Raw genomic sequence first — 72,089 nt, 5'->3', positions numbered from 1 at the left:
GACATTTGAAAGTCATATAATGCGATACTTCTTTGTGTGTACCTAGAGAGATTACACTTGTATCTGGCATGCGAACATGATTTCGACTTGAGCAATACAAACTAAACAGGGGGCAGTGGCCAGTTTTATGTACAAATTTAATGCCGCAATCAGTGACCTTGTATAAAAAAAAATCATAAAAAATCAAATACACAAGAGAGGTCAAAACGATTCATATTTTTTGGATACCTATATTAAAACAAAGCATAAGAATATTATCCACATGACCAAAGAAGTCAATGGCAGTTCATAGCAGAAGTTTATGCACCACAATCACAAATTTCTACCTGCAATTTTCAGAAAAGTGATTACTTTGCGGCAAAAAGCACTGCATTATTTACATTGTGAGTTATGACTGACTGTATTTCTTGAAAGATTTTAAATTGTTTGCATTCTACAATGCTTTTGGTCTTTGTTAACCACCATAGCATCAAGACAGAATCAAAATTCTTTTACAATGTTTCATGAATGTCAGAAGAGATTTGGAAGTTATTTAATTTAAGAGGGAATGACAGAAATGCTATGTTAGTTGTCAGTGACAGAAGTGAAAAATGTCTATAAACTCTTCTAGCAAATTTAAAGAAATCACACATTTAAGTAAATAATGTACTTTAGAAGTACTTTTAGACCGATATAAAACAAGCAGTTCCTTACCTTTTATTATCATTCTGGAAATGCTAATAGCACCAATCATGTTGTGTAGGTGGGTGTTGGGGGGGGGGAGGGTAATCACAACAATAAATCTAGCTAATCTGGAGAGATCAAAGTTTAATCAATTAATATTAGACCATGCTGGAGTATTGAGTTACTGATGTGTGGGACCCTGTTAAACTTACAAAGTGACATATCAAATAAATTCATTGACACATAGCCACTGAAATTGACCACACATATACAATTACTCAATACAATTTAACAGACATTTCTTCTCAGGCACCAATTCACTTACAACTGACTTTAATGATTTCTGGAGTTTACAAAAACATAGTAAATAATAAGATATGGTATAGAACAAATATTTACAGTGGATAATTCGGTTCAAGGTAAAAAGCATTTCACCTGCTTGGCTTTATTAAGCACGTACCATAAAACAACTCCTGTGGAAGCTAAATCTGTCAAAGTCACTCTCTTAGATCAGAATGAGTATCTGTATCAGATTGCTTCTTTCAGCATGACTAACCAATTAATCTTAACATTTTACTACGCAAACTGACACCTGCAAAAAGAAAAGAAAAAGTGATATTGATGTACTTTTAACAATAAGTGAAACATAAGAATTTCAGAGGAGAAACCGTATGTGTATTTCAAATGCATGAAACTGCCACTTAAATTTAAGCTTTACCACTTTGTTAACTGAACCTAGAAATATCAAGATATATATATATTTAACATTGAAACATTTCCTATTATCACCCATGTGTGAGCTATGAATCTCTTATGTCAACTTCACAGTGGGGTCATGAAGGGAGAAATCAGGTCGGTGTGCTAAAACTGTCATTCTTGTCACCAAAAAATAGCAAGCAATATGCCATATGCATCACTATTTCTAAGACCGTTCCACTGGTGGCATTCAACATTCACAACAATATTTTTATATATGATTCCTCTGAAGTCTATTTGCTCCTGGGGAGTTAAATTACTTTTAAGAATATATGGTGACATGTTATGCAATTGTTTCTGTGTGTCTGTATTGAAATGTGAATAATATTCATAAAAATAGTGTTGCAAACCTTGAAAACTACAGAAAGAGCAAGACAACACATTATGGTCACCATTTTGTGCCTATATTAAGTAAGTTAAGTCCAAAATATGCTACTTTGTCATGATGTAAACAGTTCTCACATTGAGGTACAAAACACAGTTACCTCCCCCTCCAAAGAGCATTACTAAGTGACATATGGAGAAAGGAAGGACATATAATGAAGCTAATGCATAAAAATTATTTAAATATGCACAAAGAAACAGAAAAGTATAATAGATGTGGCTGACTGCACCAATAAAAATCATCCGTTTTCCTTAAGGGGGCAGGAGCTAGTTTTTATGTCCAAAATTTAATGCCGCAATCAGTCCTTGTATAAAACAAATCATTAAAAAAATCAAATACACAAGAGAGGTAAAAAAGGTCCATATTTGTAGATACCTATATTAAAAGAAAGCATAAGAATATTATCCACTTGACCAAAGAAATCAATGGCAGTTCATAGCAGACGTTTATGCACCCCAACCCCAAATTTCAACCGGCAATTTTCATGTCCGAAGGTCATTTTTGGCACCATGTGATGCTCATACTACAAACACAAACCCTTTTCCAAGATGACAATTTGAAAAAGATTGTGTTCTAAACAGGCTGATGCAGCTGAAAATAGTTCTCATCCAAGCCCTTTTTGAGATATTCTACTTGTCCCAAACCCATGTATTTACTGCTATGGGAGGCTAGCACTTCTTCCTAGCCAACTATTGGGATTTCACTATCAACATACTGCAGATTAACTATGGCAGGTGTACATGCCTGATATCAATTTCAAGAAATACGCAAGCCCAAAACACCTAGTTCACAAATATATCCATATCTTTAAACAGCAAACAATAATAGCTGAAAAAGTCACACCATAGCCTTAAGTTAAGAAATTTACCAGGGTCAATTTACGAAACTGGACCCTGCCACCATAACTTTCCAGCGTGAAAATTATTGTTCTCCGAATATATTTCGATCGACACCGTTTGCTTCTTTACGAAATTATGTCCCTTTAACAACCTTCTCAGCAATGCAAATGCAATCAAGTATGACCCATTAAGGGTAACCGACAATAAGGACGGTGGGTTTGTGGTGTTGAAAACGTGAATTTAATCTTCAAAGTTTGATTTCCTAAACAATTCTGGTATATAATAAAACAAAAACAAAATTATTTTGTGCGAAAATATCGCATAACTGTCATCTTACAATGACATTTTAACTCCTGACTTCCTAATATCTGTGTGTGTGTGTGTGTGTGTGTGTGTGTGTGTGTGTGTGTGTGTGTGTTTTGTATACTACACTAAGACACATATAGGGTATTAACATAGACAAATTAATGTCATCTGTATACTTCAGCAGAACGTCCCAACATGTGAAACATGTGAAAATGTTTTCAACAGTTGATATACCTTATTTCATTGCAAGATTTCGAAGGATGACAAGCCGGTGGGTCAGTCTTAATTATCGACACAAGGCTGATTGATTTGTGACCAGATATCAATATTTTTTTTATACCAAAGATTAAAACTTTTCTGCATTGAGTTTTATTAATCTTTTGATAGAAATCTCGTAATCATGTTAGCGTCTCTCTGGGGTTTGTTAGCTACCGCACTTATATTGCATTTCCTCTTTTACAGTCAGTGTAATTTATTTTAAAACAATCTGTCTATAACGATGGTGAATTGGAAAGGTTCTAGACATAAGAATGAAAAAATATAATGCTGAATGTAGACCCTTTTTTGTTTTACACATTTTTTATTTTCAACAGCGTTTTAGTAACTACAAGGTAATTAAGATTTGTTTTTCTCTTCTTTCGAGCTGTAGATCTTGTGTACCTTCCACTCATGAATTCAGTCACTTGGTTGAAGCGAGGAAACGCTAGTTACATAACGTGGCAGATCGTTCATTTCATCTCTGGAGAGAATAACCATCTATTACATGATGACAATAAAACGTAAAATGTTGGTCGCCATTGGCATTAGCTTAAATCATCAAGGAGGTCTAGGCAACGGTTAACAGCAACACCGACAACAGAAAAAAGAAGCCCTTGAAATATACCACACAATTTACGATCACATTCAAAAGCATCCATCCCTCGTCATATTTTATTAAATGACAACAAATGGTTCCATTACGTGCCGCGTCGTTTAAATTTTTGAGTGATTTATATGTTGCGCTTATATAAATCATCTCGTTGCTAGAATTTTGTATGAATTACGATTTATTTGTGGTATTTTTTGTGACTGTCTCATCATCTCCAGATGGATTTAATTAAAATGGAAGAAAAGGGAGAGCATAGTAATTTTCTTCTAATTAGCTTTTAATTTGAAATCTCTACAACCCATCTTAAAACCGCATCATAAATAACGACAAAGCATTTACAATACTGTAAGGAGCACGGAATTGTTAAAGGTTAATATTGATAAATAAAGAATCCAGAAAGAGAAACCAAATGATTTGATGTTGGTTGTTTATCTTTTTTTTAAGGCCTTTTTTATTTCTGCGTTTCATATAACATGTCACAATGACATTATACCATCCTAAACAGTTCATGAGAAACTCGCGGGTATAATGATGTAATGTACATTATTAAAAGCATGTCATATTCCTTAATAATATGGGTTCCATGTGACAACTGTGGCTTGATTTAGTTTCATCTGTATATCATTTATTGGATTGGGAGGGACATATATAGCTTATTGTTTCAATAGAAGCAAAAAATGGCTTTTCGCAACATTTTTTAGAACGAAGTTTATATTATCCAAGATACCGACGAAGATTAATACTCAATCAAATTAACAAATTCACAGTATCTTGAGGTTTTACTAATAATTGCATTCGGTCATTGAAGTGCTGTTGCATCGATTACGTAGCATGGCTATCTTCCAAAATATCGGACTAGTGTTGGGAAAGACCGAAAGTCAAGACAAATATTTAATCTGAAATAAAATTTTCCTTATCTTTGTGTAAACAACCAGATGCAAAGCCAAATTTCAGCGTGTTAATGTTCTTTGCAGATTCTGAGTACTTTATTTGATTTTGTTATATATGTAATTCTGTGTTTCCTGACCTATACAAGTAAATCAGTTCTCTCTTTCATGTAGTCACAGTCATACACGTTACTGCGTGTATATTCTGGCGTTTAGCGGCACGTCAGCAACCGTGGATTTATAAGTGCCAAATGAGAACAAAGTTCTAAAATTGAAGGATGGCATTCTTTTTTAAATTTGGAACATAATCGCTTTCAAACAAATAAATGAAAGCATGAATACCTGCAAAATAAATGATGTTTACATTTATGCATGCACAGCATACACAAAATCAAACAGAGGAAATAAAGGATGTAAAGTCCTGAAAATACAGTGCTCGAAAAATCGCATTACCTCAAAATGTTCAAGATTATGTCAGGCTGTATATCGTCAAAAAATTCGTGACGAAATTTTTCGTAAAGATAACAACGCTTGTCTCACATGGTGTAAGTCGAAACACTCGCCAAGAATGTGTTCTACTATCAGTTAGCATTTACCGAGTGTGTTCTCTGGTCGACCTTTCAGGACTACTACACGAGCCATGAATGTGTTTCCAATTTGTAATCGGCACTTCATCGCTTTACATTTTGCGTTATGACGGCTGGCACTCTAAACTGGTATTAAAAAGCTTTTTGGTGGAGTTTTCATTCCACACATTTCCCCAATTATATAGAACATGCCAATTAATATAATATTTCAAGTCGGTATATATAATCTTCTATTTGGAATCGGTTGAATGCGGGGCAGTTTTATTTACGTTATCTGCTCTTCGTGACGTTTATTTCTAATGTGGCCAGACAGTCAACCTGTACAAAATAATTCCATGAGATCATATAAGCAAATTGTGTCCGTGTAAGATTTGGGATATTACTTTGTTGTCAAATTTAAGGTTCAACAAGGTTTCCAGTGTGGAAAGGGAATCCGACAAAGTGTGAATAAGTACTTGTAATTTAGATTTGTTAGCTGATCCTTCAGTCAGATTAAAATCAGAACTCCACTGTTATACATGCAGATCTGACCGCGGTCGTTTAGGGGTCATGTTATGGTAATCTATGTTATTACCATAATCGCTAACTTTATGAGCCAATCGAATGAAGTCTTATATCTTCGAGTTTGGAGATTGAGCAGTGTGGATGAAGAGCATGAGTGTGTACCGAACGATTTGATTAACAAGATTTTTGAAAGCTGCATTTCCATTGGCTAATTCAAAGGTCACCAGAACATGACCCCTAAGATGTCGTCGTCAGATCTTGACGTAGGACAGCGGAGTTCTGATTTTAAACAGATTGGCTGATCCTTACGAAACTGAGTCATAGTAAAGTTTATATCTTACTAAACACCCTTACAATCTGAGCAAGACTTTCCAATATGCTCACCAATCTGTGTCTTCCCCAACAAGTATCAAATTCAGGGCGTTTTGAATTGAGTCCCTGAAGTATCTAAGCCACTGAAGGAATGTAAGTTTATCATATGTTTGATATGCCCCACAGTCCAGATGAGAAAAACGGTATTATATAGTTTTGAATTATCATGAATTCGATGTAATCGACAAAACTGCCAGGACACGGTTTTAGATTTCAAAAATTTAAACAGGTTTGCGTGAACCCTATCTGTATTTGACGTTCAGCACTATACATACTTTGTCATCAATATTAGATCCGAGAATCGTCGATATTTTAGAAACAGACAGTTCCTTGATTACGGCTCTTTACTATGATGTTTAATATTCTGACTAACACTGCATTATTAGCTTTCTGAAAGGGCGGTAGGCACCTTAGCTCAGAAATTTATATATATCGAAAACATTGCATGTAAACTTGAATCTGCGGTATATTAGACCTAAAATGAATAACTATTTCATTATGCTGATCGTCCATGTAGTGTCAAAAAAATGTAAAAGTTGAAGAAGATGGCAAGTAGATGCTCTTTATTTATGAAATCTTCTGTAATAATTGCTTCTAGTCTGACTAGACTGTCTATTATGCTTGTCTGGCATCTGGATCAACAACATTGAACTATTTTGTTGGACTCGAGAAACATGATGAGAATGTCGTTTAATCCTTTGTTCCATGGTTTGGAATACAGATATTTGGTGAACGGGTTTGAATGATCCTTTCCGTGTTTAGGTGGTTGTCGCACTGTTACTTTACAAACCAAATATGTAATATTTTTTGCGGTTGGTGGGTGAGCATGGTAAAGCAAACAATGCCTGCAGTTTAATCCATTCTCATCTAAGCTGTCGTACCAAGAATCAACCATTAAAACTAGACATTTTCACGGCTGTCTATTTTTGTGGGATCAGAGACTAGTACTGATGGCCTGAATTAATGTCAAACAATTTGGCTTGCTTTGGAGTTTGCGCTTTGCCACCTCACAGAAACGAAGCAAAAGTAACTGGCTTTCGGAAATGCACCTGTTGACTGTATGGAATGAGTAGCTCCAGTATAACGGAAGCATTCAAATATATGCTTTAATACAAGAGGGATCATTGGAGGTAATAAACTGACATGACATCACAGTGATCGGCTGGATCAGAAAAGCGCATGCTGATTTGTTCAATTAAAGAGCACGAAACACAATGCATGTTGATTAGCAGTTGAATCTATATGGTTCATGCGTTCAGATAACTTCGCTAATAATATGCCATGTGACATCCATCTTAAGCGTTCTAATAAGCGTTAGTACTATAAAAGGTTATTTGAAATAATGCTTCATTTATCATTATTATACGATACATCGTAAACATGTATTTACCTTGCACGCAATTTAATATAAATTCTTGCTGAGAGTCGATGAGTCACGTCGAGAAATAACTAAAGTGGTAGTTAGTACGTATTTATTTGTATCACGAAGATTTTATGCGTAAAAGGACAGTAAATTTTGTACAGTAAAATGTTCATTTACAAGTATAATTTGCAGTTAAGAAAATATATTGGTTACGATGAAAATAATTCAGATGACAAAACCCAGTATGACTGCGTATTTGAATTTCTTATCCTAAACTAATCGATAAATATATTTGCATCCGGTTATTGCTATCTGTCCTTCCTTTAATGAAGATAGTGAACAAGCGAATATGACGAAGCACTTAAAAAGGATGAGAAAGAGGTGGAGGAAGAAATTTACTGCTCGAAATGGAGTTAGAGTAATAATTAAAACAGCATTTGAAATCAATATTTCTTTCTAAGCCTGGATATTATCTAGTTTCGAATTAGCTTTCCCTTAAGTTGACTTAGAAAGTCTTTAGGAACAGAATAATCTCATGTCTCGTAAATTTAGCATACAAAATATAAGCCAGTGGAATAATGAAGACGGTATTGGGGTTATCCAATTGCATTGGGGTTATATTTTTAATCTCGTGTTTTCACGAGAAATCTCACAGGTCCTATGCAAACGTGGTATTATGGCTTCATCGTTTAGCGTCATAAAAGGTATTGTTTTACAAAATATTCTGCCGTGATATTTATCGCCTACATCGTTTTCATGGAAGGGATATGTTTCTCCTGCTTCGTGTGAATATCAGTGTTATGTGTCGCTGTTTTGTGTAATATAAAATATATGCATCAGTGGTTTTGTCGCGCCTGCTTCGTACGCATATCAGTGTTATGTCTCGCTGTTTTGTGTAATATAAAATACATGCATCACGCCTGCTTCGTGTGCATATCAGTGTTATGTCTCGCTGTTTTGTGTAATATAAAATACATGCATCACGCCTGCTTCGTGTGCATATCAGTGTTATGTCTCGCTATTTTGTGTAATATAAAATATATGCATCACGCCTGCTTCGTACGCATAGCAATAGTTCTCTTTTCGATCCGGTAATTTGGAATGCCTAAGTTAGTCAAGGAAAACAAATAATGCCTATATAATATGTACATCGAGATAACATCGTAACACTAACCGCGTGCTTCGCCTTCGGCTGTATTATATGCATATTCTGTGAAGTATTTACATATACAAATTCTGACATGTAACGGTGCTTCAATGAATTATTCTGCGCCCGCGCGTGCGTGCCTCTGTGTGTGTGTGTGTGTGTGTGTGTGTGTGTGTGTGTGTGTGTCGAAATGGAGAAAATTGGACATACTGCCTGAAAAATCGAGAGGTATATTTCATTAACTGAGAATAGACCTGATACATATGTGGCCTTATTAAACTCGATTGCCATCAATGAAGTCATTAGGTTATACAATGTATTAGATACTGTAAATTCACAATCTTGTTCTAGACCGCTCCGGTGGCCTAGTGGTTAGAGCGTCCGCCTCGGATGCGGGAGGTCGTGGGTTCGAGTCATACCAAAGACTTACAAAAATGGTACTAACAGCTACCTCCCTTGGCGCGCAGCATTAAGAGGTTAGTGTTAGGACTGGTCGGCCTGGTGTCAGGATAATGTGACTTGGTGGGACATCATGCTACATGTTTGCGGCATGATGCCCCAGTGCTAGACATCACTATAAACTGCCACATTGCAGACATCGTAGCGATATGACTGAAAAATTGTTAAAGCTACGTTAAAAATAAAAAATAAAATAAGAAAATAATTATAAAAAACACAATCTTGTTACATCGATTAGACTATGGAAAGAAAAAAGAACTTCAGCTGGACAGATTTTGAATTAACTGTGGTTCCTTCGGCTGCAATCTGTATTTTAAATATGTATTTAATTTTTCATCAACCCGGCACATGAGCTGTCAGACATGCATGTTAAGAGAATGACTAGCATATTAAAACTATCTAACATCAATCTTCTTGAGATGTTACTTATCAAATGAAGACAGAATAGAAATATTGTCTCTTTACCCACGCACTTGGGCTCGTTTGTTGTAACCTTGTTTGAACGCAATATAATCTTGAAATCGTCTTACTAAACTTATTGTTCTTTACCTTTGGAAGCAAAGATATATTCTTATTCTTGGTCGATATCACTTGAATTAATAAATAATTGCAGCATCCGATCATTCACTAATCCTGTACGCAGGCAGTACATGGTAGTGATACATTTATTTTATTTATTCCTAGTCTAAATCGGCACGAATCCTGCAAAAAAAGGATAAGGCCTTGAATCAGGGCTATATTATTGTAAGCGGAAAAAGATAATAAAACTAACGATGGAATCCATCCCGATTATCCATATTTTTTTTTCTCTTCCTGCACTTTTTATTTTAAACCATTTTTATAGTTTACACATCCTTTTGATATATCGTAACAAATATGGTGCACCTCCCTAAACTGGGGAAAGCGAAATACTGGTTACAAAGACGAATCTATTATCTATGACAACGAAGTCCCTTAGGGAACTACATTTTGGATCCGAGGTGGGGTGAGCGCAAGGTGGAAGGTTTGCTTAGACCGCAATCTACCCTTGCACTGACCCTGAATATTATCAACCTCCCAAAAAAAGAATTTCATCTCGGGTAATCTAGCAAGATGAAGTGTGATTAGTGATTTCTAATTTTGGGAGATTAAAGAAAAAAGAAAGGATGATATCGAAGGCTAAATTTAGCTTTTCGATTAAAGCATGTCTTCTATAATGGTTAATCTATAAATTCTTATCGTTTCAACTTGTGCACGGTGACCTATCATTAGCTTTCGCCATCATTTGACAGAGAAGTTAATTAAAAAAAAAAGAGCTTTGTAAGCACCATCAAAGGAACAATCAGGTAAAATTGCTAACATGCATGTTAAACAGCATCAGCCGTTTTTGCAATCCGTTCACAACCATGCCAGAGGCCTTAAATTTTAATTAGCTAACGAAAATTGAAAGTCTGCAACATTTTGTCTTTATCTTCGTTCCTTTTATCTGATCTGACTGCCGCTGATCATAATGATGTTATGTCTAATTTCCAAGATAACGAAAATTAGGAATAACAGCTGAGTTTGTTTCTGTTTTGGTTTGGGAATTCTGTGATATTGGTACAATGATCTCCATACATCGAATTCAACCTCATCGGTAAAACACCTATGCTCGGACTAATTCATCTATGAACATTGCAGAAAAGATAACGATTTCTAGTAAATACAAATTACAAGTGTCACACACTGTTTTAAAAACCGTCACCATTTGCTGAATGAATTTCATCGCTAAGTGGAAACTTTCTTGTTGTAGAAATGCTTCCATCTTTATAGTGGTTGAGTGCAAGAAAAAATCCATTTGGAACACGATTCGTCCCTTTCTAATGAGAAAGGTACGATGGCCGATAGCGGCTCCCAGAATACAACATCAAAGTAACATGAATTTGTACATGTACACATTTTATACGTGACGGATCTAATAAAGTAAGAGAGATTTGCACATTTACACATTTTGCTCAAATTGCTATTACTTCACAAGTAAAACTAATTAACAGTCCTTGCTTAGTAATAAATTAAAACGAACAATTCACCTTTCTGATAACTTCTCGGCTTATTTATTTGTTCGTCTGAACCCAGTTACACTGGTCTCTGGTCTCTATGTTAGCAAGAAAGCGGGAGAAAACCTACATCGCAGTTATTACAAAGTTGTTCTCAGTTATAAGTAATCACGTGAGTACACCTCTCTCTCTCTCTCTCTCTCTCTCTCTTATTATACATACATACATACATACATACATACATACATACGTACATACATACATACTGAGTATTATTTGATTTTATTTTACTGTAATTTAATGATGTTTTGTTTGCTTGTTTGTTTCTGTTTCTCCATCCGATGTGAACCCTTGTGTTGATGTAGCATGACGTCATGACCATGGTAACCTCACTCTACTGTCATTACTCGTGACCAAACACAGTAGGTGACATACTTGTACTCGATTCAAGAACATTTTATTCTGAATCGAATAAAATAGAATAGTTTTATTTTTTGAAGACTTGGAAATAAATACTAGTGTTTTGTAAAAACTGACCCTATATTGGATCTACATACAGCATGTAATACAATAATTATCATTACCATGAGCAACGGAAAATTATCTGTTTAACAATGTTTGTAATTTTATGAACTTGCATAGAGCTTTTGTACATATAATCGTGATAAAATTAATACCTGACTTATGTCTTTACAGTGCCAGCTTTAAGATCCCCAAAACTGATATTAAGTTTTATGAAAATGTTTAATCTTAATTTTTTATTTTTCATGCATAAAATAAATTAAAATAAAATAAAATGTTTATCGTCTTGAGCTGGACCACATGCCAAACGTTTTTATTTATATGGAGACTTCTTGGCTTATCATTATATACCTCTTGGACTTTTAGGTCATGCACTGTTGATAGCTTCATATCGTTGTTGTTTATGTTAAAATAATAATAATAATAATAATAATAATAATAATAATAATAATAATAATAATAATAATAATAATAATTATTATTATTATTATTATTATTATTATTATTATTATTATTATTATTATTATTATTATTATTATTATATTTTAGGCCGCACATATCAATAAAACATTCCGAAGAAATAGACGACACGGTAATACACTTTCCCATCCCTGATGGAGAACTGTTATTAGATGATTTCGTGAGCAATCTTTTTTTGTTGATGTATACATAGCTCTAAAATTATATATATAAATGTTTCATTAAAAGGAAACGAGGCTTCCTTTTAATGACAAATTTATGCAACGAGTGGTATATCATTGATGCAGCGTATATGCTATACATACATTTTATTTCTAACACATACAAATACACATATTTGCACTTTGAATGGAGTTACGATATGCTGTGGGCAATTGTGTATTGACCGAGTGAATGAACTCCTTACATCCGTGTGAGTGTGTCCGCTATGAAATGTAGTTCGACGCTTTTTGTTGTTGTTCACAATCACATATGCAAATTGAATAGTTGATTGTTTTCTTTTTGAGTTTCTATTTTTATTCACATGTATTACATCAATATAAGACACACTCGTGATTTAAACATGAAATATTGGGGGTTTTTTATGAAGAAAGTAGTGCACTACAACACGGTTAGCGACTTGTACACTGAACCTGAACTGTCAGGCATTCATGTACTGGCGTATGGAAATTAGCGTGAAATAGAAACTATGCGAAATGACGAAATAACAAGAGGTAATTAAAATATTTTAATATATTTACAGCTCATCCAAGTCATTATTCTGCATTAATTAACATTCCTAAAGATTATGCAAACTCTCTCTCTCTCTCTCTCTCTCTCTCTCTCTCTCTCTCTCTCTCTCTCTCTCTTCAACGCTCGTATTTTCTTGGATTTTTGCCCGTATGTAGCAAGGATAATCCGGGGGGGTGGGGGGTGGGTAGCGAACATTTGGACATTTTTACATTTAATAATTATTAATCGATTTTCAGAACATTATAATAGGTTTAAAAACAACATCATCACCTACCTCATCACCTACTGCACTATATATATATATATATATATATATATATATATATATATATATATATATATATATATATATTGACTGACATCTGTGTATCTCTCTTAATATAATTCTAAGTCCTGCACGCTCAACCTGTGTATGAGATGGCTAAGTGAATTTATGGTCTTGCGTCCTTTGTCATTCATCGATAGTCCTCTCTACGTTCTATTTTTGATTTGTTCTAGAATCGTTATGATCTATTTTACCCATTTTACCCATTTTGCATGTCTCATCATTCTATAAATTTCCTTTAACTGCATATAAGTCGTGTGATGATCATGCATGGCCGCCATATTCAGGTAACATTAGATCCAGCAAAATATGTTTAAAATAATATCTTCTCAAGAGCCACCATATCAATATATACATGACCCTATGCTACATCATGTTGTCCTCTCTTTAAAACATTCGGGATGTCTCGTCCGTTTAGGTCAAATATGTCATATAATACCATATAATAGGGGCTTAAAGACTACCTCAGGGCAGGTTAATTAAATCAGGCGCACTTGCCCACTTGCTTTCCTTTTCATTCCTATCTGTTGTTTTTATCCTCTCTTTTGAAGAGCTTCCTAGATCTGGATTGTGTTTTATGTGTTATGATTTGTTAATTAATTTAAGATGTATGTTCTATTTTTACATGCAATTATATTGTTTTTTATTATGTTTTATTGCATTGCATTGTATATTACGATATGATACGGTCATACGGTATTTTTATTGTTCTGTGCTGTGCTAATCTGTATCTTACCATTATTTGTTTTGTAGGAAGCGCATTTCCTTTTATTACCTCACTCCAGTATAAAGATTCTGATAGAGACAAACAACATCATATTCTGTGTGGAAACAATGCATTTCTGGAACCTGAAGGCGGATGGAATAAATCAGGGACAATTTTTCTGGCCGTCTGTCGCTCCACAGGTGAGGTTCATTCCATGATTTGGTTTACAAACGTGAATAATAATGTTCAAAATATGTTCAGATTGATACATATTTCAACAATACAACATTCACTTTCTTGTTTTATAGCATATAATGCACATTAGTGTAACTCATTATTTGTAACGTGGTAGAAAATTGGAGGGTCATGGTGACATTGTAAAATAAATATTGCACGCTTGTCTTCTGTTGAAGTCTATTTTCGAACTGAATCTCTAAGTGTGTTTGGTGGACATTTACGAGGTTTTATAATTAACTCTCTCTCTCTCTCTCTCTCTCTCTCTCTCACACACACACACACACAGACACACACACACACGCGCGCGCGCGCACGTCAACCGTACGTGCAGAGAACGAGACTATAGATGGTGAAACATTTGCGATTTTTATCAGCAGAAAAACGCAGACAGTATGAAGGAAATTCAGTTCCAAGAAAACATTAAGTTTCCCCTGGAGGTTAACTTTCATGGAGAATATGCTTGTGACCTGGGAGTTCCTAGAAAAGAGTTCCTCGTTGCCTTCGTTACAGAAGACCAACGGATAATGCTGAAAAGTGAAGACGAATGAATACATAGCACGTCATCATTATTTCTATGCCAGAGTGTTGATTGGGAATAACATTTATGAACAAAATATGGAATCGTTTGCAGGTATCTTAGTTTCTCAAGATAAATAATTTAAAAATAAACATGATTTTCAGGTAAACCTGTTTTAGAAATTGCTATATCTGCTCAAATTAAAATATGAAATATGGATTGCCGTATTAAATTCAAAACAAGTTACATACTGCGTCCCCTGAGGTGGAGCTTGTTTCGCTATAAAGGTAGATGTTGCTGCTTTCCCCACTCAGAATATCTCTCTCTCTCTCTCTCTCTCTCCTTATATTTACTATTCATACAGCCTGTGAGGGTTGTTATGATTTGGGTGGGGTGATTCCAATATTGTCTTTAATTTATTATAGAAGTCCCATGAAGGCTCGATTTTGGTTGGAAGTTAAATTAATGAAGTCAGATGTACAGCTCCGATGCCCCAGTCAGCAATTCCGATGGTTAAATGATTGAATATACAAAAAGTGAAATTCAATGAATAACAATTTAATAACAATTCAATAGTCAAATGATTTAAATTTTCCAAATACTCTCCATCCGCTCGACTCTGTAATAGCCTATTGAATCACTTGATTAGTTGTGTGAGATAGATTTTCACCTGTCCTTGTATTCTACTCATCCGTGTATTCTTCTCTCCAATTCCTCCCAATTCCTTCTCCTCTTCCTCCCAAGTTTCTCCAGATTCCTTCTCCTCCTCCTCGACTTCTCTATACTCCTTTTTCTCCCTCTCCACCTTTTCCTTTAGACTAATTTTTCTCCTCCTCCTCCTTATATCCACCTTCTCTCCATCGACTAGATTTTGTCGACCCCGACTGCTCTGCTAGTGTCACTTCCGTCCCCTCTCTGAGGTGGCGCTCACCAGATAATATGTACTTTTGAGAGAGTGACGTATGTAAGGTGAAGTAGTTCGCATTTAAAACATGTACAGTGGAAAGAATGTTTGCATACCTTTATGCTACATTAATGTAATGTGGATGATACTTCTTTTGGATATTGTACTTTTGGAAATTTTACATGATTTAAGCACACTGCTAACTAAAATGACTGCTCCCTTGTGTTAAAAAATCAGTCTGAATTAGTCTAAAGTACACTATACATAGCAGCTATTAAAATAGGGAAAATGAATTTTGCCAGACTAGACAATACCAGCTTCTGAAATTGCAATGAATGAATTACCAAATATATAAAATGTAAAAAAAGTTATCAGCTCTTTTTTTATACAATTGACCTCTGAAGTTCAGGAAGTGAAAATGACCAAGTAGAGCTAGCACGTTTTTGAAAGATGCACATTTGAAGTAAGGCCAAGCTGTATACTCTATAACCCATAGTACACCCGTCAATCATACACCAAAATAAAGGGAATTAAAGTTTCTTTGCATTATACCTAAGATATACAAGGTCTTTTTTAAATAGCCAGTATAACCAGTGAGGAAAGCCGGGGACATTCTTTTTCTTTAAAATCCTAACCCTATGCAAAATGCGAAACTGTATAGCGCCACCTGAGAGACTCTGGATTCAACTGAACCGGAAGTTCTGTCCCCCAAGAACCTTCCTTTTCAAAGATTTTCTTCCCTTAGAATCCGTTCTCAGTTTTACCGCGAAATTACGAATGGCTGCCTCTGAGTAACCCTATATTGCTCAGCAATCTTCCAAGGCGAGACTAAATTTTCGCTTACTAATTAGAAGTTATAATTCGGATCTAAGTTGTAATTACACCCTCTACCTCAATTCCGATTAGATATCGCTGTGAACCGCTCCAATAGAACTCAGCTGACAATGCCCCTCTCGCTGTCTGTCCACGTGGGGACGGGTTTCCTCTGATCTTAAGCTGTAACAAATAGGTGAGAAGTCGCGCTATCTAACCGCCTGTGCCGTTTCAAGATTCTGGGTCTTCTCTCTGGTCACGGTAATCTTGCGTAGGAGATTCACTCTAGCCTTTGCAATGTTGAGCCATCAAACTATGGCTTCTTGTTGTTGTTGTTTTTGTTGTTCTAGGGTTTAACGCCATTTTTCAGCACAAGATAGGCTATACATGGCGGCCAGTATAACTGGTGGAGGAAGAACCCTGGAAAACCCAGGGAAGAACCACCGACCCACGAGAAGCTACTGGCAGGCTTTCCCACGTACCCACGCTAGCCGAGCCTTGGACTCGAACCCACGCAGACAGAGGTGAGATGGCAGTGATCCGGAACGGTGAGCGTTTTAGACCACTCGGCCACTCGGGGCCCCCACCATGGATTGTAATAATACCTTAGTTTATACATGGCTTAATAACTGGGGCTGAGCAAACTTGACATAGTCATCGGTACAATTAAGTAGGTGCGAACGTTTTGTTCACTTTATTGCAAAAACGCTCCAATGGCCTAGTGGTTAGAGCTTATCCGCCTCGGATGCGGGAGGTCGCGGGTTCGATCATTGGCCGAGTCATACCAAAGACTTAAAAAATGATGCTAAGTGTTAGGACTGGTCTGCCTGGTGTCAGGATAATGTGACTGGGTGGGACATCATGCCACATGTCTGCGACATGATGCCACGGTGCTAGACATTACTATGAACTGCCACGCTGCAGACATCGTAGCGATATGACTGTAAAATTGTTAAGCTATATGACTGAAATCTTTATAAAGTTACGTTAAAAATCCAAATCACACACACAAAAATGCACACACACACGCACACAAGCACACACACACACACTCTCTCTCTCTCTCTCTCTCTCTCTCTCTCTCTTTCTCTCTCTCTGTCTCTCTCTCTCTCTCTCTCCTGCAATTCAAGATCTTGGCAGAAAACTGGAATGTTAACCGCAATCGTTTTCAGGGATTTCCAATGTTGAATCTTTACAACAAGCTACATTTATATAGCACTTTATGCTTTGATGAAGTTACTAAGAAAGTGGACAATTTGTATTGGCGATGACTGACGTAAATAGTATATAACACATATCTAAACATAAGGAGCAAAGGAGTAATTTGATAAAGAATCTTAATTTTAAGGAACAACAACACAATGTCTGGTAATTTTCTTACAACCTCGACCAGCCATTGTTCTTACAGTTAATTTAAATGTTCATGAATGGTATTCCTTTTTAGAAATCTTAATGTAGGATGTGTAATCTGCCCACTCATATAAATATATGTACATCTCAAAGTGACTTGAAATATTCATGAAATGCAAAAGCCTAAACTATTTATGATTGAAATGCGCCAAGGGTTATACACATAGATTGCATTTAAAGTCAGAAATAATTACATGACAAAATGTATTATGCATTTTACATCAGATTTATGTTATGAAGTTTTCCTAATAAATCCGATATATTCTTGAAGTTTTTCTCAGCGTAGTGCAAGACAAAATTCACTGAAATCAAAATAGAGAATATAGTCCATGAGAAATTCATATAGCTTTTTGTGTCATAAGTAATCAATCGAATGAACCTCTTATTAAAGTTATCAGTGTGGTAATGTTCAAGCAAATCCAGAAAATTCAGAAATCAGCATTATAACAATAACTAGAATATAGGCTATATGTCATGAGCAAAACCCCCAAAAAGTAGTATAGACGGAACGAGCACTCTTACTGCTTTATACATCAAAGGCTATTTATTAAAAACTTACATGGCTGTTCCATAAGTGTTCTGTCTGCAAAATTGGAGAACAAATATGGCGACCAGTTTTTGCTGGACTGATAGGAAAACGGGACGTTTTTCCGATATCCTTCAGGGAAGTATGGAACATAAATTCCAATTACGTACGCTTTTTTCTTTTCATTGAAAGTCTGCTAACTTCCTGACCTAACAAATAAAGAAGCATACTGCATATGAATAAAAGTTGCAGAAAGCTGTTAGTATTCATCGGAGAGTATTGTTCTCTTGAGACTAAAAGAATTTCTGCAATTTTTTTATAATTTGTATAGAAACTATTCTACCTTTCCAATGACGTAAATCGGACATTAATTTTATTCATTGGCAGAACAGTGTTAACGCTTCCACACCTTCAAAAATCACAAACCCGTGTTCATTTCACAGAATGAAAGCTAAACTATTGCCCATCATTAATGCTAATTATGGTATTAAATACAGTAAAATAAATTAAAATTATACACATGATAGATGGATGGATGTACAGTCGGGGGGGGGGAGTGTACTCACATGATTACTTATAAATGAGATGATCCAACTATAACTTTGCTATAACTGTGATGTAGGTTTTCTCCCGCTTTCTTGATAACATAGAGACCAGTGTAATTGGGTTCAGACGAACAAATAAATAAGAGAGAGGTTATCAGAAAGGTGAATTGTTCCTTTTAATTATTATTAAGCAAGGAATGTTAATTGGTTTTACTTGTGAAGTAATAAAGAGCTGTACGTGTACACATCTGAGCAAAATATGTTCATGTACAAATCTCTCTTACTTTAATATGTAAATCCGTCACGTATAAAATGTGTACTTTTACAAATTCATGTTACTTTGATGTTGTATTCTGGCCGCCGCTATCGTATGAGACACAACTTGGTGTTGGCTTCTTAGGCGGCAGGGGTCAGTTTTTATGTACAAATGTAATGCCGAAATCAGCGACCTAGTATAAAAAATCATAAAAAAATCAAATACACAAGTGAGGTCAAAAGGGTCCATATTTTTGGATACCAATATTAAAACAAAGCATACGAATATTATACACTTGTCCAAAGAAGTCAATGGCAGTTCATAGCAGAAGTTTATGCACCGCAATCCCAAATTTCTACCGGCATTTTTCATGTCCGAAGGACATTTGTGACACCATGTGATGCTCACAGTGCAAACAGAAGCCCTTTTCCTAGATGACAATTCTGCAAAACAGTGTGTGCTAAACAGGCTGATGCAGCTGAAAATAGTTGTCATTCAAACCGTTTTTGAGATATTCTACTTTCGCCAAACCCGCGTGTTTACTGCTATGGGAAGCTAGCTCTTCTTTCTAACCGACTATTGGTATTTCACTATCAACATACTGCAGATTAACTATGGAAGGTGTACATGCCTGATATCAATTTCAAGAACAACACAAGCCCGAAACACTTCGTTCACAAATATATCTATATCTTCAAACAGTAAACAATAATAGCTGAAAAAGTCACACCATAGCCTTAGGTTAAGAAATTTGCGAAACTGGACCTTATGTTTACAACGGTGACGTCATCAAATCTTGCGTTCCGGCTTTCATCTGAAATCGGTTGACCCAATAATGCCGCCCATCAATATCGGATTTATTCGTAGACATGTGTACAACTGTCTTGTTTCTCAGTTCAAGAGAGAAATTACATCGCTCATAACGTCACGAAACGTCTATATTATCTAATTTTAATGGCACCCAGCGATGTTTAGAACAAATAGCTGTTAAGATTCAGTATTATACAGATGATTTGGCATATACCACATTTTGCAGATAACAGCAACATTGGAGCTTGACCAATTCTTCATGTCAAGGAAACTCAATCTGCCACTTGTTCTCCAGCTTGCCATGTTAATAATTAATTACTGAGAAGTATGCGTGAAGACTTTTTTTCAGTATCGTATTATTTTAGCTTCATGGCAGCGATTTCACATACTATAATGACGACTATGATTGTCTTTCACAGTACTAAAATGTGTAAAAATGAGTTCCTTGCTACTAGTGGTAGAACTGTATTACTATGTACTGGCATCGAGGAAGGATAGCCTCAGATAAATACCGTATATATTAACAATTCTAGTTTAGCCGTGAATGGATCTGGAAAGTTAGTCGTGACTATCCCTTATGCACATTATTTTGTGCAGGATGTTTTTTAAGATATTTCTCCAAATTCCTTCACTGTATCACACTTGTCAAAAACGTAGTGACATCCGAATGCCTGCATTAACAAATATTCGGCAAAATGCCCTCATTTTATTTTTAAAACATTTAGAATAAATATTTTAAATAATATCAAGCCACAATTAAAATAGGGAATACGCATTGTCTCGTGCTACTTAATTTACATGCATAACTACATATCCTGTCTAATAGGTGTAACTTGTGCAAGGACCAGAATGACTGCATTAAAACAAGTTTAGCACCCTATGTTTAATAATATGTACTCTCTCTCCCTCTCTCACCGTGCATTTAAACATATCTAAACCCATTAGGGCCATACTTTTAATATAAAGTCACCCAGTTTCGTTTATTGGAAAATAGGTCCACTGGCCGTTGTTTATTTTACAAAGAGAAATAATGATTCAAACGAAGGAATGCAGGACCATTGCCATGTCGCGATACAGATTTAATCATATAAGTTAAAAGTAGATTATACAAGGTATATGTTGTGATTCTTTTAAGCCCAATGTAGAAAAACATGACTATATTTTTCAGATATTTTGCAATTTGTTATTAATTTCATCCTGCTTGGTCTGATATGATAAAATCGTGATACTTTAGGATTCAACTGTGTCCTTAAAGTTTCTATAGACATGTCGCAGTTGTTGTTCTAGTGCATGAATTGTGGGCAGAGGTGGGGAAAGCTGAGGGACAGTGCGGTCGACTTCACATTTAAGGTTGAGCCAACTTTTCTCCCAGTAATGTTCTATATACTTTCATGTATATCTATATTTTGCAATCTTTTTATTTTTGTTCACGAATGTAAATTGTGGTGATTATCTATAAAGAAGATATTATGTAGCTAATTTTATACACGGATAAAAAATTATATTTTGAGATATTAAGAGTGCCTGTACATTCCATGAGATCTATGAAGTGATGTTGTTAAGTTTCCAATAATAAAACCTGTTGACAAGTTTGAGGTTATTTTCCATTGGATAGGTCGGTCAGGTGTGCTCGTGAATGAATTATTTCCCATTGGATAGGTCGGGTCGGAGGGGGGTTCTTTTACAATTTTGGGGTATTTTCTACATGTCACGTAGTGAGCAGGAGAAATATGCGCTTCAGTGCCGTATGTAGATCAGGAGAGAAACGAGCAATTGATTTCATTCCTATTTCGGATTCTTATTTCATATGTTCTTGTATTAAAATCAGCCTGCAGATGTATTTAATGTTGTGTTGAGTGATAATCTGAGAGAGGGACATTTCCTTGGGTTATTCGATGGAGCTGCAAAGCGCTCGTTGTACTAAAGTTTTATTCTTGGAATATTGTGAATTATTCAAAGGAGTTCTGGACAATGTAATTTTGATGCATCAGGACTGTTGGCAGACCAGTACATTCTAGGATCTGGTATTTATTCGGAACATTCGATCCTATTGAACTTGTTACATAACTTTTGAAATTATTTTGGATTTATTTCATAATACTGTATGTTCCGCTTAAATGTTAATTTTATAACTTTCACAATTAAATGATTTTTTGACTTTCTAACAATACGAAATGTAAGTCATAATGTGCATCTACAATCACACAGGACATCAAGCATCACGTTGTAAATGGCTGATTGAGACATCCCTGCATCAGCAGTGGCATTGAGATATATTCTTTTTCAAGGCTGTCAGTTAGCTTCATTAATCGTAAGAAATATGTATATACAAAATTGTGAACCGTGAAGAAATTTCTTGTTGTCTGCTGATTCAGTATTTACGTAGTCTGTTTCTCCTGGTAACAATAATTAATGAAGCATTTCATCGGATCCTCCTATTATGGGTATCTCGCGGAACTAAACGAGATCCTGCTTAAACGTGATTCTTGCATGATACCATATCTTTGAAGTGCTAAATCGGAGTATATTATTTTTTTTGTATAGTTACTTTCGGTTCACCCTCCCGCTGGCATTTTAGTTTGCCCAGGAAGAAAGGAACGTCTTGAAGTATATAGTATAGTTTCTTCAGAAAGTTGTCTTTAAGAACAATTGCCTCCTAATATACGATAACATAAACAAAATCATCATGCCTTCCTGTGACATACGACAGAGCTTTGATCTTAGCTGTGGTTTATGACTTAAAACATAAAAGCTAATGGGCTTAGTAATGAGTGACTTCTAGATTGGACAAGCCTTTAAATGCACGTAGTCATGTAAAACGAGTCGTATGATCCGACATTTTATTACAGAGAATGGGTGGATCGGAAAGTACGTGCTGATTAGTTGAATTAAAGAGCACTCAACTTGATGTCCATTAATCAGGAATAGAGGAGTCCGACATGTGATTCGGTCAACTGTATGATCTAATATCACGTGCTCGTTGGTATTCTTCCCACCATGCTTCAAATGATATTTTGAGTTTTATATAAATGATGTTACACATATTATCTGGACATGGTGCAATACATCTGGATTTTTGGTTAGATCATAACATTTAGAAGTATTAGCATGGTAGACGTTCCTGTGCATCTAATAAAATAATGATGAAATCTTCATTTCACAGTATGCGTGTGAGTGTGTCATATGGATTTTTAACGTAGCTTTAACAATTTTTCAGTCATATCGCTACGATGTCTGCAGTGTAGCAGTTTATAGTGAATAGCATTGGGGCGTCGTGCCGCAGACATGCAACATGATGTCCCAGCCAGTCACATCATCCTGACACCAGGCGGACCAGTCCTAACACCACTAACCTGTTAATGATGAGCGCCTAGCGAGGCAGCTGTTAGTACTATTTTTGTAAGTCTTTGGTATGACTCGGCCGGGGTTCGAACCCATGACCTCCCGCATCCGAAGTGTACGGACTAACCACTAGGATACCGAAGAGGTCCATTTTACAGTATGCACTTTTGCTGCAGGAAATCAAACATAAACTGCTTTGTTGTGATTTGGATTTACTAAATAACCAGTCGAATGATCCATATAAGGTTTCTTCGCTAGAAAATGAATCTTATATAATTTAAGAACTTAATTGTTAGGATACGGTTTGCAAATCATGTTCGTGGCAGTAATTTTACTTTCAAAAGCTTTCGTGACAAAATTTTAATTGAGATGTCTCTGATTTATGTAAAAAATATTATTATATGTTTCGCTTAATCATAATCATTGAGTCCTTCATCCAATTGTTGCATTGTTTTCGTTTATTTTCTGTTTTCTCGTTTAAAGCTTGGGGGTATTGTTTTCTATCTATATTTTAGCAAATGAACATTGGATCAGCACTATCGTACTTGTACAAGAGGCTTTCTGGATATTTATAAACTAGGGATATATGTTTTAGAGGATAAAGAATGATTATTTGTATCTGTTTATTTTCTACACCTTAAACAATATGATTCATATTTATAAAATGATATCACATAGATTTTGGGATATGTCTGATTTCTGTATTCGACACGTGCATACTCATTTAATGGTATTTCTACCAGTTTTAGGTCTTCTTATAAATTGTTCTTTGTGTCTGTTTGTTTCTCGCATTTAAAAGGAAACTTTCATTATATAATTATTTTACGAATTTTTCTATATTGTTTTATAAATCTTTTATTAAAAATGTGGTTCCTAAACTTTAATAATGTATTCATTGGTAACAGACAAAAATAGCAACGTATGACTGAGTCAATATGTCTTATATGCGAACTATTATAATTTATTGGCTTTGTGTCTTGTTGTTGTTGTGGGGTTTAACGCCATTTTTCAGCACATGATAGGCTATGCATGGCTGCCAGTATTAATGGTGGAGGAAGAACCCGGGAAATGCCCGGGAAGAACCACCGACCCACAAGAAGCTACTGGCAAGCTTTCTCACATACCCACATTGGCCGAATCCTAGACTCGAACCAACGCAGACAGAGGTGAGATGGCAGTGGTCCCTAACGGAGAGCGCGTTAGACCAATCGGGCCACTTGGGGCCCCGTCTTTGTGTCTTGTAATAAGCTTTTAAATGATACCACCTAGGGACTTGTCGAATGAATCAAAATATTCATTATTAGCATTGATGAGGTCAATATAAACAGCAACACATTGTGTACCATTTCCTTTAATATAGTCTTCAATACTGACAATCATGCATTTGGATTTCTACTTCTGGACATGATATTTTTGATAAAACAGTCTCTAAAATTGGTTACCTTATTATTGTCCATAATTCTTCCAATCAATACATTTTCAACAAGCTCTAACTTTTTCAAATGAGAGTATTGCTAATAAAGCATTTTGGTTTACTTTTCATAATACCTAATCTACGTTTGCCTAATAGTATCAATCTTCTACTATAACGGTTAACAATGAGAGACCCTGACAAACTAGCGACTACCATCAAGGTCAACAATGAATGACCCCATAGCGACTGTCATAAAGGTCAACAATCAATAACCTAGACAAAGTAGCAACTTCCATAAAGGTCGACAATCAGTGACCCTGACAATGTAGAGACTTCCAAAAAGGTCAACAATCAATAACACTGACAATGTATCGACTTCCATAAATGTAGACAATCAATAAATCTGACAATGTATCGACTTCCATAAATGTAGACAATCAATGAATCTGACAAAGTAGCGACTTCCATAAAGGTCGATAATCAATGACCCTGACAAAGTAGCGACTTCCATTAAGGTCGACAATCAGTGACCATGACGAAGTAGCGACTTTCATAAAGGTCGACAAGCAATGACCATGACAAAAGTAGCGACTTCCACAAAGATCGAGAATCAATAACACTGACAAAGTAGCGACTACCGTTAAGGTCAACAAACAATAACCCTGGCAATCTAGCGACCAAAATGAAAATAAATCCACTATATATGGTCCGGTGTAATAGTCCAAGTTACAAGTTTAGATCCATTATGCTTTCATAATACGTGTTCGTTTCGTTTTGGTCGACCTCAATTTATCACTTCCTTATTATATGACTTTGGCTTTCTCATGTGTATTCTGGTAACCCACAGCCATTCACTACTATTCCACAGATGGGCGTTACCTAGAGGAATATTGAATAATGGTGTGAGTGATGCAAGGCGGACAGTATTGTTAGAGTGTTATTCTCGCTGGCGCCAAAATCATAAAAAAAAAAATAATCAACGCGAAGGGATAAAAAAAAAACTACTAAGAGTTACTCTCTGGGTATGTCCGCGTGTGTTTGTGTGTGCGCAAAATAGAATAACTAATTCAGCCGACTAAATGAATAAGTCAATAATCTGTTTAACAAACAATGACATAAACAAATAAAATAGCAAATCGCAAACGATCATTTAGAGTAGAAATATATCTCAAATAGAGTAACAGAGAACAAACACCCCTTGATAAGAATTACTCGACAGAATCTACTTGCAAAACTAGTCCATTTGACGTTAAACACGCAATTTAATAAGTTTCAAAAATGAATAGCAGAAAGCACCCTCAATTTATGTAGCAATACCTTTTTCGTTTCCCCATCCTATAACATTACTAGTATTCCAATCACAAATGGAGTCTACTGTATGTAAGACAGGGATCAAGACTGAAAAGTGGAAGTTTGTTTGCATCATCTCGTCGTTTATCATGTTCATATTGTGTTAAACTCAAACCATATTCCGACCTCGTGGTTAGAGCGTCCGCCTCCGATGCGGGAGTTCGTGGGTTCGAACCCTCGGCCGAGTCATACCAAAGACTTCTAAAATGGTACTAACAGCTGCCTCGCTAGGCGTTCAGCATTAAGAGGTTAGTGTTAGGACTGGTCGGCCTGGTGTCAAGATAATGTGACTGGGTGGGGCATCATGCTACATGTCTGCGGCACGATACCCCAGTGCTAGACATCACTTAATAACTGCCACACTTCAGACATCGTAGTGATATGACTGGAAAATTGTTAAAGCTACTTTAAAAATCTAAATCACACACACACACACACACACACACACACACACACACACACACACACACACACACTATATTCTATTAATTGTATCTTTTATTATTATATTACAATAAACTAATTCCTATATCTCCATTCGTTCTAGGGGCCCCGAGTGGCCGAGTGGTCTAAAGCGCTCTTCGTTACGGATCACTGCCATCTCACCTCTGTCTGCGGCGGTTCGAGTCTAAGATTCAGCCAATGTGGGCATGTGAGAAAGCTTGCCAGTAGCTTCTCGTGGGTCGGTGGTTCTTTCTGGGGTTTTCCGGGTTCTTCCTCCACCATTAATACTGGCCGCCATGTATAGCCTATCGTGCTGAAAAATGGCGTTAAACCCCACAACAACAACAACAACAACCATTCGTTCTAATAAAAGACCCAGCTGAAGATTTATGTGTTGCCACAGTGACATCATCACTAACCGCCGCTAATCCTAATGCATTAACAACCTACCCTAACGTATGCAAGATCTTTGGTGTAAGTGACTTTATAAATGGTAAAATCGCATTACTAATATCTAATTGATTTCTTAGCTTGCTTAAGTGGGGCCTTTGTCAGCTCGTATATAGAACCACACTACCTTCCTTTTTACAAGTTATGTCAGAAAACATGTGTCCTGCGTTTAACGTTATTCTAATGGTTGAATTTTGGCATAAATAGGACAATATCGTCTTTTTTATGTTGTGCTTGGTTCAATCATTATATAATAATTTTCATCTTACCATCTACAGCATTCGACCATACATATCTCTCACTCAACACAACCCGGTGTTCTTGGCATGTTATATTTGCTCATGTGAATGGAAAAATAACTCTTTGTTGCCATGTTATTTTCAAATCGCATGTACTATTGATTGATTGTTTATTGTCGTTTGATGTATAAGAATCAAACAGCGGATGCAGTGTTACTAAATCAGCTATACGTATTTCAGATTCACTGTCACTATCCTGTCTATATATTCATTGCTTCTTTTTAATATCAAATATAATTTGCTACCAGGATCAAAAACGCATTGTATAACTGATTATAATTATTTTCTCAGTAATATCGGTCGTATGATAGTGTTAGGAAAATGTCATATTTCTATGTTTTTGATTATTAGTTTGTTGCTTCGTTCAAATGCAACACATATATCGTGGAAGTAGCATTTGTGGGGACAACCAGTGTGAGGGAGAGTTCGATGCATTATCTTATTTCGCACACATATGCTGACAGTATAAACTTTTTGTATATCCATACAGCAAAAATGTTTCTATATCAGCTGGTATTTTTTATATTGAATTAAGTTTTTGACATGTGAACGATCTAGAATTAGTGTATATTTAACTCCCTTTATTGTTGAACCTGTATCCCTACAACAACACACAATCAGCGGAGAATGGTTAAAGCATACTTTGTTGTTAATTGCCATGTTGCTAGATATTGTCGTTTTTCAAAACCAGTCTTATAAGAATCTACTCATATACACGCGTCCACAGCATTTTGAAAATGTCTCCAATCAAAGGGTTATTGCCAACGCCAACGTTCGTTAACGGGATAATTGCAACCATTGTTATGTTCACATGATTGCTAACTTCCTTTAATAATTTTGTAATTGGCTTAACACTTGATTTGATTGGCTCGGCTAATGGGCTTCCAACTTTCCGCTGAAACTATTCTTTTTATCTGCACTGCAAACTTTATCGTTAATTTTCATAATTTTTTCAGCTATTTTTCAACTCTTCGTGTTTCTGCGTGCTGGTAACTTTTTAAAAGCGAATTAATATAATAATATGATAATATAATATATAACAAAATAGCTCTTATGCATAGTGTAACAATAACTTGAAATAAAATACAATAATTTCACCCCACCATATAAAAATGGTCGAAACATGGCAGCTGCATCAAAACCAATCAGGCAGAAAAGATTTTGTATTCCTTTTTGTATATTTTGATAAAGAAATTATTCAACATAACCAAAACAGAGATCTAAAATATCGAAAATGGTTTTATTTTCCACTCCATTAAATGGTACAAAATATTTTGTTATTTCGCGCTTATGTAATTTGGATGATCTTAATAAGACTGGCTCAAATATATACAATTACATTTTTCAGTGTGACCAAAACTGAAGTATTCTTGTATTCTGATTATATTAGTAATATCAAACACGATTATTTATTTCTGTCAATATTTAGTGCTTCTATAGGACAAACATATCCAGGAATGAGCCTAGTGTAATTTACATATATATCTTATAAATTAGTATTATAATATAGGTTGTTTGAGTCATTTAGTTAATAACAATGTTAATTCTAAGATTATATGAATGGCTTATGTAAGTGATGAGTACATGTATAATACGTGTTACTATTTTCATTCCTGAAATCAAGGTTGAACTGCAATGTTCAACTAAGCATCATCACTTTGTCATAATAGGCCATTAGTGACACGAATGGAGGACAAAATAACATCACATCATCACATTTGTACTGTAAGGAGGTCAGACTGTTCTAGTCTGTGATTGTATAAACACTTGAAAAAGCAGTTGTTGACTTGATCATTGGAAAAGTATTTGATAGTATTAAAAATTAATTATGGAACGTAATAGTGTTGTTTTTCTACTGCGTATCAAGTGACTATATTAAGAGATTTGTACGTAGCCTTGATTATTCTTAGCAATAGCTGAACGGAATTTTACGTCAAAAAGATTTAATGTGAAATGTTCAAATACATAGCTTAGGACTTAAATTATACCAGGTCTAACGAGAAACATGTATTAAATTAGAAACATTTAGATATTACAACAGCTATTCTTTTGTGGTTTTAGCACATAAACACATTAAAACTTTAATTCTGAATAACTTTGTGGTTTTAGCACATAAGCACATTAAAATTTTAATTCTAAATAACTTTTGGAGCATATCCAGATTACCTAAGCATTTATGAGACATTTAAAATTTTTAGGAACTCATACTATTAGGGAAGAAAATTTATATTTTAAATTATAGATACTTTTTGGTTTTATTCTTTCTTGTTACGTACTTTTCGCCCTTAGGATGTACGAATAGTGAGGATTTGTTTGGTATGTTTCTTTTAAATAATCAAACAGTTCTCTCAGCATGGCATATTTTGCATTATAATTATTGATATTGTATATATAATAATTGCATCATAATAAAGATAAGCAAGTAATACATTAATACATTTGTCTTTCCTATGAATCCAAGGTAATGACAATCTGGCAACAACAAGTAATATTTCGTATAGTTACAATATTCAACATCAGCACTATGTAACTATTTCCATTATAATACTTAGATATATAAAATTAAGTACTGCTTTGTGCAGAAAGTTCTAAATATTATTAAGGCCTCGACATGATTTCACCAGTCTGGAACATGTTTTTTCTCTCTTTTCAAACATATATTTTATAGTTGGTTTTTTTAAACTTTCGAAAACGGATGTTACATCCATCAGTGATGTCTTATAAAATCGTGATTCAATTTTGATTTTGCACTTTATGGTCTAGTTTAAATGCACTATTTACCGATATTACAACAGAATCGAAATTGCTGTTATCACTGCTATAAACAATGTACCGCCCACCAATGTAGTTATCCTCAATGTTAATATATATATATATATATATATATATATATATATATATATATATATATATATATATATATATATATATATATATATATATATATATATATATATATATATATATATATACATATTTCTTAAACTATCTGAAAAACACAGTCATCGTTAAATCATGGAATTTTGTTATGCTACTTGTTGTACTAATTCACATTTATTTTGTTAATTACGACCGAATGTTTTTATATAGTAAACTATATCAAACTCGTATTTAGTTTTAGTCCCAAATCTAATTATCGATACTTTGTAAACTCTACCAGCCTATATGTTTTATTTACTATTATTTCCGAAAGCACTTGCCATCCTTTTGTATCATATGGCTTCCATGTACTAAAATCACTTCCATCATAAGCACAAAAAGATATCAGTGAATGATATTTTAGTTTGGTTTTCTTAAGAAGATATGCATTATTTGATTCCATGTTTTCCAGTACAGTTTGTACTGACATTTGCCATTCGGTCAAGTTGCTTTTTGTACACGACACCCAAGGCTTTGCTATTTTTTTCCTGCACATTCATGTCGTCTATGGTTACCGAAAAATTATATTTTGACACCTTTTCATGTAAAAAACTGATGGTGGTTTTTTATCATCAACATAATTTGTATTTGTAGCTTTAGCATTGTTAATGGCTTTATAGTTTGTTGTAACAATATTGTCACTCATATTTCCGAAAGCACTTGCCATCCTTTTGCCATCTTGATGTTCCTATCATAGAATCGCCACATTTCAGTTTACAAAATATTGTATTATTGCAATACTTATTACTTGTATCAACATTTTTCATATGTGACTTGGTGTATGCATCTAAGTCAATCGTTAGATTATTCTGTCTTGTTTTTTCACACTTATTTACATTAGAGGAATTACATGCTGCAGAACAATCTAAACTCCCAATCTGAACAACCTGGTTACCATTTGTTCTTATTGCCAACTCATCAGAAAATAGAATAGCGATAGTCGTTTCTCATCATTATAATTAATACCATTTTGTCATTAAAAAGTCTAATCATAAGTGTTTACCCAACTCGAATATCAAAGGATAACGTTGTTTAATTGCGTCTTTGTCAAAGAAAATATCTAGTTAATCAGCCATTCTAACACAGTTTTTAATACTTTAATATTATCTATTATCTGTAACTGTTCATTAGCTCTTTAGTATTGGTTATCAAGGAAATTTGTTGAAAGGATGTTGATATTTGTATCTATGTACCGCATTGTTACAGCAACGTTTGCACTAACAGCTGCTCCAAATTTTAAAATTTAATTGTCTTTCAAAATAGATGATGCAACAATTCATTTTGGACCAGGCAGTAGACCTCCTCCAACGCGAACGTATTCGTCCAATATATTTTTAAATTTCGTAACTTCATTTCTTGTGAAATCTGATAAAAAGTCTACTCTCTTTTAATAATATCATTCAACAGATTCAATTTTAATATGTTATTGTGTAAGTCTCTAAAACTAAATATTTACTGGCTAATATTTAAGTATGGCAGAAGACTAAAGAAAAGCAAATCAGGATATATCACATGCATGTGATGCAATGGAACGTAAACACTAACTTGTAACTAATAATGAGGAATTATAATAAATTATTATTATTATTATTATTATTATTATTATTATTATTATTATTATGTGTATTACTTATTATAAATACGATGTTCCTTTGTTACGCACTATAATATCTTTTTGTACCGCATGATTTCTGGATGCGTATCATGGGCCAGTGGCCTGTATTACAAATAAACACTATTATTATCATTATTATTATTATTATTATTATTATTATTATTATTATTATTATTATTTTAAATGACTATTTTAATTGTCGATTAACAGATTACAGCAAATTGAACATAAACATTTCCCCTCCCAAATATAAAATAAATTAAAAAAAAGATAATTGAATACAGTATTTTATAAATTTAAGCTTTTCAATTACTTTTTTTTCGTAAAATATGGTTTGAACATTTACTTTCAGTATTATTGTCGGTAACCATTTCAGTTATACAACCATTATATATAATACTCGTGAAACCAAAGTCAATGTTTAACTCGTATATGGCTAACGCCAGCTTTCTTAAAACTTTGCAATCAATAATTAACGCTTTTAGATTAATTAATTTGCATATTCCTTGCGATATTTGTTTAAATATGATTACAGCCGATAATAAAATGTAGGAGCTGATAAGCTAAATTCTAAGCTTTACATAGTTTCAACGACAAAAGGTAGACAGAGAACAAAAATTGCAACAGCATTATTGGGATTATGAGACGAAATGAGTGTAATTCTACGCAATACTTACATATCCATTGACTTCACTTGCTTATTATTTAGAAACTATCTACTTTCATGAAATATGTTCTGCGTTTTATATGACTCTCTCTCTGTATACACCAAAATGTTTTCATATCATGCAAACTTGCTGTTAATGGGTATTAAAATAAACGAAACCATTTCGTGATATTCATTCAAATAAATGCGTGTGCTAGGTGATCAATGAATGAAAAATAGATGAAAACATGTAAGAATTAATATGATCCTATACAGTAGCATTTCACTGAGTGTTGTGCCAATAAAAGCAAAGAACTGAATAAAAACTTCCCTAAGATAAACCCTTTCAAATAAATGTAAATATGTTTCAGAGCAAGATGGGATTCCACCTCGCTTGGACATCTTCAAACTTGATTTTAATTTGTTCTTACCTATTATCTAGTTTAATACTAGAAAAAGCTTTGACCATTTTTCGAACAACATTGGTGATAATACCTGCAACAACTGTAACAACAGTAAAAACTTATAATGCCACATAATCCTAAATGTATGTATTCTGGTTGGCTGCTATGAATATATCCTATATCATACTCTTATCCTTTGAATACACATAAAACAGTATCATCTATAATATTAATCCATAGAAGATCTGGAATTACAACAGTGTAATAGATTATATGCGTACGACAAACACAGAACTTTCTCATGTATGTGCGCATGTAAATCATGGTATTGGAAGTTGGCCGGTCAGTTTGGCCCAGTATGGTGGCGGAAGTAGTCAAAATCACAAGTGGAGCATTATGGTCTTTTCTGTCGTAACATATTTAAGGCACCACTCTGAAGGCTAATCACCACAGTGATCAAATCGATGTGAATTCTTAGAATCAATTCCGAGGTTACTTTGAACGTGACGGAGATGGTCGAGCCATCTACATCTACAGTAATGACGTTACATTCAGTTTGGATCCGACTTAATGTATGTTAGGATACGTATTCACCATATAAAGAGTGACTCAGTGTAATGCAGGACACACGGTACTAATTATACGGAAGAACTGTGAACCAGTCTAGAAATGGGTGGAAGAAATGATAGAGTATTTACAGGTTTGGTGGTCCATAATTGGTTAATAATGAAAATGAAAATTTTAGGAAAAATATCTTTTGAGAGCTTGTCCTATATGTAATGTAAAAAAAATATTGACAAATTTCTACTGATGCAATTTTAGCATTTTTACAGGCTTGACTCAGGAGTACTCAATACTGAAAGTAGCACCTGATTCATTTGGTGCAGAATCAATAACACGTGTTTCATGCACATGTATGTAAACAAATTGCCGCGGGTCATATGGTGTTCTCCACACATAAGCTTGCACCAAGGTTAGATGTGCACGAAAAATTATAGGTGTCATTATCAGCACCCATAAATTTTAAGTTATTGAATTTTGAATATGACAGTGTTTCCATATGTTTACCATTGGAGTGGAATTAGTACCGTGAGTCCTATATGCGACCTATACCATAATAGGAGTTTGTTGTTTCCATGGTTACCACGTGCATCCAGGGTATCAATTTGGTGGTTTTTACATATGACAGTGATAATGGAGTCTTTTTATCATGGTTTGCATGTGATTTTGGAGAAAAATTCTATACAAAAGACAGATGGGGATGGTTTTATACACTGGAGAGTGGAAGTATATAGCTCAGGCCATAGGGAAAAGAGCACAGTATGGCCTGATGGCAGAATTTCATATGATGGTACCCATAGATTGGCCTGTAAGGTTAAATACCATTTAACACATGCAATAATTCCCCAAAATGGGGTGGGGGGGTAGATTTTATATGTAAGCCACTTATGTCACAATCACTTATGTATCAGTACTGATCATTTAACTTTAGAGACACACTCAGCAGATCAAAGCAGAGAACATTGTAAAAATAAGGACTGTGCACAAAACTGCACATGCTGCATTGCCTCAACCTGTAAATTGAATTATTATATGTCGAGTCACATTGAATATCAATTATACCGGTCTTATTTCTTATCCTAGAATTAAACTCCTTGACACCTATTCTATGTTCAGCATGTTTCTCATATTGGTACATTACATTTTTGGGCAAACAGTATTGGAACTTTTCTGCATTCCTTTTGTTGAGGGAGCAGGGAGGGACATTTTCACTTAAAATAATAGTTTTCAACCCTTCATTCCCAATATAAGTCTGCAAAAGTCCTATCTGTATTGCATTCTTTACACAGGCAGTTTTTCTTCCCCAACCTCCCTTCATACAGTTGAAACATTCTTGATGTATAACTGCACGGTGAACATACTGCTCTCTCCCACCAAACCAGATCTCTTTTTTCTTCATGTACCAAGTCCCATGATAGAAAACCTTTATACTCAGGGTGTTGCAACTTGTGGTCTCAGAACACATTATTCCAAATCTCAGCATTTGATTACTGCGTGCACTAAGTGATATGGGTTTTCTTCACCATATATGTTGTTGTGAATAAATGAAAACAAGCTTCATGTCAGAAATATGGTTTCATATTTGAAACAAAAGCTATTTATTAAACCTACATTGCTCTGTTCTTACCATCAAGTAATAGTAAGGAATCATTTAGCTGTAAATTAGAGCTTGCTATTTGGTTTGCCAAGTCAAGGTGTATTACCTCCCCTTTGACTGTAATTGAGTGATTGCAATGTTTGCTTTGTTTCTCTTTTGTTCAATAATGTATGCATTTTTTTCAGCTTTATATTAAAAAGTAAGTAATTTAACACTGCTTATAGTGGAAAGTAGCCACAGTAATGATTTTGAGACTTTTTCTTAACTTTTTATGAGCTTTGGGTAAATGTAGGTATATGTTTATGTATTAGACAACTTCAATATGCAATTCAATTCTATTACTTAAATTTAACTAGTAGTGTATTCAGTGACAATTTTTATCAGTGTCTGCATATTGCATAGAGACATGAACTTGTCTTGGCATAGCAAATTTTTTCACACATTTCTCCACCTCCAGCATACTTAATAGCTTGAGTCATAACAGTTTGTGCATACACTTTCTGTCTCCAACATCAATGTCAGCATTATAGGAACTTTGGATAGCTTTTTCAAATTTGTCTCTTGCTGTCCTTTTGTAACATACCTCATGCTGATGTGTTGTTTGGGTTGATACACATTCCCCCCACCCCCGTTGTGGGGAACATTACCAGGCTTGAAGAAATTACTCTGTCTATTCTTTGCTTATTCACCCTTCCCCATAGTTTTATACTAAAAAGTAGCACTATGTTATTTAATTATTCAGTATAATAAAGCTTATGGAACTCTTCCTTGGCTTTTATACCTTTTTATTAACATTTGGGGGTCATGAATCACATGTGATGATAGTTTAAATAAGTTTGGAATGTCAGCATCTCTTGATGCTTCATGGGTGTGTATATGTTTTAGTCACAAAAGGGCAATGGCCTCTTATCATTTTGACCTGTCATGTGGCACACTTATTTGTTTTGTTTGATTGATGTGAATAGGGATGCACAGTATCTTATTTCTGTGAGAGTCAGCAAGAAAAGAAATGCAGTTTTGAAATTTAAAACATTTAAAACTTGTCTTATAGCCAGTGAGAGATGAAAAAACAATGCGTCATGTAATTTGATACCCTGTGATGTCATACTTGCTGATGTCAGCATGCTTGTGTTTCTTTTGTGTAGCATGCATGCCATAGAAAGATAACATGAAGATACAAAGGCAGAAAACAATTATTTTAATAGCAAGAATAAACCATTAATAAGTACAATACAACACAGCAACATGTGATGCGGATGCAATTTAACTATAGATATTGGTATCACATAAAATGCTATTGCACTATTATCCATGCACAAGCATGGCCAATTCTTTCTTACAATTATGCTCTAATATGAAGGAGTAAAATACAACTTTTTCAAAAAAAATTAAATCTGGTTATAGGACACACGGTACTAATTATACGGAAGAACTGTGAACCAGTCTAGAAATGGGTGAAGAAATGATAGAGTATTTACAGGTTTGGTGGTCCATAATTGGGTTAATAATGAAAATGAAAATTTTAGGAAAAATATCTTTTGAGAGCTTGTCCTATATGTAATGTAAAAAAAAATATTGACAAATTTCTACTGATGCAATTTTAGCATTTTTACAGGCTTGACTCAGGAGTACTCAATACTGAAGTAGGCACCTGATTCATTTGGTGCAGAATCAATAACACGTGTTTCATGCAACATGTATGTAAACCAAATTGCCGCGGGTCATATGGTGTTCTCCACACATAAACCAAGGTTAGATGTGCACGAAAAATTATAGGTGTCATTATCAGCACCCATAAATTTTAAGTTATTGAATTTTGAATATGACAGTGTTTCCATATGTTTACCATTGGAGTGGAATTAGTACCGTGAGTCCTGCAAATATCTACACTTTCCACTGTCGCTTTGCTGTATGGTGCCAATTGAGAACTTTATGTTGCACAGTCATGACGTTATCCACATTATCCACAATCATAAATATAACCTTTCCTCTATGTATCTATCACCACTCCGGTGACCCAATGGTTAGAGCGTCTGCCTCGGATGCGGGAGGTCGCGGGTCCGAATCCAATTCGAGTCATACCAAAGACATATGAAAATGGTCCTATCAGCTGCCTCGCTTGGCGCTCAGCAAGAAGAGGTTAGTGTTAGGACTGGTCGACCTGGTGTCAGTATAATGTGACTGGGTGGGATATGATACTAAATGTCTGCGGCAGATTGTCCCAGTGCTTAGACATTACTATTAACTGCCACTCTGGCAGACTTCGTAGCGATATGATGGAAAAGTTGTTAAAGTTACGTTAAAAGTCTAATTCAGCCACATACACACATTTTTCCTCTAATATGTTAACTGTATCCATTTAAACGGTAATACTTATTAGTTCTTATGAACTGGACTGCTTTTCCTTTCAAGACGATATTAGAGGATTGCTTTTGATGCAAATATAAATGGTAATTTCTGTTTCACTGTTAGACAAGAATCTGATTTTGAAGCATTAATTATTTATGTAACGATTTACTCAGAATCATTTTTGATTGTTCATTACTCTGTCCCCTTATTTTTGATTTGAAAGTGAAAAAATGTTAATATTCTCACGTTGGTAACGAGATGGTAAAGAATTATGGTAATCTCATCTGGTCAAAAACTATTCATATATCATTCACGTATACCCGTAGGAAACTCTAATATGTCTATTCGAAGACCATTGGTGTAGTTAATATACTCCTTTGGATGAATAATTACATTAAAATGCAAGGTCTTGGGTTGAAACCATTATGTCGACTATTAGAAGCTGTAAATATCAGTATATCGCTGTAATAGACCGGTACAGTACTCGCATTGAGAACCATAAAACAAACCATCAGACAAATCAGATTTTATTACCCAGATTCCATGTAGTTTAACCTAGAGTGAACTTTGAAGTTAGTATCTCTCTGAAACAACAACGTCTCTTTGCATCAATTTAGGTGCATACTTGATGTTTCCACTAAGTGATATTATCCACGAAAAGTACGCAGTTGTCCCTTGTTTGACCTGCAGCATAATTGTTTGTCGGAGATTTTTTTACGGTGTTGTGAGCTAGGAACAATACATGACTTAAAATTAATAATTTCCAGTACTTTCTTTTGCTTCTGTTAAAAACGTTCTAGATAATCTCAGAGCAAATTCCAGGTAACTAATTGCAGATTTTAATTATTATCAAAATGATATGGGTGAAATAAGTTTTACAGGCGTATTCATGTAGATATGCGTCCTCGACTGCCTGTTATGTATATTTAATTTGTTTGTTTGACTTTGTCCGTGATTGAGGGTAGAATAAGTATAGCGTACCTGATTTTTGTTAGAATATTCTGGACGCGAACTTCTAGCACACATCCTGCCCATTTCTTTGTGTCTTTGGCTGTAAATAAGATTCTATTCAACACAATTATTCATTCCTATCTTAATATCAGTCTTTGGAGATCTATAATTAGAGTTTGTAATTGTGTTAGTTAATATTTTGAGGAATTATTTATCAAAATTATTCATGGGAATTACAAGTAATCATTAACTTATTGATTAACAATGTTTTGGGATTATTGATGAATCATTCAAAGATATTCTGGATTATATCATTTAGATACATCAAGACTATTAGTACATCGGCACATTCAAAACTATTGGTTCATCGGTACATTCAAGACTGGAATTCATTCCAACATCACTGGGATTCATTCAGAACACTCTATACTTTTGGACTTGTGATAAATTTTCACTTTGTATTTATAAATTATTTGTGACATTTTCCTAAACGTGTTGGTTTTGTTCTATCTATTGCATTGTTTATGACCATACAGTCGTAACATTCCTAAAACATAAAACCTTACATAACAGATCACATTTGTCTACACATAAAACAATGTTTGCGTAAAATTGTATCTTGCTGAGGTGAACCGGTTATGTATATTTATTACTTCTGATTTATTTTTAATTTTCAATTAACTCACATTTGTTGTTATCATGACAATGCTATCTTGTTCTGGAAATTGTCTCGCGCAAATGCGTCACTCATATAAATGTTCCTTATTAGACTTCAAGAATCGGTTTCTTATTTCTGGAAATTAACCAGCCGTAGTTTGGTGCAACATCCATGCACAATTTAGGAAAGTTTTATATATTTTCACTTTAACTGGATGCATATTTTTATTATTAAATGATATGTATAATTTACCATTTAACTCTCTTTCTGCATGAATGCATGTCTGCGTCTCTCGTCAATGTTATACTGAATATATATATTGCCACAACTCCTCTACAGTATAAGGACTAATACGGCAGAAAGGTGGAGATTTTAAATTTAAATGACTCACGAGCCTCCAGTCAACAATGCCAACATCGTAAATACATGAACAACTAAATGTAAAATATATAACAATTTAATCAATATTAATGATAAATATAAATTTTCCAATTACACTTCACGCATCAAGTAATATATTAATTGACCTATTAACAAATGCATTTCGTCACATGAGATTTAACGTCCTAATTGAGTCTCGAATCAGTGATTAGTCCATTGTACTCGTCTGCATTCGTCCTCCCTTTTTCTATTCTCCCTTCGCCTTACATCCTTCGCCCTTCCCGTGCCGCTCCTTCTATCATTTTTCATCCTCCAGCACCCTCCCTATGCTACTCATTGTACTCCTTACATCCTACTGTTTTTCTTTGATTAACAAAGGTGTGTACGCTCTACTTTTGTATACGCTCCTCTATACAACCCTCTCTTTCGCGCGCGTACATAATCATACACTTTAAGGATTATATGTCTTTTTAGGTAATTACATCAAGCATTAGTGTTGCGTGTTTAGGCTCTCATAAAACAGTAACAAGAAAAAAGTGAAGACAACAAGCTTTGTAAAATTTAACAAATAATTTATTTACCTAGATAAACTAGGTAAAAAAGAGAAAAAGAGCTTATGGTTTTAAGAATCAAATCCAAAAATAATCCAAAAATAATCCAAGAATAATCCAAGAATTAAAAATTAGAAGTCCTAATAATAAAATGTTCTAATGAATTTGAGTTTAAGTCCAGAGGAAAATCCAAAATGGAAGACAATGACGTATGATGTAGTCAGTATAGTACTGATGAGTCAACAGTTCCTTGTTGAACCACAGAAAATAATATTCCAGTTTTTAATTCCAAATAAAATGTCAACAAATGTCTTTGTCCAAGAATTTTGTACGAACACTTAATTATTCCCAGGAAAAAGAATTAATATTTCCATAAAATAGAATTTCAACTCAAACTGGTTACAACAACCCAAACACTTTGACGTCTAAGTGTTTAAAAGCCCAACTAAAATTATACTTCAAAACATCACTATTAAATCTGGCTACTGATCAAAACAGACGCCCGGATACGGGTCAACCATTTTGTAAAACCAGAATATCTACATGTTTAAAGTCACGTACTCCCAGTACAGAATCGATTTAATTCTAAATTTCACACTAAGAATGAATATTAAGAAAATAATTTGTATACTGATTCTGAATCAAGGTCAGGAACTAGGTCAGCATTTGATACAAAGTTCTAATATTAGGTTTTCGAAAAACTGAAGTGAAATTCTGGAAAATATCAAATCCAGTAAATAAAATTACACTACAATAGAATGTAATGGAATACAAAATTAAAGCTAACAAACAAACGATTAAATTAAATCAATATAAATTAAATCAATGATTCATAACAATTAGCTTAATTAGATTACAATTCCGGATTAGGCAAATTACAATCAACTTAAAAATCATAATTGTGTGTATGTTTTTCTACCATTCGCCTCTTATCAGACCTTTCAAGCACACCCGAATTACGTCATTACACGAATTGTATGTGATATAGGAAAGAAAGTAATTAGTTCATATCATAACCATTTATATCAATGTTTATTTTGCTTTTTCTTATATTCAAAAAACTGACAATCATAATTTCCCCATTTATAGCGATATCTACATGGTGTGTCCCGTAACGGTTCATTCACAGCTTTATTTGATGACATTCCTACAAAGATTTGCTCAGCGAAACAACATTGTCTTGGGTACATTAGGGGAGTTAATAAGCCAAGGGACATAACAACAGTTATCGAACAGGCATATAGGCTCTGATGCTCTTAGTGTCCTACTAAAACCTTCAGTTTCATTTTTTTCTCGAATTTAGTATTTGAACTGACTTGTCAAATAGTACTTCTCTGATAGATATGCACTAGCTCCTGGCCTCGGTATGGTTTTCTATGCTATTTTTATAGACAGTTAAGAGCACTGGTAATAGACTGAACCAGTGTATTTGCAAAAAATTACGAATGTTTCTCCTGAATAACTGTTTAGTTTAAGTGATTAGAATGGTATTTTCAATTCCTGCATATCTCACGTTTGTTGTTGACGTTTCGAATATCACGTTCATTGGTTTGCTTGTCTGAAAGTTTCTTTTGTGACTCAGTGAACTCAACCACATCATAAAACTTTGCATTACGTTCAGTTATCGCCAATTTACCAACTCTCCCTTTCCCTTCCTAATATACTTATGAATTTTTTTATTTATATTGCCAAACAAATGTTCTATAATGCTTCTTGATCAAAGTTTTAACTTTTGTGGACACACGTGCAACCTTTTATTTTTGTCCCCAAACACAATCGGAATAGGAAAAATATTAAACGTTTCCTACTATTTTGCTATTGTTAACATTCATGGGCGTATGCACGGGGTATGTGGGTTATAGTATATAATTAGTACCTTTAACTTTGTTCCTCTCTCACTCCGCCCCCAGAAAAATTACTGCGGACTCCATAGTTTGCATTCGTATGTATATTTCAACCTTCTATCCACCATTTGCGTCGTGGGAAAGGAAAATTCGTGAAGGTAATCTCTAATCATTTATATGTAATATGCAACTTTATATGCTTTGGGGTGCGTACTAACGTTCCCATGTCCGGTGCCGGTAAAGAATGTTCCTCGTATAACTTCTCATCAAGCACATTATTATTTGCTTGTAATGTAAAATGCGTCTGCAGATCAGCATTTGTATTATGTGTTATACTGATTAATTCAAACAACCTTCATAAAGCCATATCTGCCGACGGATTGTGCAGCAGTCGATCTGGCTCTATGCAGCTGGATTCGACTTTATTGTGTTATGTTGGGACTGGACAATTCAAGACATTTTAGAGGTTACTGTATTAGAGTTACCGGAAGCTGTTTGTGTTACATCAAATGATTGAATTCGATCGAGCAAAAGGTTTAGATAAATATCTCAGATGGATTGTTAGTTCTGCAATTAATTTAACTCTGTCAAGGGATTCATACTTTCTAAGTACAATGAATAAAATTCGTTGTCAGAAGCCAAAAGGTATTATAACGCATAATAAAATACAAGACTAGGAAAATAAAAATGTATTTCACTTGGTCGAGATTACATTGTGATCCCTCGGTTGATCGCTTTTAATTTCTTCTCAGAAGGTACAAAACCTGCCGTATTGTTACATGCAAGGGGTCTCTGTAGGAAGCGAATCAAACACCTGTGCGAGTGTGACTTGATAGTGAACTTTAGTTTTTCGAGTGGTTTTGTGGGCTTTATTTTTAGTCTGGTGTTGATATTTTTTTCTTCTCCAGACTATATAAATAGAAAGGAGCTTGCTTTTTTACACCAAAATCTTAAAGGAGACTAGAAATCAAACTTTTCCTTTTACGTGTGTAAGTCTCTACATATTTTAATTCCACTGTAAAGTTTATAAATTAAATATTGTAAGCGGTTAGTGATTATATTGCGTGGAAGATACCACGATTCCGTAAATTGCCGAGTTTTTCCGAGTTTTGATAAGACGACAGATCACGTGGTCCCGTGACGCAATACTAGCCAGTCCTCGAATACAAACATAAACATGGCGAGCGAGGCAGACAGGAGGAGACTACATTTGGGTTGCACATTCAAAAGTTGAATCTGCTTTCTGATGTAATAGTTTATGTACTGTACTGGTCAGTGCTAAAATAATTTTTTTAGGCACAGGCCCCGGGCTTGTGACTTAAATAAACTCAAGCCCTGACTGAAATTCCACAAGCCCGGACAGTTCATACCTGTCAACTCTCAAGCCGGGAGAAAAACCTCCCGATTTTTGGGGTATTTCCTCATCTACCTCCCGATCTCGTAATATCTCTCAATTTTTCGCAGCGAAGTCCCGATTATTACATTATGTCTGTCAATTTTCATTTGTCAGAAGAAGAAAAAAACCCAACCCCAAACCATTTATAAATAGATATAATGTATGCAATCCACAGTCTAAACTGCCACACTGCAGACATCGTAGCGATAAGACTGAACAATTGTTAAAGCTACGTTAAAAATTCAAATCACACGCACACACGTCTAAATCCGGCACTGGACGAAATAATTAATATGCACAAGGTTTTTTTTGTTTCTCTCAGTAAATAGAACGTGAAGATTAAACATTATTCAAGTAATTTTCAGATATTTTTAAACAACTTAAACAGTAATGTAGTTATAAAAAATTAATAAAATTGTCACCAATTAACTTAAATGAATGATCACTGTGATCGCTGTAAAATGTTCTTTGCAAACAAAATCGCATCTCCATTTCCGCCAAAGAAACTCGCCCAGTTAACACCTGACATTCCTCTACCGTATATGTAAAGTTTAATTACCAAGATTAAATTACAACAAGGAATAAAACAAAATATACCATGCAGCATATGTGGCCCTAAAGAACTAATTCAGAATAAATATTTTATTCAGCAAACAGTGATACATGCATTAAGACTTAAACCTAAGTAAATAAGGTGGGGCATAAAACGTGGAAAAAACAGTTACCACATGTGTGGTAACTTTTGACTGCAGATTTTAACTGTTAAAATTAAGTCCATGGCATCGTAAGTAACAACAAAATAGGCATCGTTTATTTGGCAATCAATTGCTGGTGCTTACATACACACACTGTCGAACATGGTTTCTTTGAAGCATGTCCGAAGGGCAGTCCTTTTCACAAGATCAATGCAAGGATAAGGATTAACTTCATTAGTCACACTGGCTTTTATTGTTTGCGTACTTAAATCAAAACTGTAGCTATTTTGCAATTTAGCCAGAGCAGAACAGAATATGCAAAAGGAGATTGTCCTGGGGGAATAATAATGCGTATCACAGGGAGAAAAGACACGTCCCATGGGCGCTCGCACATTGGGGCAAGGGGGTTGGGTCAATAGTCCCCCCCCCCAGTTTCTATTGTCAGCCAGTTAATGTGAAACTTTGACCTCTTTTCTTTTAATCGCTGCTATTTAAACTGCCCAAGGGATAGTTTTCTATCAGTTCCAATTATTACAGATTACCGTTTATACATACTACATGTATACAATGATTTTTTTTTTAATTTTTAATTTTTTTTAAGATTACTGAAAATTGTGTTTTCTCGAAACACGACAGGTTTAGAAACTTATTTTTAGCAAAGCTTCCATTTGATTAAAATCAGATCTAAATTTCACATAGGACAGTGGTGATTTGATTTAGATTGTGCCGTGTTAAGGCATGTATGTCAACATCTTGAAAATACATTTACTCATTTCAACAGCGCGATCAAAGTTTCCTCAGGCAAACAATTTTTGTTTCGACAAGCCCGACGGGCACCTCACTTTGAATACAGGATGGGCCGGAACTAAAACCAGAGGGGCCCAGGGTGTTGGGCTATCATATTTGTTTTTAGCACTGCTGGTGTAGATAAAAGATCTGTGAAGTGATTGCTGCATTTTGTGGTCACTTACTCGGCCTTCTGCCTATTTTCGTAACTCACACGTTTAACACTTTTCCCAGGGTTTAAAATGTCCAAAGGTATGTCTGGAACAGCGCCAACTTTTAGTATAGGCCTAGCATTTGCGTATCGTTGAGCTGCCATTTTTTTATGATCCCTCTCGTAACATTCCTTTGAGAAATGTAACGAGTACAGAGTACTGTATGGTTTAGCTTTGAAACTGACTCGTTTGTAATAAATTATCCTTTCTTTCATTATGCCTTTATCTTTTGGAAAAGAAAAAAAATGTTGTCCACAGCTTTTTTTAATGTTCTATTACACCCGTAAGCAACGCAAAACGGCATTGTCTTTTACTCTGACAACTCCCACTTGGGCTGTTGGAGTCGCTACTATGAAGTGACATTCCGAAAGTAACCGAATAGGCGCGGAAATTTTGCATACGAGGTCAAGGAAATTCAGCTCCTAGAAGATAGGCCAATATTTAAATGTTGGCACTACGGTCGCAGATGATACTTCAGAATAAGGTTTTCTGCTATAGTACTTTTATTAATATTATATATTTCCACTGGTTTCTGGTCTCCTTTAAGTAGGTGATCCATTTTACCGGTATACCGGTTTACCGCGGTTTTATACTGGTGTATGTACCACTGTGCTTTTTCACAGTACCGGTTTTTCGGTGTTTCCGTCAGAATTAATCAGATTAATAATTTAATGACATTAACAATATTTTTAAAAAACTTCATTATATTTTTTGTGCAAAAGAGCTATATACGTCACAAATTAATTCTCAATATTACACATATAATTGTATGATCATTTATTAACATGTTGTAAATTATATTCTAGATAAATCAAACTTTGGAGGAAAAATGTCGATTTCCAATTATTTAGAAGCTTATGTTAATGTCTCATCCGCTTGTATTTCTTTGTAAGACTGCAAAAAATCCAAAGCGTTTCAAGATATCAGTTGTTTTTTGTTTAAGTAATTTTCCAACTCTAGTAAATATTTTCTCGTTTGTTCAGAAGTTTTGTTTTATGTTTATTGCCCTCTCTGATAAATATCTTCACCAAGTGTTGGCATCCCTCTCAATGTTTCCATGCCTATTATATTAATAGTGTCTGTAGTAAACTGTAGGCTTCATTGCCAACACTTACTACTTCATCAGCATGATATATTAGTTCAACACAATGCTTTTATCAGGGTGTCAGCTATAAGGTACGCGAAACCATCCCACTTTAGTTACAGGTTTTAGATTACAACTTGCACAACAATTAACACATGCATATGAAATTCAATGAAAATTTAACTGGGGGCGGGGCAATTTTCTTTTGAGCTGATATATTTTATTTTATCTCAAAGTGATACATTTTGTTAGGTTATATAATGCATATAATTTGCTATTACTTTCTATAAATAGGACCAACACTGTTTTGCCGGTTACTAACAGAGGGATATTTTTTAAATGTTAGACTCCTGCCCCAGAGCATCACAGTATTGGTTCCTAATATAACTGCGGTATGTTAAATGAAAATTTATTGTGGCCAAAAGAACAGTTTCGTCAAAAACATAGGCAGGAAACACAAACACGTTTAAGGTCTGCCACTTCCCTGTGGACAAACGTGTACAATTATCATTGAGACCACGGATGCACACATATCAATGAAAACAAAACATTTTAGAGTATATTTGTCAAAAGACACATTAGATCCCATCGAGTTAATGTGAAAAACATGTATTAAAATATTCAGATGAATCAGTATTTCAGCATGAAGATGCCATTGTTCCAATAAAGCAACTGATTGATGTATCATGCTGGCTACTGAAAACAAGATCGACGGCGATAAAAATTGATATCGCACAGAAAATGTGTCACTTTAACAGTCGAACAAAAAACTTTCATTGGAGTTTGCTTGGTGTAATAGAAATTATTATTTAGCACAAATGCTAAGTTAGAATTTAAATTGTAACATGGTTGTGCGCTTGTCAATCACTAGTTGTTCGTTATGCTTTGTCATCTATAATTGACGTAAACTGGGCGTTATTATTTTGGGAAAGTTGTACTTAATACTATAACACTCTTTGGTATTCACAGCTAGATAATAAATTATGTCTCAGGGATGACTGCGTAAGACACTGTGCAGATTTTATCTCTTTTCCTCCGTTTTTCTCTCTCTCCCTCTCGCAGCCGAGCTCCGTCTCCATCTGAATATCTGTAATTATATGTTTATGAATCTATGTTACTGTCTTCTCAAACAACCAAAATGCCTAGCAATTCAACTTCCGTTATGAATGTTTCGAGTTTCAGATGTGACACCGTACTCATGGGTCTCTAAGTACTGTATTTTGTTTACACCCCCATCCAGCCTCTTGCCTTCTTGTGTCTATTTGTCCTTCTCTCTTTAGTGGTACATATACTAATACTGTTCGCTTTGTTCATTTTTAAGTACCATATATCATCATATATCAGATGCAGATATTTATAGGACATAAACCTGAACATTGATATATATATTACCATTTTAGTTTGGAACCTTGCCATTCCATGGCGCCTTTTCATCGACGCTACAACTGCTGCGAATTGTCTGGAGACTACTCAATTTGTTTTCCCGTCGCGCTTATTGCCTCTCGCCAGGGATGAGCGGAACATCCACAATATATTGCGTGATTCGTGCAGCATTGACAGCTTTTATTGCAGTGGAATAGAAAATATTTGTACAGAAATGATTACGGTAATTGGAAAATTTCCTTATTGTCAGTGATATCAACAGAATTCACAGTTATCTCACTAAATTTATTTACACAAATCAGACAAAGCGGAAATTAAAGATGAATCTGCTTGAAACAAAGTACTTGGGCTTCATCAAGAAACAATGAGTCATTTGCATTACAGTACATTTGATCTCTCTTATAATCACAACCCATCATACTTGACTACCTATGAGCCCGATGGAAAAAGAATATTCCTTGTGCAATGTTCAGTTCTTTTAGGTAAATTACGGTACACGTATTTTCAAGATCTGAGCATAGTTTTTAATGACTGAAGGTAGTGCGCATGCGACTATAAATTTGGTGCAGCTGCAGGTTCAAACAACATAATGATGAATGATATAAATACATGACAAGGTTCCTGCCATGCATATTAAAACGTCACCAATTGTGAACATTAACTGAACATAATAATAATGATAATAATAATAATGTAAACCTACATACGTGCACACCAAACATCAAAAAGTTAAGTTTTAAGTTTTATGCAGTATATGCAAATTAATTTTTATTAACGTTCTTGTCAATCCGTACTAATTATTTGAAATCAAGATGACGTCCCTATTAAAAAGTAAAGAAACGAAACGAAATTTTAAAAACCTTCACAGTTGCACACATATCAATGAAAATATAGTGTAAAAATACATGCGAAATGCATATCTCTAAATATGTTCTCGCTCTGATCTCTAGTGATCATACATTTTCCTAAGGGCGCAATGATAGATACACCATATGTGTTTATTTCCGCTTTATGAACGAAGCCACGACATAGTGTTTGTTTAGCAACAAGCTGCCTACGATAACCATAAGATGCAGATCAATCTATGCCAGCTACAAAGACTTTTTTTGTGCTTTTCACAGAAGGAATTTCGTCTGGAATTCTCAGAGTATCTTCAAGATAAAGAAATACTAAAGGTCAGAAAGTGATATGCATCAGATAAATCATAGGTATTGTATATATTTCATACTGCTCTACCCTTTACTGAGCTGCCTTTATAAATGCTGGTCACATATGCGGATGCTTTTGTCATTGTATTCAGACTTATTTGCTTCGCTGTTATTTTCTGAGGTTACATTGATTACTTTATTCCTATTTTTAAATTTTGCTTCCCTTTATTCAAATGGTGTATAATGTCTAATTACCTTACTTTTCTCATCATATTCATTACCCATTCAGGTTCAGCTCTTTCATTTTCTATGCAGTGTCTTATTAAATTAACCATTTCCTCCGAAACGTCATAAAATTTGAATATATTTGAAAATAACTTGTCCAAAAATGGATTACAAATTGGCTTGATATTTAACAAGATCTACTGCTGTAGACTGATCTATGGACGATATGTACCCACATGCTCCTTAAGTACATGTACACTTCAAATCACATTGAATAGCATCTACAAATGATGTAGATTTTCGATAAAAAAATTCATTCTGTGGACGAGTCGCTAATTGTTCTTAGAATTATATGACATTATCTATCTATCTATCTATCTATCTATCTATCTATCTATCTGTCTGTCTGTCTGTCCGTTCGTCCGTCTGTCTGTATGTCTGTCCCTCCGTCCGTTCGTCCGCCTGTCCCTCCCTCCCTCTCTCCCTCCATCTATCTATCTGTCTACCTACCTACCTACCTACCTATCTATCTATCTATCTGTCCGTCTGTATGTCTGTCTCTGTCTGTCTGTATGTATGTCTCTCCGTCCGTTCGTCCGCCTATCCCTCCATCCCTTTATCTATATATCTACCTACCTATCTATCTATCTACCTACCTACCTACCTATCTACCTACCTACCTACCTACCTATCTATCTATCTATCTATCTATCTATCTATCTATCTATCTATCTATCTATCTATATATCTATCTATCTATCTATCTGTCTATCTATCTATCCAAAAACATCCACACGACAAAGGTATCATAGCCTGCAAGGAAGCATAGGAAAGTAGACCTGATCCTTCCATCCAACGTCTATCTATCTATCTATCTGTCTGTCTGTCTGTCTGTCTGTCTATCTATCTATCTATCTATCTATCTATCTATCTATCTATCTATCTATCTATCTATCTATCTATCTATCCAAAAGCATCCACACGACAAAGGTATCATAGCCTGCAAGGAAGCATAGGAAAGTAGACCTGATCCTTCCATCCAACGTCTATCTATCTATCTATCTGTCTGTCTATCTATCTATCTATCTATCTATCTATCTATCTATCTATCTATCTATCTATCTATCTATCTATCTATCTATCTATCTATCTATCTATCTATCTATCTATCTATCTATCTATCTATCTATCCAAAAGCATCCACACGACAAAGGTATCATAGCCTGCAAGGAAGCATAGGAAAGTAGACCTGATCCTTCCATCCAACGTCTATCTATCTATCTATCTATCTATCTATCTATCTATCTATCTATCTATCTATCTATCTATCTATCTATCTATCTATCTATCTATCTATCTATCTATCTATCTATCTATCTATCTATCTATCTATCTATCTATCTATCTATCTATCTATCTATCTATCTATCTATCTATCTATCTATCTATCTATCTATCTATCTATCTATCTATCTATCTATCTATCTATCTATCTATCTATCTATCTATCTATCTATCTATCTATCTATCTATCTATCTATCTATCTATCTATCTATCTATCTATCTATCTATCTATCTATCTATCTATCTATCTATCTATCTATCTATCTATCTATCTATCTATCTATCTATCTATCTATCTATCTATCTATCTATCTATCTATCTATCTATCTATCTATCTATCTATCTATCTATCTATCTATCTATCTATCTATCTATCTATCCAAAAACATCCACACGACAAAGGTATCATAGCCTGCAAGGAAGCATAGGAAAGTAGACCTGATCCTTCCATCCAACGTTCTATTTGGTCGAATGTTTAACACATGTCCTCCACGTCAACAACCAACACTTATTACAAATTAACTGCAAAGGACGTCACAAGGACCCCTTCATATGCCAATATTTATCGGGAAGACTCGAGCAAAAAGCTTATCAGCGAGGTACCCCATAAACATTTTAGATGATGCAGATTTACTGGCCAAATAGAATTTAAATGGATCGAACAAAATTCAAAATATATTGTGACTTACCAGTAACTTCCGTCCTACGATTAAATTTACGTTTGAGTCATCAGGCAGGTCCAGTATATTTTTGATACTAGATCTACCCTGCTGGAGTGAAATATAGAAACGTGCTTGTTTTCTTAACCTGTCGACACTCGCCAATATCTACTATCGACCAGCTAGCATTCTCAGCGTGTAATCAAAACTCTACTTTGTAGCGTGTGCGTTCGTAACATGCGACTGTGTTTTAATCCTGCTGCCTTTGAACAGAGACCCACGGAGCACTTTAGAATGAGACGATACAGAAGGAGATGCATTGAGGTGGATATTAGCAGAACTAGACTCGTCGACATGGGAGTCCTCTTGAAATATAAAGCCAACACACACACACACACACACACACACACACACACACGCACACACACGCCAACAACAACAACAACAGACATGGGCCCTCTGCGGTAACTTTCCATACGATGTTCTAAACTTACAACATATCATTCGGAAGCATTGGTACCATACTGAAACGTGAAAACGTCTGAAGTATTTCAATAATCATCTGGTATGCGCCAATGTAACTTCAAAGAAGATGACAAATTCAAGTACATGCCACCATTGTGTACAGATGCAACACTGATGGCTGGCAGTCAGTTAGGTTATTGTTGTTGTTGTTGTAGGGTTTATCGCCATTTTTCAGCACACGATAGGCTATACATGGCGGCCAGTATTAATGGTGGAGGAAGAACCCGGGAAAACCCCGGAAAGAACCACCGACCCACGAGAAGCTACTGGCAAGCTTTCTCACATATCCACATTGGCTGAATCCGAGACTCGAACCTACGCAGACAGAGGTGAGATGGCAGTGATCCGTAACGGAGAGCGCTTTAGACCACTCGGCCACTCGGGGCCCCTAGTCAGTTAGGTAAGACTGCAATGGAAAGCTTAGCTGTTTTCATTTATGCCGAACTCAATATGAATTTTCAATTGTAGTAACCGACAGAGTCTTCTTTCCCTACCGATTCTTCCTTAAAGACATGCATTGCGTAATTTGCAAACATAGAGTCCGAATCATTTAGAACTTCGACAACAGGAATTAGTAACACGATCAATCAGAAACTAGGATGTCGCGCCAAAACTACAATCTATCTTCTGACAAGCAAAAGCTGGGCAACACAATATGTTAGCTAGACCATAGATTTTAGAAAAGAATCAATAATCACAAAAGTCACATTCGCAACAAAATCAACGAAATATCGACAACCACTAAAACTCGACTGGACAGTCAGACGAGTCCATCGAGATATTACCGATGCAATCAAATGAAACATAGAACATACACGTAAGGAACGATGCCGAATACTATACTTGCACGTTGCTAGTTTCAATGTAAACTAGATAATTTTAACATCAAGATGGGGTCAGCTAACGCCAGAATAATGCAAGCAACTATAATGACCAGAGCAAATACAATGAATAGTTTGCGAACCGCTCCTTGGCAGATTCTCTCATGATTTCTGCCTTGTGATACATGAACTCCTGTGACTGGAATTAAACCTCAGTACTATCCCCCCCCCCCATTATCTACACATAATCAAACTAACAGGGAAGCGTTGCCTCGTAAAGGATTCTAGTTATCCTTGTGTTGAAAGCAACGATGTTCAATCAGACCGTCTTCAACTGTATTATGAGGGAAGAACCGTTTCGTCATAAAAGATCATGTGTGTAAAGAATACATGGCAGCTTAATAGAAGATATTGTCAATTCTCTTGGAATATTTGTATTAGATTTGATAAATGTTCCCTAAAGACTTAAGCACAAAATGGCCTTGTGCCACCCCCTGAGCATTAGGCTGGAGGCATAATGTATGATAAACGGCTTTCTCACCTCGCTCCGAGAACCGTCAAATGTGTTTTATAGGCGGGGTCAGCAATTTAATCAGCTCTCGCCGTGTGTTGTTATTGACATGTTTGATGTCATTCCAGTCCTAAATCATCGACAAAACACAGTGTCCCAAAAACTATGTGTCCAGTGGCTTGCAGAAATTATGAGTCTCAATACCTTAGATTGGATTCAGGTAGTCCAGTGTATTACCTGTTATTCAAAACGGAAAATAAGTAGGAGTGAGTCATGTCAGTAGACAAATGGAAGTCTTAAAGCTGACAATCTCATATTGAAGTTACTTCTGTAAGATTTTGAAATTTAATGTTGCCTATGAAGTAAATTTGTGTAGCCCACCAGGCTTCCAACCAGTTTGAAATGCCAGACCCTTGGCCAAACTATGTAGTCGAATGTATTCGTTCTTAATGCAATACATTCCTCTTCGTGTTCAGTGTGAAATTTTCAAGATTCACTCGATGCCGTCGTGAATGGAGATGGCTTGTACTAAGAAAGGAATTATATATTATATATTTAACTGTTGTAAAATCAAATATATTCGACATTAATGACCTCCACTCACTAAGTTTAAAATCTACGTCATTAGTGTCTCAGTAGTTATCCATGAAGCTTAATATAAACCATAAATTTCGTGAATTTTGTCTGTTGGGAAATACATGTGTTAGTGTTATACAAAGCACGGTTGCATTTATTTACGATTGCTTCTGAGCTTTTCTTCCAAACTGTCACGAATTTACTGATATGGGAAACGTGACATAGAAATGTAGATCGGAGTCAAGGAAATATGATGATTGAAAGTATCTGAAACAGGTTTAACAACTGGTCCGATGATATGGACTCAGTCATTGGATTAACCAGTGTAATAGCTGCATTGAAAGTATCGTCTCCTTATTACCTTAAGGACTATTTCACACACACACACACACACATGAACACGCACCACCACCAATCTGTAACTTACATTGACTGAATATCTCCTGATAAAAAATGAGATAGATTTTGTGTGTCAAACATATCTTCATCAAGATTATACATCGTCTGCATCAGTCCGTCTTAGAGAGACGATGGTGTAGCTTCCGGTTTGGGTGTACTATCGGCACGTTTACGAGTGGCTGAAGAGTCCGACCATCGAGTGACAGTCTCTGTTAAACTTGCTGAAGGTGAACGTCGATGCTTGTCGAAGCTGCAGTTGTTTCGCCTGTGTCCTGGCTCTCTTTGCAGCGAGGTTTGTGTTTCTCGCTTCTTCTGCGTTCTGAACACCCTGTCTGACAGCAAGACACCAGGCGAAGAAGTCGTCAGCACAGCTCGCCGTATAACAGGTCCTTGGAAATGCGGCCTGGGTTCATTCTCCTGATGCAGCCGAGCAAGCGAAGGCGCCTCTCGCCGGGAATGGAGCATGCGGTTCATGCTGGCTCGTTCCAGAACCTCTGTGTTGCGTATTTTGTCCTGCCACTGAATGCGCAGAATGCCCCGCAGGCATCTCAGGTGGAAGCTGTTGCGTTTCTCTCGTGGCTTGCGTGGGTGGTCCAAGCCTTGCTGCTGTAAAGGAGTGTGCTGAACAAGCAGGCCTGGTGGACTTGCAGTTTGGTCTTCTCAGTGGGGTTGTGGTTGCTACAGACCCTACTGTTCAGTCTGGCCATAACATCAGCTGCTTTGGCAATCCTGTAGTTCACATCAGCATCAACGGAGAGCGAGATATAGATGGTGTATCCAAGGTATGTGAAGTTCTCAAGAACTTTCAGGTTGTACCCATCGATGGTGATGGTGGTGGTGGTGGGGGGAGAGAGTCTGCGTCCTGTGCCATTACGTTCGTCTTCAAACTGATGGTCAGTCCAAACTCCTTGCAGGAGTTGGAGAGGCTACATACCTGCTGATGAAGCCCATCTTCCGTATGTGATGTCAAGGCTGCATCGTCGGCGAAATGCGATTCACGGATGAGAACCTTTGTGACTTTAGCCTTAGCACGGAGACGGTCGATGTTGAACAGGCGGGATGCCGTCGCTCCCAGGAGCCTTTCCACAAGCGAGGGAGGTGTTGGTGACGAAGTTTTGGGTTGCATACAGCTCAAGATAGTGCTCAACCCATCTCTTCAGCTGTTTCCCCTGGTCTGTGATGAGTTTGCCAGTCTTGGACTTGAGTGGGGCGATCTTGGAGGTGGGGTCCCTGTCGCCTTCTTGATACCCTCTTACCTGCCTCTTGCATCCCCGATGTAGTCAGCTATCTGTATACTGGTGCAGACGTTCAGCGAGTAGGTTTTGGCTCAGTGGCGGGCAGTCTGCTGCGCATTATTTCTGGCAGTCGTGAGGGCTTGTAGTGTACTAGGGCTAGGCGCAGCCTTGTAAGCCATGATGGCTTTCCTCTTCGCCTCAGTCACGGGCTCCATCTCCTCCCAGTTGGCCTCATACCAGTCAGTATTTTTGCGTTCCTTCTTCCCGTAGGCAGTGATGGCTGAGTTGTACACAGTGTCTCGGAGGTGGGACCACTTGGAGTCGATGGTGTCATCAGGTGTCTCTTTGGTGAGAGCCTACTGCAGCTTGCTGATGACATGCTGTATCTTCTCCTGGTTGCTTGCACATATGATAATGACCGCTCCGGTGACCTAGTGGTTAAAGCGTCTGCCTCGGATGCGGGATGTCGTGGGTTCGATCCCCGGCCGAGTCATGCCAAAGACTTACGAAAACGGTACTAACAGCTGCCTCGCTTGGCTCTCAGCATTAAGAGGTTAGTGTTAGGACTGGTCGGCCTGGTATCAGGATAATGTGACTGGGTGGGACATCATGCTACATGTCTGCGGCATGATGCCCCAGTGCTAGACATCACTATAAACTGCCACACTGCAGACATCGTAGCGATACGACTTAATTCTTTTTAAAGCTACGTTCAAAATCCAAATCACACACACACACACACACACACACACACACACATGATAATGATATATGATGCTTAGTGGCTCTCGATAGAAATTGCTGTATAGCTTCACGATCCATCTTTATGAACAGGATCTTTGCACGCTGTCAAACAAATTTGCTGTGGATCACTCATAATTGACTAATCAAGTCTAAAACAATGCAGGTACGGTTAAGTCAGGCCTAACAAAACGCATAATAATGAGTATGAAGTCAAGTCTAACAAAAGGCAGAATAATTGCCAGGTCAAGCCTCACAAAAGGTATAACGATTGTCAAATCAAGCGTAAACCACGGTAGAACGATGAACCAATCAAGGCTCACAAAGGAGAGAATAATGTCAAGTCAAATATAGCAAAAAGCCAAATTCGATAATCATGTCAGACGATTACCTCTAGATAAGCACCTAAGGCAACCGCCAATTATTTTACTGGGTTGATGGTTGGTTAGTGGGGAGGGTACATTTTTCACAATCAGAGAACAAGAAATATATTTTCCAACAAATGAGTAGAGGGGACAAAAATTCATGACAGTTTTAGTCCCCTTTTTCGGAATAATAATGGGTTAAATTAGTAGTCAAATACCTATATAACTAGCCGTCTTTCTTCAAGTACGGGGCAGTATATTTGTAAATATTCAGATAGCTTAGCACTGAACAAAATCACGTGGTTTGATAGCGATAGTAAATCTTAAAGCATGATGACACTGTAAAGTATTAGTGGCAAGATGTGTTATTTGTTTAATAGAAAAAAAGCGTTTCGCGAAAATATCATATAGACTGGCACTGAATTCTCTAAAACTGGCATTGTTTGTAAAATATGTCCAGTAGGTTTCGTTTCCTATAAAACAAATAAATGAACCGTTTAGCTTCAGTTAAATAACATTAAGAGTGCTATGGCAAAGCTACCCTGTTGCCGTGTGAGAGTATCAGTGGTTCATTCAATATAGCTGATAGTAGTAACGTATGATACACTGGTCTATCAGATCATTGCTTTGAGATTGCTGCAGGCTTGACCGCTTGAGAACTGTTATGAGCTGCAGCGCACATTACATAGTCACCCAATGGTCTGCTGCAATTTTGTGCATCGGCAGCAACATGAGTCTTTGCCTCACATAAACTTGAACATTAACAGGACTTCCGGTATGTTCTTTGATGACGGAAACAAAAAATCTATCAATCCGGTATTGGTATCTTTGGTGTTGAGAGAATTATTTAATTTTTCTCATTAGCGTGTTTGGGAGTAGTCGTATTCGATCATACATGCATGAGCATAAACTTACTAAACACCTGGCTGGGTAATTTGGAAGGGTGAGGTAATGCTTGTCCATCACTGTGAAAAACGGTGTTCTTATCTTTAAGATCACATTTTCAATGGCATTTATAATGACTCGATTCTCGTACTGTGGATGTTTGTTATATTCATATTTGTTATATTCATACAAATTGGTGCAGTTATGTCAAGTGTATAAACACATTTTCGTTTGTTAGTACCTACCTACCGATTTGAAGGACTAAAATCATTAAGGATATACTCAATGCACAAACATAGCACGTTTATTCACTGAGTTATAATTTCTAATATGATCGTCGCCGAGGGTCCCTAGCACTGCCGACTTATTTGGATTTTAGAGCAAATAGAAGATATAAACAAGCAGACATAATGCTCTTTATCCTTCTGGTTTTCTACAACAGTCCATTTCAGTAAAAACTGTCGTCTGCGTCCGACATTTGCTATATCTAGTTTTAATATTTCTAATGAAATTGATCAAATAAAAAGGAGGAACTCTTGTATATATGGGTTTAAAGAAATGTACTGAATTATTGCGATCCTCAAAGACGATGAACTACGTCATAAGTGTTGCTTGTAAACATAGACTCGTCCATGCAAATATGACGACAGTGGTACTAAAGAAACTCCTGTTTGATTCGAAACGCCGCCAAGATGACAATGTTTGGGACCCCATGACGTCAGTCAGGTTAGAACTTATAAATCAGTGGATCAAAAGACTAAATTGTGAGCATTTTGTATATCCTTGAAGCCTTCTTTTTAAAATCGGTAGGAAGGGGGGGGGGGTACAAACAAACAGGAGTTTGCGAATAATATAAGAACTACAGCACAAGTGACAAACGGTTATCAACCATACCACAGCTGACAATCAATTCTGGAACACGATCCTGTTACGATTTCCGCTTGGTGTGCTTAATTCTGCTTTACATGTTAGGTTCAAGGATAATAATAATAATAATGAGGACTTTGTATAGCGCCTAGTCTTTAGAAGCTCTAAGCGCTTTACAACATTAGGCAACACCTATAAGATAAAAAAAAACATATAATGATATGATTACAAAAATAAACACCATGAAATTAGAAAACATTAAAAACATGCTGAGAATATTTAAGGTAGGAAACATTATTAGGTCTTTAAGTTTGTTCTTGCAGTCGAAATAAGTGAGTTTTGAGAGCCCTCTTGAATGTGATCACTGTCTTTGTGTCTACGTTCAGTGGGCAATTCATTTCACGTTGCTGGGCCCTAGTATGCAAGAGAACGCTGTCCATATGACTTTGCTTTCATAGTGGGAATAATGAGTATACGATTGTCAGAAGAGGAGCGTAAGTATCTTGCTAGTGTGTACACATGGGTGAGGTCGGATAGGTACGTTGGACAACAGTCCGACAGTGAAACGTAACACAGAGAACAAATTTTGTGTTTTATTCTGGATCGAATGGATAGTCAGTGTAGGGTACAGAGCAGGGGGGAAGTGTGATCTGATCGTGGTACTCTAAGGATGATCCGAGCAGCTGTGTTTTGAAAATTTTGAAGTTTTTAGAGTAGATATGGAGATGAATCAGACATAATTGAGTTACAATAGTCCAGTCTTGAAATTACTAATGAATGCACACGTGTTTTAGTGGCATCAGCTGAAAGATATTTGCGAATTGAGCTGATGCGTCTCAGCTCAAGATATGCAGCCTTCCATATGTTCATGACATGTTGGTGCAATGTGAGAGTACTGTCCAGAGTAACACATAGGTTTCGTACTGATTGTGTGAATTTAATGTTGGTGTTGCTGATATTTATTGTTTGAGGTAAAGGATGTGCATGAGAACGTCTTTGTGTTGTGATCAGAATGGCCTCAGTTTTATCATCATTCATCTGCAGCTTGTTACATGTCATCCATGATTTCACATCAGAAATGCACCTCTCTACACCTTGGATGGTAGCATCAACTTCAGTTGGGTGGCTAGATTTGTATATTTGGGTGTCATCAGCGTACAATAGTGGAGACACTGCAAGATGATCTATGACATTTGAGAGCGACTGAGTGTACAGAATGAAGAAAACAGGTCCAAGAACAGACCCCTGTGGAACACCACAACATAGATCAACTGGGCTGGAGTGTATTCCATTTGCAGACACAATTTGTGTCATGTTGACCAAGTAGGACTTGAACCGCAGTAAGGCTGTATCATGAAAGCCAAATACATGCTGGAGACGGTGAAGTAATATATCATGGTCTATTGTGTCAAATGCTGCAGACAAATCAAGGAGGGTGAGGACTGTAACCTTTCCGCTATCCAACGCAGAGAGAATGTCATTAACTACGTTTAGAAGAGTAGTTTCAGTACTATGGCAAGGGCGATATGCACATTGTACATTGCTAAAAAGACTGCTTGAATTTAGATGAGATACAAGCTGGGATAGAACGACCTTTTCTAAGATTTTTTTATATGAATGGGAGATTAGAAACTGGGCGGTAGTTCTTTAAATCGTTATGGTCTAGTGTTGTTTTCTGCAGCAGAGGCTTTACAATGGCAGTTTTGAAAAATGATGGGGATTCCCAGTAAGAGAGAGATGTATTAATAACATCAGTTAGTGAAGGCAATACTGAATCTAAGCACTCAAGCAGCAGTGATGTTGGAACTGGATCAAGTTAACACGACTTTGGTGCACTCTTCATAATGATTGTATGTACGAAATCCATAGAGACAGGTTCAATGCTGCTAATGGTTGCTGCTCAAATTCTGTATCCCAACTGTATGGTGACGACGAGTTAATTGAATTTGTGGTGTCAAGCTTATCTCTAATGGTTTGTACTTTGTCACGGAAGAAATTTGCAAACATGTCCTGAAGGTCGACTGGAGAGAAGGTAGTTGGAAGTGGTGTAGATTTGTTCCTTGACATTAGCTTGTTAGTAATTGTAAAAAATCGAATGGAGCCAGTCCTTAAAAGAAATCCAGCTAGTTTGAATATTTACTTTGAATTTATTGTTTTGTTTTGTTTTTAATGGATAAATATCAATCGGATGAGCGATGTACAAACGATGTCTACGCAACGTACAATGCAAGTTTACTCTCGTTGTGAAATATTCTACAACAACATCACGTTAAAAGTGCAGAAACTAATACGAAATCATGAGTTCTCTCTTGTGTCCTTTTTGGGGGCAGGTGGGTAAGTGGGTTTTCTTTTTGTTTCTTTGACATTAAAAGTGATTGCTGTAAAGTAGCTTCCAATTCTATGTTGCCATTGTATGTATGAATAGTCTAACAGATAGCCTGCCGTACTGTATCTATAAATAATCAGTCAACTAAAAATTTTCCAGATCAATAAAATGCAAATCTATGCACTAAATTATACATATATGTATGAGAGAGAGGGAGAGAGAGAGAGAGAAGAGGGGATGGGGGATTTCTATGAAATTCTACACCATGTTTAATTCATTTAGAAGACGGGATTATTAATATTTTATTTTATTACAACGCTAATGATTAACAGTGGAAATGCAACACAGATTTAGAGAATGTAGAAGCAATAGGCTTCAACTGAAATATAAGCTGCCGTTGAAGCAACATTTATGTATTTGTATTAATGAGGCATTGCCAGATCAAAATTTCACATACCAACACACATATTTGATATACCAATATACAATTGCCGTTTCCCGGTACCTGGCAGGACATGGCCCGTCCGTGCAAAGTGAAAGGAATAACTCTCAATTATCGCACCAGTCAAGTGGTGAACTTTGAGGTATTGAAAGAAGCCTTGTAATCTGGAGATAAAGAACATTCTAATGTGAACACCTACCAACCTCATAAAATTGTACGTTTACCCACACAGCAAATCGTCAGTCGGCCCTTGGAAAAACTGTATCAAATCGTGTACCATAAGCGAGTGCGACTCCCCAATCACTTTGGTGTACGGACACACTGGTTTAAAAAATGGTTCCAAGATGATAGCCACCAACAAGAAGGATGAATTCGACACAGCAAGAATCGATCGTGGGACCCATTGAGAACTCCAAGTTCAAACAATACAATTTTCCTGTCTTCTTGTCTGACTATTGTGATTGTGCCACTTGAATGGAAACATTTAAAAATTGCCTAAGGATTAGGAAGGATTACCTATTTCGAATATTTTAACTAGAACATAATTTTTCTACTTTGGACTAAAGACTGGATTGGGATACGAAGTACAGTGTTTCAGTTGTGGTATGACGGTGCGTATGTATCAATGTATGTATAAAGATTCAGCTATTCTGGGACATACTCGATGATCTCCACACTGTCCTTACCATTCTATGGCATTTCGACCAGTCACATTGCGGTACATTTGTGACTGTACCTTAGAGAAGGTAGTACCGTTGTCCAGGAAAATAAAAATGTAGACTTCCAAAACTAGGCATAAAAGAAAAGATTTACAAGCTCGAGACTTCATTACGACTAGTACAAAAAGGGAAAACTTCCAAAGCCACTAGTTCATTGTGACTACCAACACCGAGCAGGAAAGATGAATCCTAGCAAACAGACACCATTCAAGTTCGGTTATTCTCAAGTGGATTGCGATGATGTGCCTTGCGATTACAGGGATGCCGTAGGCTGTGACCTCAGCGATTCAGTACCACATTGTGGGAACTTTGCTATGACTACTACAATACCTACAATGGAAAGTGATTATGCGCGTGTCAAGCAAATTGATGCGTGGGTGCGAAAGCGATGCCACTTGTTATCGTGGACTCTTTACTGGTTTGTCAATGTCATCCTCGACGTCATTCTACATTACAGCTACCACCCTACGGATATCATCCATGCCTGAGCAAACTATTTAATGTATTACCACCGCTTCATCGAAATGCAAATGTGAATGAAGAACATTCGTTCTCTGTACACTTATCTGAATACTGCGACTTTGAAAGTCGATTCCAAACGTTCCAAGGAAAGTGGATTAAATATCTGGGAGGACCTACCCTCGAAGAATTAGCCAGAGCTGGATTTATCTACTTGGGCGAAGGTGATAAAGTCAAGTGCTTCAGTTCCAGTGTGTCACTTGACCAGCGGGAGAAGAAAGGCTCAGTTAACCTAGAACATGCCCGATGGTCTCCGCGCTGTCACTACCTACCTTTAGTAGAACGACCTCAATAATTTCTGGATGGATATTTTACAAGAGATCATTCGTAGTTTGCCTGTGGAGGTGAGATAATGCATTTACCGAGTGTTTGCCACCATATAAGTCAAACGCAAGAAATTATTGCATCCGAACAAACATCATCTTTTAAATTACTGCTGATACCTGAATGCTATCAGAATACTGATTCATTTAAAAGCGTACCAATGGTTAGACATGATGAACTACCCAAGGGCCAGAAGACTTTGGTTGTAACTCATTGTACTTACAAGGTGTCCATACTTTCTGTAAATATCTAGTTTAGAAGAGTACAGCCACAGTCTACCTCTGGAGCTGAGAGAAAGTATTTACGGAGAGTATGTCAAAATAGAACTCCAAAGCAAAGAACAATTGCATCCTTTACGTCACCGATGTTGGAACTACTGATTCATTTTGAAAGCGTTCCATTGGTCAGACATTGACTAACTTACCGAGGACCAGAAGACTTTGGTTGCTACTCATATCCTACTTCTTACAAGCTAGCCGAATTCCAAAAGAATAGTTAATGGATTACAAAAATCTTTTACACGAACACATCTTGGTTGAAGAGGAAACTTCTGTGCGTCGTGTGGTATGTGAATTAGTGACTAAACAATTTTGAGAGACTCTCCTCACAAGAGACTCATTCTGTTAAAAGCTTTGTGCTTTCATCTCAACACTTCTCGACCTCTACGAGAAAAAAAGATTCGTCAAAATTTAGGCACTGAAGATGTTTACGACAATGTGAGTAGCTAATGATTTACGCACTGATTGGACAGATGTACGTAACGGTAAAATGCTCGGTTTCGAGGCTTGAACAAAAGAAGTGGTAAACTATGCCCAAGATTTGTGATCATGAATTCAAACGTCCAGTGAAAACAATAACTTTGAAACCTATTATAACCACAGTGCCAGAAGAACCCGACACCGAGGAAAACCACTGTATTCAGGACAGTACTGTCATTGACATATACATCCCCGAAAGAAAATTCTGGCAGGACACCTGTGTGACTGCACCAAGTGGTGTAGAGACTCTAAGAACATTATAAATTGTCCCTCTGACACCACACCTTCGTCACAACAAATGCTGCACAGTGACTTGTTTATATTCCACTTTGATTATTTTGATGTCTATTTTATCGATGTACTTGATAATTTGACTTTTATGTATTTTCGTCATTCTAAATATGTTTTGAGATAAACGTGTCATGAAAATGAATAATTACTCTTGTATTGTCTGTCTTCGTTTCAAAAGTGGCATCCCCTGCGCTATGGCTACTTCTGCTGTTTCTACCCCCTTCTTCCTTCCAATTTCAAAGTCATCGACGAAAACAGATCGTGCTAGTTGGGAGGCCTTGTATCTTCGCCATCATTTTAAGATGCTAACTGCTGCACCAAGCAGTTCAGGCACAACATAATTTGTGAAACGTTTGATCGAACATAAAAATCATTTGATCGATCGTCCACCTCAACGTATCGTGTGGTGTTATAAAGAGTGGCAATCGGCGTACAGCCTTCTGCGAGAAAGTAAAGGTGATTCTATCGTGTTTTTGGAAGGCATTCCTGACGAAGATGACGGGATTGTGTCTGACCCTAGTCAAACCAGTCTGGTCATCTTCGACGACAGGTAAGGAGAGAAGACGAAGAAGAAATTAAACTGTGGTTTACGCGTAAAGGACATCATTGTAATGCCAGTGTCATTTGCATCACCCAAAATTTGTTTCAACACAGTAAAACCAATAGCACCATCAGTGTCAATGCCCATTACGTGGTCTTGTTTAAAAGTCCTAGAGATAAATCGCAAGTGCAAGTGTTAGCCAAACAGTTAGGAGCACCTTGCCTTATACGGCACCAGTCTCGAAAAAAATCCAAAAAATACGTGCTCTTGTCTTAGAAGCCAGTCTCAGAGAAGTCTTACGATGGTCACAGCACGTCAATTACTGTAAGGAATAATTCACATCCCACATCAAATCAAACGCTTTTTTCGAGAGAAAGAAAGTAGCCTTGACGCAATTGGTAGATCTCCGCATCCATCGACACTCAGACCCCAAAACAAATATTTTGAAACCTGGATGTAGCGATTCTCTAGGAGGTGTCATCATTCGCTACCTCTTAAAATCGGATCCCAATGCCCCAAAAGTCATCACCAAGAAAAAAAGCCACTCGCCGACCCAAGGTACCCAGAAGAAAAAGATCATTGGTATCAAGACCACGTCATAACCACAGAAAAAGAAATGTCATCGGAAAAGACCCCAGAAAACAGCTTCTACCCACAAGAGAGGCACTTCGGCCAGGACGCAACCTTACATTCCCAAACCACGACCTGAAGAGATGGTGACCGCATCACCAGTAGCCTCACGTTCTTCGACTTCTCAGTTGCTGCTGATACCAGCCAAACCCAACTGGACACGTGTCTTTCATAATTTCATGAAAAAATGGAAACCAATGTCTCCACGAATTTCTCCTTCACTGGTAATACCCTCCACCTCCTTATCTTCTGTGGCAGCGGCAAACAAAGTACCTGCCCCCAAAAATAAAAGTCAAAGTGAGATCGGACATGTTACAGAATTTACTGACTTTATCCAAGAAGAACTGTCCCGATTTAGTCCGTTGCGAACCACTCAACGTCGAGTGATGTCTGCCACGAAAATGATACAACGTACCGACAATCAGTGCGACGAATTCCACCATAAAAGAGACCTAGCATAAACGATGGGAATCAGTATTTTTGTGCTCCGAAACAAACAAAGATGTCGCCTAAAGCAAGTGCACACCATCATCGTCGTTCTCTTGTGCGAGTGTTGCAAGAATGATTAGCCAAGCCTCGACACGTTCTTTGCCAGTGGTCAAAAAAAAAAATACTCATTCCTCAAAAGAAAAAGATGTCAGTGCAATGTGGAGGACTTGTGCGCCTGTTCTTAGCACTTCTGAGCACCTTTGCTAAAAGCCACATTAGCACCCATGGTTACAGGACTCGAGACGGGAGATGTTTCACAAGAAATAGGTAAAAATATGTAGGATCAAGAAGATAAAAGGGACCTCTGGGGTCAAAAGATCTCAGACGTGATCTTTAAAATTTGATGGAAGGACGACAACTAATTTTAATGCCTGTCAAATGATGGATGGAATTCCATCGTTGGAAAAAAACAACGTACTCCGCATTTACCTCCCAATCCTCATTATAACTAAGATGTCCCAGTTAAGACACGAATAACAATCGTTGATGGATCGTAGCGATTTACCAGAAAAGTAAAAATCAGAAAGTTTTAGACGAAACAGCTTCACCGACTCTGAAAGATTTTAAGACCCTGATGAAAAGTCCATCACCACCACCACTCCCAGTGACCAAGACAGATCCACATGGATGCATGAGGAAGAACAGGCACAATAAGTCTTTCAAACACCGTCAGCAACTCCTTTTCCTAGTAAGATTTCAGCTTCTTGTTGATCCCTTCACCCACACCCCAACGAGAAGACATCAAAGCTTGGGTTAAAAAGATGATGTTCACTCCTTCTTTGACAGAAGACAAAAAGAAAGAAAAGAAACCAGAAATGAATAAAGAAAGTACGACAAAAGCCATCCCATTTCCGCCACCATCACCAACATCACTACCCTCGACGTCTTCTCCTTTGGCATGTCAGACACGTAAAGCCGTTTCCAAACCACCACCTCACTTCATCCAAAGTAGCATCAGTGAAGAGTGCGTACTTATTTAAAAATAGTCCTGATGGAGAATGTGTTAGCCAGCATTTACTACGATCCAAGGGACCAAGAAGATAAAAGGGAAATCTGGAGTCTAAAAATCTCAGAGAAGACCACTGAAATTGAAGTGAAGGACGAAAACTGGCTTTAGTGCCTTACAAACGATGGATGGAATACTATCGTTGGCAAGAAAAACGGACCCTACATTTGCCTCCCAATCCGAATTTCACCGAGATTTGCCAGTTACAACAAGAAATGCAATCGTTGATGGATGACAACGATTTGTCCGAAACAGAAAAATCGCAAAAATACGGTCAATTCTTGCAACGACTATTCTTTTACCAGAAAGCTATAGGCGAAACAGCTCTGCCCACTCTGAAAGATTTTAAGGCCTTGATGAAAAGTTCATCACCATCACCATCACTACCACCATCTCCAGCGGTCAAGACAGACGCAGCCCCACGAATGCCTGAGGAAGACGAGGTACGAGAAATCTTTCAAACACTGTCAATAGCTACCATTGATTTTTAAACTGCAGCGTCCTTATTGACCCCTTCCCCCACTCCCCAACGAGAAGAACTGAAAGCTTGGGTTAAAAATATGATGTCCACTCCTCCTTCGGCAGAAGTGAAAAAGAAAGAAGGGAAACCAGAAGTGAAGAAAGAAAAGAAGACCAAAGTCATCCTATTACCACCTCCACCACCACCACTACCTTCGATTTCCACTCCCATGGCACATCGAAAGTATCATCAGCGAAGAGTGGGTGACTCATTAAACAATGGGGAAGGTGTTAGACGGCATTTACTACGATCCATCCCATCCTGCAGGATACGGAGGAGTTCAGAAATTGTACCGCGCTGCCAAAACACGACTCAAAAACTTCCGTTTACTTCACGAACAACGATGGTTACAACAGCAAGCCACGTACACCTTACACAAACCCATTCAACGAAAATGTTCCAGAAATCGCAAACAAATGGAGGGCCTCCATCATCAATGGCAAGCCGATTTAGCCGATGTCTTTCTTTTGGCCACATACAATCATGGCATAAAATATTTGTTGTGCGTCATCGTCGACTTTTCCAAATTTGCCTGGATCGTGTCATTGACTTCCAAATCAAGCATTGAGTTAGTGCAAGCCCTAAAACCGGTGCTGATACAAAGTTGTCGTCCCATTCTTCAATGGCAAAGCGACAAAACACCGAATTTGTGAACCTAGCTTGCCAAAAAGAGTTAAAGAAACACGACATTCATTTCTTCACCACCGAGAATCCCAAAACCAAAGCTAGCGTCGTGGAACGTTCTTAATGCTCCTTGAAAGAACGCATGTGGAAATATTTTACGCATCAACACACACTCTTAATGCACCTGGTTAAAGCGTACAACTAATCATACCATCAGGCCATCGGAAATACCCCCCCCCCCAAGAAATTACTCTTGCCAACGAAGTGACCGTTTTTGAGCGCCTGTTTGGTACGTTCCCGACTGTAGCTGTCCCCAAGAAAGGCGGAATATTGACGACGGGAGATTGGGTACGCACTGCCAAAACCAAACGCACTTTCGACAAAGGTTACTTACTTAACTTGACCACCGAATTGTTTCGTGTCACTGGACGAGTTCGAGGCCATCATCCTGTCGTCCATACATTGGAAGACATGAATGGGGAAGTGTTAAAAGGAACTTTTTACTTTTCCGAGTTACAAAGTGTGACCAAAAAAGAAGTCGAAGTGTACAACATCGCAAGCATTCTCGAACAAAGAACAGGATGAGTTGGAAACCGACGTTTCAAAGAAGTCAAAGTACGTTGGAATGGATATCCTCCCAGTTTTGATTCTTGGATCGAAGCCTCGCAGTCATCGACTATAAAAATAAGTGACCATCATGCCCTTCAACACAGCCTCAAAAACAAAAGTGACCACTCCTTCACCAAGTTCTTCTCTGCAAGATCTACAAAATCAGCCCTTTCGGATGTGGTGTGAAGAACTTGTGCCTAAGACTCAAATCGTCTTTTTCTGCCAAATCTTTGTGGAGTATTGTGTCATTGGTGCTGCCATTCCCAATTTAAGTTTGCAACAAGGAGAGAAACATTCGTGGACCATTTGACTGAGCAGTTGCATCTATTACCTTCACTTCAATCCTTCACTGAAATACTCTAACGGTAACAGCTGGAGTCTCACGACCATTTTCAGTCAGATTTCCAACAGTCACCACCAAAACAACCACAACAACCATCTTTTGGACACTCCGCTGACTTCGAGTGACCCCTCGGGCAGCAGATCTCTGGAATTATGAATAACCAATTTGCCTTAAAGTTACCCAGTGACAGTTCAATGGATGTGTTTCTCCACTAAAAGTCCTGCTGTTTCACGGCCAAATTACCTTAGGCCATCCAACTGGATCACGCAACCCGTTGGGAAATTATTCACCCAACACAAATCAAAAATATCACTGAAAATAAAAACACTTTTGAGGTAGAAGTTATGAACGACCAAGTGCAATAATACTTACATCAAAACGAAACTGTAGATGTCTCTATAAAACGAAATGTGTCCCTCAAAACTTCACGGTACATCTAAATGTTGAAAATTCCTGCATGCTATTATTTTAGCGGTGAACATCTGGTGGACACATTTGCTTCCAAATTCAATGCAGTGTTCGGCAAAGCCTTGGACAAAACGAAACGAAGTGTTACGATTGAGTACCATAAAGTAACTCGTCGCCTACTGATGAAATTTTCAGATGACAAAAGGTTGGGCATTACATTTTGTCATGAATTGTTTGACATTTTGGGTGTTGATCTCAAGATGATCAAGGGTAACGAAATGCCACAAATCACAAACAGCTTGGATTTTACGAAGCTTTTTCGTTTCCCTGTGGAACTGAACCAAGGATTAAATTTGATCTTTGAGTACTCCGATTTTGTGGAGTACAACGTGGTGGGAAACACATCCGTACCTTTACCTCGAGTCATTCATTTTTAAGGTGATTCTGACACAACCAGTGACAAAGAAAGTGGGAACACCTATGACTTTCGTCGCGAATTTGTAGATTCTCACTATGTACCCGCCAGTAACTCGTATTTCGACAGTGTCAATATTGGTATGAAAGGAGATCTGGGACTAAATAATCCATTCTCCAAAGGGAAAGTCAGGGTGAAACTCCATTTTCGAAAACGATTCATTAACGACTTGTAAGTCATGTATCATGTGTACAGAAGACTCGCTCGACAGCGAGGACATGGTTTAGGAGATATGCTGAAATTTGCCTTTCTTTCGATGGTTCCCGTTTAGAAACCGATGGTGACACGAGGATTGCATGCCTTGAAATATGTGGCTTTGACGCGAGGCAAAGAATTTCTTCAAAATGTCATCATCGACAAACAAAATAAAAAAAAAAGCTTTCTTGAGAGAAGATAGAAATGTCTTGCAAAGACATTTTGGGCCGACGAGAAACTCTTATAAATACCATAGACGCTGGCTTGTCAGGCATTTCTGTTTCACTGACACCACAGCAAACATATGATAGAAAGAGACGACGAAGACACCCCTCCAGAAGACTTCACACCCACAGAGCTAGAAAGACCAATAAAAGAAGAACCGTCATAGAATTAGACGTCTTTGATTATTAGACAACAGAGAGAGAAAAATGATGCACCGAGTCTTGTGCATGCTCCAAGCCGGAACTGGATCTGTTTGCCATGCCACCCACTATGGTGACGATGCAAGAATCCTAATTGGTAGAATTTTATCCATTCTCCTCTTTGACGGATTCAGCTCCCATCAACTTTGAAATCAAAGGACAGCCCGAAGATTACATCGATCTGAATAGCAATTACTTGAAAGTGAAAGTGATTGACACATCGGCGAATGGTCCCGATCTAGAGTATCCCCCTTCAACAATTTCAAGCATTCCTTGCTCAGCGGAATGGATTTGTGCTTGAATAACAAGCTCGTCAGCAGTATCATGGATACTTACCATTACCGAGCGTAACTAGAAAATCTCTAAACGTACGGAAAGGTAGACAAGAACACTCATCTGGATGCGAAACCTGACACAGCGATCAAGTTCGATGATCTAGATGAAGACAATACTGGATTTATTGAACGTAAACCGAAAATCGTAGAATTACATAGTTTAGAACTGGTGGGTCGTTTGCATTTGGAAATGTGGTTGCAAAAGAAGTATTTGTTGAAAGGTGTGGGTGTAGATGTCCGTCTGAGACTGAATCGAAGCAGTACCGCTTTCAATTTGATATCTAGAGATGATGCTAACAAATATAAAACCATCATTCAAGAAGCCCGAGTTTACGTGCTACGCGTGGAAGTGCAACCTAAAGTGTGAAACTACATCAATCACACTTTGAGCAGAACGATACGACGAATGGAAGTGAAAACCCTCACCATTCCTAAGGGTCAGCGATCCATGATCGAAGATCATCTGTTCCAAGGAAAGTTACCTAAATGTTTAATCATTGGCATCGTCCAGAACTCAGCCTTCAACGGAGTCCACAGAGAAAATCGTTTCCAGTTGCAGCACTTTGACGTGACCAAAATCGAAGTCAGTCGCGATGGCATGACATTGTGTACCAGACCCTTCAAACCTGACTTTGAGAGGAATAATTACCTGAGATAGTACTTGTCCCTGTACGAAACCACGGGACAGTTAAGGACCAATACCAGCCACGGTATTACGTACGACGGTTATGCTGGAGGTTACTCTTTGTGGCTTTTGATTTCACTCCTGACCAAGGCAGCGACGAAGGACACCCTATAAAATCAGACCAGATTCGTATGGAACGTCAGTTTAGAAACCGAGTCCTTGATGAAACGGTAAACGACATCATGTATGAAGAATTTGATAATACGATAGAAATCATCCATTTGAGAGAAGTAATTATAGTCTAGTATGTGTTATGGAAGACGCCTATCCCTCCTTGAATGGTATAGCCTCTTTGGAAACGGAATGGGAGAATATCGTGGAACAGAACCCAAAGACAATGACGAAGAGATGATGGTTATGTCCAAATGTCCAGAACAAGAAGACTATTTCGCCTCCTGTTTTTCTATGCACCTGTCTGATAAAATTACGGAATTGACCTAGAAAAATTGATGCGGATGTTATCCCAATCAAATTCAATACAATAAATTTCTGATCATGAGTCAAGAAGAAGAATTGGATAAATATCTTGAGGACGTTTGTGGTCTCATCTCACAAGAAGCAGTGTTGCATCAGTGGTAAAAAGCTTTGCGTGACCATTACTCCCCTCCATTGACTGCTCTGGAGATCCATCACATTGAATCTCTCTTGGCCCAGAATATGGAGGCGAAGCGAAGAGCCAATTATTTGACAGAGATTTTCAAGCAAAAGGTCAGGATTGTATTGATGACTTATTTTCACCTCTGACAAAACAAAACAAAATTGATACCTGGGAAATTTATTTCCTTTTGAACAACAGTTTTTTACATCGCTTCGAGGAAATCTGTCGCGTGCGCTAAAGATGAATTTCCTCATCGCAAACCTAAAGACCAACAAGCTTATTTCATCAACACGGACGAGTCTTCTTCCAGGAACCCACTATGATGATTATGCTGACTATTTTGATTTGTATGGATTGCCACCTTTTGTTTGTGTGTGTATGTTTGCCCGCGTACGTTTGTGTGTTTGTTCGTTTTATATCTTAACAAAAAAACTCTTATCTCTGCAGGTTTCATTCCCACTATGTATTAATAGAACATAAAGTGGGTTTTGTTTGCATTAATATCTTGGCTTGTAAAAAAAAATATTTTAGGTTAGCTCACTTCACTATGGGGATGTTTGGTAGGTGTTATGGGTAGTTGGAGAGAGGGGATTTGTTTCCTTCACGTCCGTGTTCGAGGTATATAAAGTATAGCGTTCATCATTTGCGCTATTCAACACTGAATAAACGAAGATGGCTTCTAACCATATTGGCAAAATGATGGCATTGCATGGGGTAGTGGATGACTTGGGCATGGTGGAGGAGATGATGATTAGAATGGAGTATGTTACTTATACCCCTGACAAATTAAAAACGGAGATTAAGAATTTGAAGAAGGCGAAGGAAAGTCTGAGAGACGCTGATTACACAGGAAAAGAAGGAGAAGGATGACAATGAGGAAAATGAACAAATGAGAGCGCACAATGCTAAGCTTGAAAAGGAAGAGGCGAATGAGAAAGGAAACAAGACGAGAAGGAGGAGGAGAAGAAAGAGAATGGGAAGAAAAATGAAGAAAAAAGTAACGGATAAAATAACATTGTCTCTAACCACGTCTCTATTTCTATCTCCTACATTAACGTGTATTCACGTCAGTCCCTTACCACAGTGTTCCGCCCGATTGAGGTCAGACACTTGCAGCATTGTTGCCAGTGTCCAGTACCCTGACGTCACCCATGATTGGGGCTATATAGGCACAATCGAAACACCCACGTTAAATTTCCTGTGTTAAATTCCCATTGTCCCCAAAGGACAAACACCCAAATTTAACATTAAGGTCATAT

Source organism: Sinohyriopsis cumingii, chromosome 2 (assembly GCF_028554795.1).
Source record: "Sinohyriopsis cumingii isolate HCF-2022 chromosome 2, ASM2855479v2, whole genome shotgun sequence".
Lineage (NCBI taxonomy): Eukaryota > Metazoa > Mollusca > Bivalvia > Unionida > Unionidae > Sinohyriopsis > Sinohyriopsis cumingii.
This window is presented reverse-complemented; position numbering follows the sequence as displayed.